Genomic DNA, 69,686 nt, shown 5'->3' with positions numbered 1-69,686 from the left:
GTCCATGGAGGATTGTTTTAGTATTTTTATTTTTATTATTTAATATTTAATTTTAAAAAATTGTTGATATGTATTTAATACATGTCATTATATGGGTGCCGTTTTCACCCTTTAAGCGGTGTGTAAAACACCGCTCATTAATCAAGCATGATCTTCTACAATGCCATTAAAAGCATTGCTGTATTTTTTTTTTATCAGTAAAGCATTCAACAATACATGATATGTGTTTTGTCACGGTGATTATTCTTTCTTTCTTTCTTTTTTTTTTTTAAGAGAGTGCATGGTTGTCTTTTTTTTTTCTCATTGTTTTTCAATTTCAATCCCTATATTTTTATTGCTTGTTTTCATCTCTTGCTCACTTATAATGGTTTTTTATATTTTTAATTCAATTCTTAAATTACAATTTACTATGTATTATTTTCATAATTATAATAGTTTTTTATTTTTAATTTAATTCTTAAATTACAATTTACTATATATTATTTCCATGTTGTCATGTATTTTTTATTTATTTTTTGTTCTATTGTTAAAGTTTTATTAGTTTTCAATTTCATATCTCAGTCAAAATTTATGTTATTTTGTTTTTTATTTTTTAATCCAATCCTTGTTAGTCTGATTTCTTTTTTTATTTTACTAGTGTTTTTTTTTCAATTTAACCTCAAAAATATTTTTTGCATGCTCCTTGATTTATTTTTTATTTTAATCTTCGTTCTCATTCTTTTAATTGTAGTTTTTTTACATGACTGGTCTTTTTTTTTTTCTAGGTCTCATCCATTCAACATCTAATTTGTTTAAGACTAAGACTAAGCTTCGTATATTTTTATTTGTTGTAATTCCAATCCAATGACATGGGTTATGAGTTTAAGAGTTGATATAATAAGGGATCATTTTTCTCATCAATTTCTTTTATGATCCTGCCACTCTATGTTATTTTTTTATAAAAAAATAATAGCTTTGTGATTATTTTTTATTTTATTTTTATCAATTTATCTGATTTTTATAACTTAGATTATGGGTTTTGCGTATAGTTTTTAAACTTGGTCGGGTGGCTGGCCCGATCAAAGGCTCTGGTTTTGGGTTTCAATTATGTCACTGAATTTTGACCAGTCACTGGGTCAATATCTTTTTTAAAATAAAAAATAATATTATTTTGGTATAAAAACAAAAATCAACGGACTGCAACAAGGTTTCTGATCAAATCTTATTGGCCCAATCTGGTTTCTCTCTCTCTTATATTTTTTTCAACTCGACCCAATTCCAGCCCAGATCTTACTGGGCCAATCTGGTTTTTCTCTCTCCTATTTTTTTTTTCAACTCGACCCAATTCCAGCCCTAGGATTTTTACCCTTAATTTATGTTTTGCTCTGTGTTTAAAAGTTGTGTGAGAGTGTATGTATTATTTTATACATATAAGCTCTATTCTATAAAAATATAGTTTTTTTAGAATAATACTTCTAATATGCTAGGTCTTGAATAATGTTTTTTATCTTATTTATTCACTCAATTTTATATTTTTTTATTTTTATTAATTTTGATAAATAAATTTGATAAGCATTGAAGAGATATATATTTTATTTTATGATATCAGATATTTTGATATGAACATCTCTCTTAATTTTTCTAATTTATCTTTTATTTATTGTTAACATCTCTTATTTATTTATATAAAGGACTATTAATTTATCTAATTAGATATCTAAAAAATCCTTTTTATTTATACTTTAAATTTTTTCATATAAAATCATATGAAAATAGTTTGTATATATTTTCTATCCCAAAACAAGTATCAGATGGCACCCAGGTCATGAGAGTGGCCTTTTTTTAATTTTTCATGATAATGGCTGGGGAAGGTTCCAGGGATAAGAAGCGAGTGAAATTGCTGTCATCCGCAGTGTATCGGATGGCAACCAGGCCATGTGAGTGGTTTGTTCCCAGTGAGCTGTCTGTCTATTATGCCCACGTTGTTTTTTTATTTATTTATCAGCAGCTACCCCAGTTCCCACCCACGCTCTCCACGCGTTCTACCACGCTCCAATCCCTATGGCAGTTTATTATTTACATTTATTTTTTAGGATCTTGTTCCCTTTTTCGTCCCGAGGAAATGGTAAATCATCCCCTCACTAGTTTTTATTAGAATTAGCCTTGTCATGGAGGTTGATTCATATTGAACACGCAGATGACATGATGAAATTAATTTGATTTTATTGAATTTTTAGTGATTCAATTTACTCAATTTAATACTGGCTAGGTCATCATTAAAAAATAATAAAATAATTTAAATAAAAATAATTAATTTAAATTGACTCAATAATTTAAAATTCAATATAATGACTTGAATATTAACCCGATAACCTAGATTTCTTTACGAGTCAATTATCAAACTTCGCAACTATATTTTCAGGGAAAAAAGTGTTAATGGGAACAAGCTGGCTATTTTCTTTGTTATTTATAGTTTAGCAATCAATGCAGTGGTATAATAATTCCGGGTGTTTAAAAATATTAGATTTTTATTAAAAGAATGATTTGTGTAAATTAACCATTGTTTTGTAATTATTGGTGGGAGGAAGAAATAAAATACTCGTTCAAGTTAGCTCCTGGAATAATCATTGGTGGCAGAACTAGAAAATTTAGGACGCGGATGTCACCATGGAATAATAGCATTGGGGTGCCATGGTCCCCTACGCCACCACGTTTTTCTTACAATAAAAGTATTTTTTTTATTTTAAATTGATATTTTTAATGTTTTAATTTTTAATGTATTATTTTACAAAATAATCATTGTCAAAACAAAACAAGTGAAGCTCTACCTTCTCTGCAAGATGTCTTTAATTTATTGCCGGTTGCCATTTGCCAGCCACGCGAAAAAAACAGAACGGAAAGTGACAGTGGCAAATTGATAAATAATTGCTGTCTTTCATTATATTACCAGGGTGGTGTAAGCTTGTGAGAATGCAATTATTTATGTGAAAATTTGAGAAAATTGTTTTTCCCAGATTTAAATTAGTCTTTTTAATGTTTTTAAAATTATTTGAATTCATTGATATAAAAAATGGTCCGGTGGAATTGACGGAGATGCAACGGCAAGGTGAATTTGATAATTCATTCACGTGTAAACAAAACAAAACCATCAATCAATAAAAATAACCTTTGACAAAGGAAGGTGACGTGTGGGAGAGAGATTGAAGTGAGGTGAGGAAAACGAACGTAGCTAAGGTTGCTGGTATTGTTTTAAAAATAATTTTTTATGTTGAAATATATATTAATAATATTATTTTTTAAATTAATGTATCAAAATAATTTTAAATATATATATATATATATATTTAAAACAAATAATTTTTTTTTAAAACATACAAACAAATAAACTAAATTCTAATAAAAAGCTTAAAAAGTTACAGGACAGATAATTGATGCAGCTCTAATAATAATATATATTTAAATATTCATATAATAAATTCCAGTAAATAGTTTTTTCATTGCAGCTATACGTTAATTTTAATATATTTATAAATAAAAAATATTTTAAAAAATAATTATAATTATATTTTTAAATATACTAAAAAGTTAAAAACTTCAAGCATAGCCTAAATTAATCAATCAATTAAGAGCTTTTATATTAAGAGCTTCTATACGAATATAGTTATGATTATTTTTTAAAATATTTTTTATTTATTTTTTAAAAATTATTTTTAATATCAATACATCAAAATAATTTAAAAACATAAAGAATTATTAATTTTAAAAAATAAATATAAAATCATTATTTAAAAAAACACTTTTAAAATACAAAAACAAATAATAACTTAATATTATAAATTTGAGCATGCACCACTGATATGCTTAATAAGAAACTTGGCATGAAAGCTATCTAGGATGTCCCATGTTAGTGAGGAGATGGGAATTTTAGTTTTTTATAAGTATAAAAAACATTTATTTTGCTAAGAAATGCTTTTTAAGATGATAAAATTCACTATATAATTCTAATGAGATAACATTTCTTGAGAGATTTACAATGTGATGGTGTGGTTACATACGATTATTTGATCAATACATCTCTTAAATCATTCGGTCAATTCATTAGGCTCCAAACCATAACTACAGCCCTAGTGATTTTGCACTTTTAAAAACTATTATTTAATTTTAAATTAATATTTTTAATGTATTAATTTTTTTAATATATTATCTCAATATATCTCTAAATAAAAATTATTTTCCAGAACAATCACCGTCAAAACACAAAACAAGTGAAGCTCTACCTTCTCTGCAAGTTGTCTTTAATTTATTACCGGTTGCCATTTGTCAGCCACGTGAAAAAAAAACAACGGAAAGTGACAGTGACAAGTTGATAAATAATTACTGTCTTTCATTATATTACCAGGGTGGGCGGGCTCGTGAGGATGCAATTATTTTTTTGTTTTCTCAGCTTTAAATTATTTTCTAATGTTTTTAAAATTATTTTAATTCACCAATATAAAAAATCAACAATATATTATTTTAATATATTTTAAAATAAAAAATATTTTTAAAAATAACCATTTAAAACCCCGCAAACGAGTGATCCGTCCGTTACACTGAGAAAGGGTCCGGTGAAATTGACGGAGATGCAACGGCAAGGTGATTTTGATATTTCATTCACGCGTAAACAAAACAAAACCATCAATCAGTGAAAATAACCTTTGACAAAGGAAGGTGACGTGTGGGAGAGAGATTGAAGTGAGGTGAGGAACACGAACATGGCTATTGAGCATGCCAGTGGTGCGCGCTTGAATTTATAATGTTAAGTTTCTGTTTCTTTTTATATTTTAAAAATTAATTTTTTATCTTTAAAAATTATTTTAATATTAAAAATATTTTTTAAAAAATAAAAAATATTATTTAAATACATTTACGAGTGAAAAATATTTAAAAACTAATTGCAATTACTCTCCAAAACATACTGTGTTATATTTTTAAAATTTTAAATTCTTAATTTATCTGAGAGTATAATTAAAAATATTTTTTAAATAATTACTGGCTTTCATTATATTAATATCAATTATTTTAAAATCCCCAGCTCCACTGCCGTCTGTGCAGCAACATCAATCACCAGGCATTAAAATGGACTCCATAACAAATACCCTTCTTAAATTATTCTGCTCAAAATTCAACTATCCCTCGTTCAAAATGAAGAAGAAAAAGCCAACTCAACATTGCATTACCTGTATCCAGAGACCCAATTATTCCCGTAGTCCGTGATCTGTCCCGTCATTTAAAAAATAAAATATAGAAATACTCACCATCTAGAATCTCCATAAGGAAAAGTAAAATAAAATAAAATAAATTATAGTTTTCATTCATCCACCATCCATTTTATAAATAGATGAAAAGCACTTCCCTCCTACTGCTAGGAACATGTTTGCATTTGGAGATTGTATTGCCATTTAAAACATTTTTTATTTTAAGCACAAGCATGTTAAAACAATTCAAGAATATTAAAACATTTAAAATAATAAAATAAAATAAAATACATGTCACGCCTACGCAATCAAAGCATAAATAAGAATCATGGATCTTAAATTTCAGTAGCATACTGGCAGTTTTACAGCAAGTTGATAATAATTTTTAAAAAATATTAAAATATTCAAGTTAGTTTAAAAGCATAAAAAAAAATTTATATTATTATTATTTTTAAATAGTATCATAAAGAGTGTATCACAAAACACCAATCAATATATCAATAACTATTATTTTTTGTTTTTATTTTTTTAAGGTATTTTTAATTTTATTTTTATTCCTCTTTATTTTTTTTTATTTCAAAGAGAAAATAAATTGATGAGATATTTTTTATATTATATAAAAATTAGGTGATGATAATTTTTTTACATTTGATATTAAGTTAAATTTTCTTGTTAAAACATGTTTGTTTTTTCTTTTTATCGATAATTTGAAAAATATCAGATTTTTTTAATTTTTTCATATACTTCAAATAAATATCCTTTGATGTCTTGTATCATTTCGGTGTAATGATACAGAAAATATATTTATTTAAAAAAAATATTATCTCTAGATATTTTTGTAAAAAAAAGTCTTAAAATGCTTCCAATACTTTATTTTAAGATAGTGATAGTATAAATATATTTTGTATTTTTAACCCAACTTAAATATTTTTAAATATAAAAAAATAATGTTATTGACTTATCATAGAGCGCAGTTTAATATATTAGTTATTATATTTTTATATGATAGTTATTTTTTATAATATTATTTTTAAAAAATATGCCAAGGTAATATTTAATAAATTTTATAAACAATAAAATTTATTAAAAAACAATTAATAAATATTATTTTGAATAATATCATAAGGATATTAAGCCTGCTGTGCAGCCAGACTAAATAACAACAGTGGCAAGTATGATACACGTATAATCTATTATAGTAAAAAATAAAGAAATGAGAAAAGGAGAGAGGAAAGTTGTCTGAATGATTATGTTACTTTTAATGTATATAAAAGTGGAATTCATTTAGTAGTGTTTTTTTCTTTTTTTTAAAAATCCTGGTAATTGTAGTTCGTTATCTTTGATTGTTTTAAATTAGGCTAAATGATTTATATATTTTAACAAACTTTATTAATATTTAAAAAATAATTAAATAATGGCATAAAAATATCATATGTGAATATTCTTAATACATACCTCACATATAATCACAATAAACTCCTCTAGATAAAAGCATCCAGAATAATTTTAATATTATTATATTAAAGTTGACGGGTTCTATATAAATTTTTTATCTACATCATATACTTTATATACATGTATTATATAAATATTTTTTAACAATAAAATCCATTAAAAAACAATTCATAAATATTAGAATATAATATTATTTTGAATAATATAATAAGGATATTGGTAGTTATACCTAAAAAAATAATCAGATAAAAGAAAAAAATAAAATATTAGATCTTACTAGGAACAGGATCCAACAATAATGGATCTGGTAGGACTCAGTGATATTACATCATGCTCGGCAGCAGCACCTAATGCCATCTTTTGGAAGTAATGATATTAAATCTGATGGCTAACAGGAAGTAATGGTATTTGAATCTTTTGAAAGCGAATAACTCTTGGAAAAAGAAACAAAAAAAATTAGTGCCACCTAGTAATAGTTTTTGACCAAATACAGCAAAGCGAAGACAACTTTCCCGTAAGAGCTGCAATGCCTTCCATAATACAAACAATACATGACTACGGTGGTGTTGATTACAGTGCAATGAGTATACGTATACGCTAATCTGTACCTAGTCTCACGTACAATGGCCCCCGCTGAATTTTGCACCGACACGAAAATATAGCGAAGCTAAGACCACGCGGTGTTTCTAGCCCGTGTTCATGTATTCCGATCAAAATGTGCTCCTTGCAAGTCATTAGCTGGATTGAGGAGGAACCTGCTTGAGCGCTGCATGGCAATGGCCTTTGCTTGTTTGATGCTCCCTCCCTCCCTCCCTCTCCCCCTCCTCCTTCTCTGGCCTTTTGACTGGGCCGTGATGGGCTTTAAAGGAAAATACCTGATCCATTACTGGCCAAATCTATCGGGCTGGGCCCACCTAATACTTACTGCTAGATCCTGCATGGAGAGATTGCAGGTGTTTTCAGTTATTGTAGCGGGAGTCTTTTTTATGTGGGCGAGGGAATGACATACTGAGGGTACTTGGTAATTTTATTTTTTTTCCAATTTAGTTTATTTTGGGTTTTTTTTTTATAGAGATCTTAGAAGTCCCAGATAGAGTTCCACGAAGGAGGAGATTTTTTTTCCAATTTAGTTTATTTTGGGGTTTTTTTATAGAGATTTTAGAAATCCCAGATAGAGTTCCACGAAGGAGGAGATGATGGTTACGAACGGGGGATGCACACTTAAACAAAGGAATCTTCTGCAATTAGTTATAATCAATAATTATTTTAGGGAATTTGTTATACCAACCAATATGGCAATATAATTTGTTGCATTCATGCATATACCATTTTTTTTTTTAAAAAAAAAGAAAGAAGAGAAGAGGAGAGAATACAAAGAGAGGCTATTATATATTAGCGTGCTCAAGACTCGTTGATACTCGAATTAGAAGTCTCAAACAATCAAGACTTGAGAGTTTTATTCTTCTTAAATGAATAGCGGGAGGCCCTTTGCAATTTCCATGGTTACTTGAAGACAAGCGTGTTTGTTTCTGTAGTTTTCTATGTGTTTAAAGTAAATCAATAAAATAAAATGTTTGCTAAATAAATGTTATTTATTATGCATGGAATCTATCACCATTAATATTTGAAACATTAGTTGACTGAAAGCAATATCCATCTATTTTTTCTTTTCTGTCATGTCTATACATAATGAAATTAACTCGCTTTGCACTATTCATTTTAAAGAGTGAATAGTATTTAATAAATTAATTCACTCCATATTATTCATATGAATAATACGTACAACTTACCACAATTAACATTTAAAATGCGAGTTAACTGAAAATAACACCCATTTACCTTTTCTTTTCTATTGTGTTAGTATAAAGTGAACTTAATTTACTTTGCATTAATACCCAATGAATTAATTTATTTTACATTGTTAATGTGAATAGTATAAGGCTTATTATGTGTGGAACCTGCCACAATTGATGTTTGAAACGCGAGTTAGCTGAAAGCAACATCCATCGACTTCTCTTTTTATGCTATGTACATATAATGTGAAATTAATTTATTTTGCATTGCTGACGTGAATAGTGCATGGTGATCTTAACGTGACATTGTTCGTGTGAATAATATCCTCATTGCTTATTGGACTGTGTCCAACAATTTTTTTTAATTATGTTTTATTTAAAAAATTATTATTTAATATCATTTAATAACATTATATAAATTAAAAAAAATCGCATGATGACATAACATTTTTAGAATTTAATTGTAATTTTAATTTTATTTCTAATGATATTTTATTTGATTTTACTGCATATTCAAAAATCATGAAAATTATAGTTTTTATTTGATGAACTTTTACTGCATACTCAAAAATTATGAAAATTATAGTTTTTATTTGATGAACTTCTTACGTGATAAAATTATTAAAAAGTTAATGAAATAATAAAAAAATATTTGATATAAAATATTATTTATTTAATGATGTAATAGTGATACTTAAATCTACAATTTTTAAATTAAAAATTATTAATATTAACTTAAATCTATAATTTTTAAATTAAAAATTATTAATATTAATATATATATATTTTAGTTATTTTATTACCTCAATTTAAAAAACATATTTAACCAAACATATTAAACTGTTTTTTATTAAATCTTAATTTTAATTATAATTTTAACTAAATATATGCAAATATCAAATTAACCTTAATAAAAAATATTTTTTATTAAATAAATTTTTTAAATTATAATTATAAATTATCAAAGTATTAAATAGAAATCATAATATCTAAAGGCTTTTGAATAATTTTTTTAATTATTATTATGGATGTTTGGACCGTTTCCGTATACCACAGTTAATTTTATAAATTGTCAAGTTAATGAACATATAATTATAAAGAGCAAATTGGCTCTTTTTTTTTTTTTTTATTCCACTGTACATGTGCTTGAAAGGACGGGTTTGGTCCATGGTGGACTGCTTGCCCCTTCTCCTTCTATCATCACGTGAAGACAAAATTAACTACATTTTCTTCTTCTTTATCCTCGCAGCTTACTGTTCCATCAACTTTCCTGCTTAAATATTATATATTTGCACTTTGCATTGCGGCTGTGCGCGCAATGGAGCCATTTTTTGCCATGGTTAAGCCATGATCCCGTGCTGGAATGAGAAAATCAAGAAGGGCTTGTTAGTTAGTTCAGAAATTGCCACATTTTCTCTCGGTTTCCCTCGAATCAAACTCTACCACCAATTGATTTCCATGACCAAATCTACAAACCCCACCAGGCAAACCCTTACAGCTCTGATACCTTATTTTGCTTATAATTTATTATATTTTTTTCGAACTCAATTAACACAGAATGCCAATTGCAGTTTATGATTAAAAATAAAAATAAAAATAAAAATAAAAAATCTTATCGGCTTTAATTCATGACTTGAAAACTAAATTCATTCGTAAATGGAGCGAAAGCAAGACATCCATGTCCAAACTTGATGCATTCAGAAAGAAATTATTTCTCTTTGAGGCTATAGTTAATTAATGCACATTAATGAACCTCCATTGAAGCGGATGTTTAATTGAGATTATTGCTCTTAATTAGTTTTGCTTATGATGATAGACAAAATAGTATTCTTGTCCGCAACAGGTGAATATGGTACTTAAAAAAAATAATTTTAAGTTAATATTAAAAATAACTTATAAAAAATAAAATAACTTATTTTAATATATTTTAAAATAAAAAAATATTTTAAACGATTATCTTTATCCCAATCCCAGATGTATCCCACTTTTTTGAATGGAGAGGGGAAGGTCGAAAAGACTAGATTTGACATATCCAAATATATCCAATTGCTTCGTCATCTTGAGGCCAATCTCCAGATTCCCAAGGTACTTTATGAGCACTTTTTCTTTCTTCTACTCAGTTTTCATCGTAATTTCATTATCAGGTGAAAAATATTGTTTCAACTTTTAAGCAGATGAAAAGGACCAATAAGACGTTGTTTTCTTCGTCGTTCATCTGCAGAATGCTGGCCCTCGCCCTCGTCGAGAATGGATGTGTAAACAAATTAGTCAAGGGACTGCCCGGCTCCAGTTCGGGAAAGGATGGAGTGATAATTTTGAGCTGCTTGAAGGGCCGTCTTCCTCCCTGGGTCCCCCAAGAAAATCTTCTAATAAATAAAAAATATATATATTTTGGATCTTGGCTTGTTTAAACTTGTTTTTTCATAACAAGCCTGTGAATAACTTTGCCATCAGTCACTTGAAGTGCTTAGGGGGTTTTGGTATAATTAGACCCTGTTTGGGCACGTTTCTGTTTCTTTTATCATGTAGAAGCATCATTTTAATTCTCTGCTTTTAGCGTTTTTGATGGGTGCTTCACCAAATAATGGTACGCGGGGAAGTTTGCCTAAACGGGCACTTACTTCAGGACATTATAATTATTATTATAATATAATAAATAAAAGTATATAACTTGAAGGAGTTATAATTATAATTATAATTATAGAGGGTGTTTGGAATTGTATTTAGTTTTATTCATTTCAGTGTTTTAAAAATATTCTATTTTTTACTTTAAATTAATATATTTTTAATATTTTTTAAATTATTTTGATATATTAATATTAAAAATATATTTTTTAAAAATAAATAAATATTATTATAAAAAACAACCACAGTTATAATTTAAAAAATAATAGTAACATTCTGGTTTCTGTGTCTTTCGTACTGTGTGCTTTTCCCGATGATTGAAGCTCCAAATTGTTGTCGCCTTTGGACTCTCTCCTTCTCTGTCAGTAGTAAGCAAGTTGCATCTCTCTCCATCTCCCAAACCTAACACTACCCTTCTCGACTTACCATTTTAGACAAAACAATAAGAAGAGGAGTAAAAGACAGCCAAAGGAATGGAGCTGTATAGACTATTGTTGTTGGATAACTGGGTACATGTGCACCACTCGGTGGCTTCTCTTGGTCTTGTTTCACTATTTGCCAGTCACATTGCCTGGCTTTCAGGTCCCTGAATCACCTGGTACAAGACTTAAACGTGAAGGCTTGACAGCCCTCCATCCAGTTGTTTTGGTGCCCGGCATCGTCCCTGGAGGGCTAGAGCTGTGGGAGGGCAAGCCTTGTGCAGAAGGTCTTTTCGAAAGCGACTCTGGGGTGGCAGCTTCACTGATGTAGTCGAAAGGTTCGTCTTGTAATTGAGAATCGCATTTTGTTTCATTCCTATGTCTTAATTTTGATTAAATTCGTGAGTTTATCGTGTAATTTGTGTTGTTTTAAACACCTATTTCTCGACGCATAACCAAATTGGGTTCAATTTTCTAAACCCTCCTCAGCATTGTTGAAATACATTTTCCTGGGTCAATTGGTGTTTCAACTGGATTGAAATTGTGAACTTAAGTGGAACGGTATCAAAATTTTTCGACCACTATGTTGTCTGAATCATCTGTTTTATGACAGGGAGATTACCTTGACATAGTTGAATTACATTATATTTTTTGCTCCATTTAATCATAGAGTTAAATTATCGTTGTTGAGAGTTTTGGACCACTGTGTTTAGTTGGAGCTGTCTTTCCTTTATGAGATTGTTCTAGTTTGAACCACTCATTTGCTCCTCTAATCCGGTGACTAGATTACTTAATTAATATGTGAACTTTGTTGGAATTTTTAGGCCACTGTGTTTGTGGGAGCATCTGTCTTTGCACAATGAGACTGGCCTTGACCCGCCAGGAATTCGAATATGTGCAGTGCCAGGGCTGGTTGCAGCTGACTATTTTGCTCCAGGGTACTTGTTTGGGCTGTTCTCATTGAGAATTTGGCAAAAATTGGTTATGAAGGGAAGGATATGCACTTTTGTTTTGCACGCTGCTTGTGTGTCTTGTGACTTCCCTTTTTCTATGTGTCTGGTTGTTCCAAAATCCTTTTGATGTATCAATCTTCCCTCTCTAGTCATGTTCTTATTCCTGATCAGCATTTTTGCTTAAGATAAATTTGAATTGAGTCTCCATTAATACATTTCTAATCGGGGATGAGCAGATTCAGGACCAGACACTTAGTAGATTGAGGAGTCAAATAGATCTCATGAATGTAACAAATGGCTATAAAAAAGTGGTAGTGGTGCCCCATTCCACGGGGGTTATATATTTCCTTCACTTCCTTAAATGGGTTGAAGCACCTCCTCCGATGGGAGGCTGTGGTGGTCCAGGTTGGCGTGTAAAGCACATAAAGGCAATCATGAATATCAGCCCAGTATTTCTTGGTGTTCCAAAGACAATCAGTAATCTGTTCTCTGCTGATGCCAAAGACGTGGCATCTATCAGGTTAGTATTTGCAATCTGCCTTATCATTAGTTGGCATTTAGATATAATTTTTCCAGTAGACAATGCACTTGATGATTCATTTTGGAGGCGCTTATGGTACTAGAATCTGTTCAACAGGCAACGAACCTGATGATCCATTTTGGAGTCAGTTCTGTAGTTTCTGTTTTCAAAAATTAAAATAAACAAACATTAAAGTAAATAACTACAAATAAAGTTCCCAATATTTTAGATTTTTAAGACAAAAAATGTATTTATTTGGAATGCTTTCATGTGGACATCGCAGAGCTATGGATCCTGGCGTTTTGGATTCTGAGATTCTTGGACTTCAGACCTTGGAGCATGTCATGCGGGTGACTTGAACATGGGATTCAATGGCGTCATTGTTACCTAAAGGAGGAGAGACCATCTGGGGAAATTTGGATTGGTCTCCTGAAGAAGGGCATGCTTGTGATTTATCAAAGAAAAGATCCTTCCGAGCTTCTGCAGGAGAAAAGGATATGAATGGCAGTGATGTGAAGATGGGTTCTCGTGTGAAAGAATCAGATAAGTATGGAAGGATCATTTATTTTGGAAGGGAAATTTTGCAATTATCATCCTCACAGCTTCCCTCTGTTGGCACAAAGGTATTTTCTTAACTAATCCTGCTACTTATAACCGCGAGAGTTTGCTAGGTTATGAGAGAAATGACTGTGAAATCCTTTTATCTGATTGCACCTTGTCAATCATCCTTGATACAATATTACTAGGTTTCTCTGGAGGTATGAAGCCCTGTGGCCAGGCTCCCTATGCACAAACATGATCTTCCTTTCGCTTAGAAAGCATTGTTGATCACTTAGTGGGATGTTAGCATTTAGCTGCTGTGCACTTGACACAAAACATAATCTTCATATGCTGAACAGAGAGAACCTTCACTTCCAGTCAAAATGCTGGACTGTGAAGAAAAAAAAGCCGCGTTTCATGAGTAGGGTGCTTATTTGAAGTTTGCAAGATGAGCAATCGAAGATTGTGTTAATCATCGAGGGGAAATGTGCTTCCTGTATCAATTTATAGATTGGAAGCTTATTTCCTTTCATGCTTGATTTCATTAACCCTGTATAATGCCAGTGGAGATCAAGCGATCCTTTCATTTAGACTTTTAGCAAGCTGTCCTTTCTATTTGCACGATGCGGATGATGATAAGTACGCTTCAACAGGATTTTTTGGGCGCAAGAACCAACAAGATTACTGACACACCACATGGAGGAGAGGTCTGGACTGAATATGATGGGATGAGTAGGGAAAGCATCAGGAAGATTGCAGAAAACAAACCTTATACAGCTAGATCTGTTCTTGATTTACTCTGGTTTGTGGCTTCAAAAATGATGCAACGTGTTGAGAGTCATGTATCTCATTTGATAGTTGACAATCTTGATGATCCTAAGTATGCTTATTACAAGTACTGGTCTAACCCACTAGAGACCAAGTGAGTGTGACTATCCTTTCTTTGTTTTGTCAAATTGAATTTAAGAAGAAAATATTTTAGGTGTATCCACTCCTTCATTAAGCACACATGACCTATTGTTATCATGATCTGAATCTTAATGGTGTAAAAGTTGGGATTCTGTTTCAGGTTACCTGATGCATCAGACATGGAGATGTACTGCTCATATGGTGTTGGGATCCCTGCTGAGAGATCATATGTCTACAAGCTATCACCAACCGATAGGTGCAACAGCATTCCGTTCTGAATTGATAGCTCAGTTGATGGAGATAAGGACAGTTGCTTGAGAGGTGGAGTGTACTTAACCATGGTAATGAAAGCATGCTGGTTTCATGTGTGTGAAAGGGTGGAGAGGAAGAACCAATCCATCTGGCATCGCTACATGCATAAGAGAATATCAGCACAAACCACCAGCTAGCCTCCTTGAAGGAAGGGGTCTGGAGAGTGGAGCACATGTGGACATCATGGAAAATCTTGCTTCAATCGAAGATGTACTGAGAGTTGCCGCTGGAGCCAGTGGTGCTGAAATTGGAGGTGACGAGGTGTAATCTGATATCTTCAGAATTGCCGAGAGAATAAATCTACGACTGTGATTATGTTGCGTTATAGACACTACCAAAGCTTATGGCAGCAAAGAGTTTGCCGCAAGGCTCAGAGAGAGAACTAACAATAGAATGAAGTTTCAGCCTTGAGGCCTTTGGACGCAACAGTGGTTAGCCGTATCATATAGTTTAAGGACTGTAGGGTTTTTGTGAATCCTGGATTATGGAGAAAAGTGCTTTGGAGGTGAAGAAAGGGGACGTAAGAAACTGGAAGCATTATCTTCAGCAATCCTGCATGAGTTTCCTTTCGGGCTTTTCTGGTCATTAGACCGTCGAGGTTTAGACAAACTGGGCTGTGCATTTTTGTTTTTGTTTTCCTTCTCAATGCTGCCATTGCCCAAGTTCCTGTGATCAAATAAGAGTTCAAAAGAACCGGATGAATGACGCAAAGTGCCTGAAGTCACGGGGTAAGGTCTTAATTTATCCTTCAGGGCGATAGGCATACCAGAAGTTTAGGTCATGCGCGATTGCAGAAAGGGAACAAGATTAAAGTCTCAAATATTCCATAATAAAATTTTAAATTAAACTTTCCATGCGGTAACCCTGTGTAAAAGGATTTTATGTTAGCTGTCTTTCTTATATGATTTTCATCTACTCGGTTGGTATAGAAAACTAAACTAAAAAAAAAAAAAAAAACACCAGAGAAATATTTTCTTAAACTAAATAAAAATAAAAAATAATTAAAAAAAGAAATATTTTTCCTTAAAAATCTCATGAATAAAAATTTATATATTCTTCTCGACAGGCCGAGAGCACAGCAAATGTACTGGCGGGATTCCAGGTTGCATCCTCTCATATGGATGAGTTCAAGGCATTGGCAGATAGTCAGGGGTATGATTACAAATTTGCAACTGCAGACAACAAATTGAGGCGACGACCATGTATTCTTATGAGCTTCTTGATTCCAAGCAAACCAAACAAATGAATCATCCTTTGCAGGCCTGTAGACTGCAGTCGCACTTGCATGTTGGGGTTTTGGCTGCAGATGATACATATTACATGAATAGGATCATAAGTTAGATGAACTTCAATGTTTTGAATTTGTTATATAAATTTAGGTAGCATTAAAAGAATTGACAATATATTGCTAGGTCTTGCGACTATCTATTGTCATGTCTAGAGATTAATTAAGAAAATGATTCTGAGATTCATAGGTTTTACTGTGTATTGCATATATGCATTGTAAGAACAACCACATAGTTTTGTCGAGTCAAGAAAAGAAAAGCAAAAATTACGACCCAGTTTACTTACATTTTCATTATCCTAACCCTCAGGAACAGTTTGTAATGTCTGACCAGGCTGAGCAAAGCCTGATCATCCACCTAACATAGGAAAATAAGTAGCACTAAACTCGTATCTTTCTTTTTATATTGTCTTAAAGTGGATTAGGAGATGGGGAACATCAAGTAGCTAGCAGGAGCCAAGTGTGTTCTGAGTTAAGGTTTTGACACCCACCAAATCTCACATGGTATTGAAGATTGAAGCCCAAAGGAACAAGAAACCAATATTTTTGCCCATAAGAGAAGTAACCGTGCAGCGAAAGGACAACACTGTCCTTGTCAGAACAATCTCAACACACAATACAAAGGGCAATCTTGGCTTTTCAGTGTCCTCGGTATAGAAGAGTGTCCATGAATGATATTACAGCAGGTCGTCACCATCCAAGTAATTCTGATAGCGATAGGAGAGCTGCTACAGAAGTAAATAAGGGCACACAATACAAAGCCCAGCAAAAACTGATGAGGGTTGCAGCTATTAATGTCTAAATGCAAGTGCCCTAGATTTCTTTTCAAAGTTAATCATGTCCATGAGAGGGTATCATAGAAGCTAGGACAGCTAAAACCATGCCTCATTAAGACACGCCATTTAGTTATAGTTGGAACCACTGCTATTTTTTTTTCCCTCTTGCACTGATATAGTACTCCAGCTTTGAATTGTCAATGGAACTCTACTGAGGAGACTGCCTTTTTTTTCTTGTCTTCAATGATATATGGTTGAAAAGACATGGTTAAAAACATAAAATAAATATGTTTCATTATAGTTTCTTATTGAATTTATGTATTTTCAATTTCAAAATATGAGGCACAAGGCTCTATTGTTTCTGTCTTTTCTATTCTAGAATAATAAACAAATGCTACCTGGATAGGCCTGAAATGGGACAAAGGGCATGTTTATCATTTCACTAAAAAACAACTAAATTCCTTTCCATAACATAGTTGGTAGCTTGAATGAGAGGTGGAAAAAAAATAAAAAAATACAAGTAACAGAAGTGACACTTGATCATAAAAAGCTGTCACATTTCAGATTTCACATATAATGAAAAACATTTATATAGCAGATGTTGGTATCACTAATCTTGACAGAGATCAAGTTTGACTTTTCATGCATACAAAGTTGCCTTCCACTATAAATTTCACCTGTAGAGCGTCCTTAAGTCCCCAGTTTGCCACATACCTATCTCCTTACTCCCCCATTTTCACAGCTTAAAATAGTTGAAAACTATGGGCTTTGCAAATTCTCTCTGTTCTTTCTTTCTTCTTCTTCTAGCTCTAGTACTCTATGAGGTCAATGCACAGCCACTGGTCCCTGCAATGTTCATATTTGGGGATTCAGTTGTTGATGCAGGCAACAACAATCACCTCTACACCATTGTAAAAGCAAATTTCCCTCCTTATGGTAGAGACTTTGTCAATCATAAACCAACTGGCAGATTCTGCAATGGAAAACTTGCTTCAGACTTAACCGGTACACTTCATTTCCAAGCCCCATCATGCATTCAGTCTCGTTTTTCAGTCTACTAATTTGTTTTTCTGGGTTTATTGTATCTTTTGGTAAACAGCTGAGAACCTAGGTTTCACTTCTTACCCACCAGCCTATCTTAGCAAAAAAGCCAGAGGCAAGAACCTCCTGATCGGTGCCAACTTTGCCTCCGCTGCTTCTGGTTACTATGAAACTACTGCAAAGCTTTATGTAATTTTATTAAGAACCCAAACTCTTAGCATTTCTGTGTCCTCTCATATGTCTCTAGACAATTGAGTAATGTGTTTTGTGTTTTCTGGTGTAGCATGCAATCCCATTGAGTCAGCAATTGGGGAACTACAAGGAATACCAGAATAAGATAGTTGGAATTGCAGGGAAATCCAATGCTTCATCAATCATATCCGGTGCACTCTATCTTATTAGTGCTGGTAGCAGTGATTTTGTTCAAAACTATTACATTAACCCTCTTCTCTACAAGGTCTACACTCCTGATCAGTTCTCAGATCTTCTCATACAATCCTATACAAGTTTCATCCAGGTCTGTCCTATCCTAAACAAACAGTACTTGTGTCATTCTTCACTTGTAGTAGACTAATGTAATCTTAAGTGCTGCTAAAATCAAATTATGTGCAGGATTTATACAACCTGGGAGCAAGAAAAATTGGAGTGACATCACTGCCACCACTTGGATGCTTGCCAGCAACTGTCACAATATTTGGGTCTGATAGCAATGAATGTGTGGCCAAGTTAAACAAGGTTGCAGTTTCCTTCAACAACAAGCTCAATTCCACATCTCAAAGCCTGGTAAACAAGCTTTCAGGCCTCAATTTGCTTGTTTTCGACATCTATCAACCTCTTTACGACCTTGTCACAAAGCCTGCTGACTTTGGTAAGTAGAAAATTATTTATTATTGGCTTGGCTCTGCCCAAATCTTGTTACTAATTAAAAAATAACTTGTGGGATACAGGATTTGCAGAGGCAAGAAAGGCTTGCTGTGGAACAGGATTGGTAGAAACATCAATATTGTGCAATGGAAAGTCTCCAGGAACATGTGCAAATGCGTCTGAGTATGTATTTTGGGACGGTTTTCATCCATCGGAGGCTGCAAACAAAATCTTAGCAGACGATTTGCTTACCAGTGGCATTTCTCTCATATTTTAATAAAATGCTTAAAATTGGTTGCATTCATAATTGAATGTCTAAATGGGATCGCTTAATTAATCTTTGTTTGAGAGTATGGCAGTGTGCATTTGGTGTTGGAATGTGATCGGTAGACATCATGGTTTGAATTTAGCATGTCAAAGGTTTTCAATTTTTACATTAAATTGCTCGATGTAGCTTGAGTTGATGCACTGTTGTTTACATGTAATCCTGTGTATGAATAAAACATAATACTACGTCCATTTATTTTGTCTTCAAGTTTTTCTTCCTATTATTTTGTGCTTATAAAAATTCAAATTTATTACATAAATATATGCATTAACCATCATTATTTCAGAACAGAATAAACGAAAAGAAAAAAACAGGGATAGAGCATGTACTTTCTGTTGTATAAAATTCATTTCAAAATCAAACGTGTTTATTCTTTACATTTATTTTATCCTGAAACACTGGCTAAATACATTTTTTTTTCAAATGAAGTAGACTTACAGATGCAAAGGCTATTCTCCATTATATAGTCCGAAGCCTGTCAATTTATTGAAGAAAAAAAAAAGTTTTAATGATTTGGAAAAATGATAATTGGGATTAATTTTTACTTTTGAAAAGCAGCAAATCAACACAAACCAGTCTTCTATTTTATTTTTCCCGTATATTTTTCGGTTGACAACTGAATCGGCTCTAAGTTCGAGCAATTTTCCACTCTTTTTTTTTTGTGGCCTGCGAAGGCCTGACGAGGTTACCCAAGAAGCCTCGATTGGAGGCCCGGCCCACATTGACCTGGTCAGTTTAGATGGTTCTCTCTCTCTCTCTCTCTCTCTTCTCGCATATAGGAAAATAAAAGAAAACAAATCTTTTAATTTCGTATTTTATCGGGAAATAAATAATAAATACCCCGATTTTCTCTAGAAAATTTTTGCTCCCCCCTCCTCTCCTGATGGCGAGCTGGAAGCTTGTTCGTGACTTGGTATTCTCATGGAAGTCCCGTTTTCTCCACTTTACAGCACACAAGGTTATTTTATCTGTTTGGTTGCGCGGAATTATTTTTCTGATCAGTTTCTTTCTGCTGTTTGGTTGCCGGGAGAAATAATAGGAAAAGAAAGGAGAATATGTGATTACAGAGAGACGAACATCAGAAGTTATTAGTCTAATTTAATTTACGGTTATTTCTCTGTTAAAGGAAAGACAAAACATGGGCGCATTAATGGATGTTGCACAAACCAGTAATTTGGAAGATGAACCATTCCTGAAGACATGATTACTAGGTGAAACTGTAACAAAAAATAATAATAATCAGAATCCATTAATGGCGAAGAGATGTATAGAGAAGTAATGATGATCAAGAGAGAGAGGAACTTACTCGATATGTTTTCGGCAGCAATCTAACAATCTCCCAACATTTAACTCATCTGCAGAATGTTCTCCTGCCGCATCATCCCCACCAAGACAATCCTTTGAAGCTGTCCACTGATTTAAAATACTGACTATTCTCGTCAGCTGAATCAGCGTTAAATGGAAAAGAATATAAAAGGTGTATGAAGTGAGAAACATGCAAACAATGCAGATTGTTTTATGGCGCATGAGTTTTCCAAAATCAAATTTATGTATTGCTCACGTAAGTTTATGAAAATAAGACAAGGATACAGCTGTACTTCGATTTGATTTTGAGCTAGAACTGGTCATGTTCTTGGTTTCTTCACAGGAATTATCTGATTGTCGGTTGAGAAGATCATCTTCAATAATCTCAGATTTTCTTGCTAGAACCAACACATACTGATGTAGGCTTGACAGGCTTATGTCATTTTCTCTAACTCGAACGAGTAACCTTGCAATAATGCTCCACAGAGCACTCCTTGCTTCTACATCATCTGAAGCCAAAGGAAATACCTCGAGTAGTCCCTGTAAGAATGGCAAATCTGGACAGCCAATGTGTCACCACTAGTTCAATTAGGGGCCAATTATTTGCAGAAGATTGTGATTCAGGAATAAATCTTGCTGATAAGAAACAAGTACATTATACCTTGTGACATCTCTGAGGCTAAATTAGGCACATCAGACAGAATATTCGCAATCAAGACAGCAACAGTAACACAAGAGCTAGCAACCTGCAGCACAGACATGACTTCACAATTTAGTCAAGCAGCAATAGATTCCTCCCGAAGCCAAGGAATAAGCATAAATGAGAACATCCAGCATGATGACATCCATTGTCACTGCTTAAAGATTTAACTTTTCCCTTCACTTCCGGTTATTGATGCAAAATCTTTTAACTTAAAGTTACAAGTAGAAGGCCTAGTCAACACACTCATAGCAATTGTAAAAGATCGACTTTTATTTGCTTACTGTTTTAAAAATCAAACAGGGAACACAGGTGTCTGCCTCACTAGTTCTGTATAATCCTTTAGCTGTGAGGATTTTGAATAGGCTTTCATAAATCAGTTCTGTTATCAAATCTACAACATGTTCATAAACTAAAAACAGAAAATCCTAGTGTGGTCTGATCTTGAGTAATGGATTGTGCGAACTCTTTTGACAGCATTTACCAGGAGAAAGGATTAAATCCAAGTAACATGGTTATTAAACATGACAAAACACTTATTCCAGTTCATGATGTCACTAAAAATTGAGGTTGAAGCAACTTCATAATTTTATGCGAACTGTAAATATGCAGCACTAAATGCAATCTTATCATAGATGTACTATGTATCGCTGACAAAACCATATTACTAAGAACCTGAACCTGCCAGTACAGAAGGCATGTGAAAGCCTGCTGTAAAATTTGCATATCACAAACATCACAAAGAGCCCACACCAAATGGGCTTGTAATTAAAACTTTGCAATAGAAACTTCATCCTGGCACTAGTTTTGAGGATGGAAAAGTATTAACAGATGGTCAGTTCAGTTTTGGAGGATGGATAGTCATAGTTCCAAATTCAGAAGATCTACAAGTGCTGTTTTGGTCCTGTATATTAAATTATCAACAATTAAAGCTTAAGTAAATCACCAGCCACACAGCATATGATTCGCAGTGCTAATTAGGGACTATGCAGTCACAATACCTCAGCTTTATCCGGGAGTTTGATCAGGTCACAAACTAGTTGGAGAAGTTTCTTATTAGAGCAGATTTCTTGGGAATGACCATCCAAAATGGAAAGAGCTTCAATTGCACGGAGAATTACATCAAGAACAGAGTACCTGGAATGATATATAGATTGATTGTCAAATTGGATATCAGACAACATATTGATTGTGTTAACCCTTCAATGCAAACGGGGCAAGGTCACACCTTTCAGGTACTCTTTCCTCTGTTAATTTGCTCATTTCAACATCCAAGAGATTGATCAATAGACTTGGTAAACCCAGCTTCATCAAGGATGGGACAATGGTACATGAAGCTTCCTGTTGACTTTCTAGAATAGCTAGCATCAGTCCTACACTCTGTTCAAGAAGGAAACTTCTTTAGACATTGGAAACCACAAAATTTAAGCAATAATAATTGATCGTTTAAAAAGAAAAAAAATCACATATACAAACGCATAAAGCACAAAGCGTTAGATACTTCTATGTGTTAAACATGTGGATATATGCAAAAACAGATGAGATCATTTAAAAGCAAATGCAAATGCAAATGGAGTATGTTTCTCAACAATTTGTTTTAAAGAATTTCCATATTTGATTTAAGAATTGAAAATCTTCAGTAATTCCCCATTAAGATAACTGAGACCAATTATGGGCTTTCTTTAAGTCCTTCATGCACTCTGGACAATTGATTGCAACTGCATCACAGAGCTATAAACCCAAAGAATTTCCAAAATTGATCAAGTATTTAACTGCTCAGCTCTCTAGCCTGGTTATTAGCATGCCTCACCTACCCTAAATGTTTAAAGGTTACAAGGTTCCTATTTCATCTTTATTTCCTCCAGAGCTTCTCAAGGGCATCCTGAAACCAGCACACCAAACAAGCACCAGCATCCTGGAAACTCTAAATTTTGGAGATAGGTGTGGCCTTTAAAACAGTGAAGTACCCATCTTTGGTGCTGGTTATATGTTTTTTATAATTGCTATTTTCTTATGGTTGCAACCTACAGGCATCTTACACATTTGCTACTGTAAATGTATAAATAGAACTTGTGTGCTTAAATTAAAATAATAGTGTTGCATCTGTACAGAATGGAATATAATTTTGTTGCTACCTTCTCTAAAAGCTGCGGATTTAAGGTATTTTCCGCAATCCACATAATACGACAAAGAATATGTTCAGACTGCACTGCCTCGGCCCAGGGACAACATTCATTACCTTGAAGACCCAAAGTTAACAACCTGTGTCAGAATTTAAACTGTAAAGAAAGTGTATAGCATGGATTAAGAGGAATACATCATATGCTACAGTGTCAAATATGTTACAAACACAGCCTAACAAATTATATGAGCAACTAAGGACTTGGCATCGGCAACAATTTCACAACCAACAACAACATTTAGGGATATGAAACTGTAAATATCACTGCTTCCATGTTTTATTTTTTAGGATGAATTTGGAAAAAAAGGTATGGCAACAAAAAATTTTATGTTCCAGAAGAGGCTACCAACTCTCAAGTGCATGTCTTGCTGTAGACTCTCAACTTGGGTAGAAGTCAGAAATGCTTTTATAAACGAAAAGAAATTTTGGTCAATCAAATCTTAAAAATTCCCAAGTAAAAGAGAGTAAATAAGAATCAAAGACTCGTAACTATTTATTACCTACAAGCTTCAGCTAGGCATTGAGTATCATCTGAAAACAATTGATCCACAATTGTTGAAATCAGCCCATTTGCAGAGACAATATGCTTCATAGGGGCTTCATGGCAGGCTAGGTTTCCAATAATGCCAAGACAGATTTCCTGAGCAATGAAATGAAAGACAAACCACAACCATAAGCACCAAAATCTCAATAAAATAACAAACAACCAATTCCTTTAAGTGAAGTTGAAAAGGCAAGAAATAACTTCAACTTAAAAGAAAAAACGTATTTAAAGAAAGAAGAAAAAAAGTAGCTCACTGTAACACGCGCTGATTGCGAAACCGTAAGGTTAGCCATAAGCACTTCAAGCACAAGGTTTTGCACCTGCATGGATGAGTCAACATCCAATCCAGTAAACATATATACATAACCGTAACAAAAATTATAGCTTGATCACGTTAAACTACTAAGCCAATGCTGTTTTTTTCTAAACCTAGCCTACCGAATGCCATAACGAATATCGCAAAAAGTTAAACAATGATATAACACGCATTAGCGAGAATTCGACCACCATAACTTATCTTCTCATGAACAGGAATTCATAGTCATAACAACTCGAAAATTCAAAACTATCATCAAATAAACAACACAAAACACCGACAAAAGGAGAAGCAAAGCAAAACCAATTAGTACCATGAGTTCAGCATGAGTTCTACTCGCTGCAAGATCCCACAAAACGCAACCATACTCTTCCCAAACCTCGTCCCCTGCCAATCCACGACAAGTGTCCTTATCTCCTCCTCCTCGACTATCATCATTAACTATGTCCATTTTCTCACACTCATTTCCACTCTCTTCCACCATTTGATTCGCATCACCACGGCCGCCATCATCACTGCCGTTAACTCCATGAGCATCACGACTGGTCACGGAATCGATCGGAATAAGTTTCCGAATCAAAGAGATGATGTAACTAGGATCAACGGTTGTTGTAATTTCAAAAAACTGCAACAACGAACAACAAACCCCAACTTTTAATAACTTGTTTGCTCGAAATAATTAAGCAAAGAAAAAACTAAAGCCGTTGGATTGTGATGTGACCTCATAATCGGGCGGTGCAGAAGGGTTGCGTGCAAGTTCATCTTCTTCGTGACGGGTCTCTTCCTCTAGGTCGTCGTCGTCGTCGTCTTCGTCTTGGTGTTCTTCTAGCGGGTTTGATTTTGATTCCACCGCCATTTATTAAGCTTCGATTTTGTTTTGTTTACCTTTTCCCTCTATTTTTAAAGAGTGAATCTCAATTTTGCAGGTTTCTCTCTCTTTCTTAGTTTACTAAAATACCCCTGACATTTTCCGGTTTTACACTTTACTTTTTTTTTTTTTGTTTTAATGGGACTTGGTAATTTGGACCAGGGAGTGTTAAATAAAATAAGATTTTAAAGGGCTAGTTCTGTGATTAAGTAAGTTTGTTTGTGTTTTTTTGCTCTTTTCAATTAGAATATGAAACTAGTATAACAAAAAATTATTTTGCTGAACACATGATATTGAGAAGTATACTCTTAAAGTAATTTTGATGAACATTGTCTTTTTAAACCGTCTTAATTTTTATATAGACTCTTGTTATTTTAGTTTTTTTTTCTAATATTTTAACTCCTCAAAGGTACATTTCAAATTAAAAAAAATAAAAATTTTCGGTTTTTAATTTACTTTTTTTAAGTTGGGATTTTAGACTAGAGTGTTAGAGTGTTAATTGTAATAAAAATTTAAAGAGTTAGTCTCGGGTTTATATATATTATATTCAGGGACTGATATTTTTTTAAAAATTATTTCTCAAGATAAACGAGACCAATATTAAGGATTGTTAAACATTGTTTTAATAAAAACTCTTGATTTTTGAGTAAACTCTCATTATACTAGTTTTTCTCTGAGATTTTAAATTGCCAAAGGGATCTGTTTTAACGAGATAATGGTTAAAATTAATAAATTGATGTTTTCAAAGGACTGAATCATAATCAAATTCAAAACACAGGGACTCGAACATATTTTTAGCGAGGGTTCCCGCGCGCAACAAGAAACCGACCTCAAAATCCCATTTCCTTCAGGAAAAGAATCACTGCCTATAAAAAACAACCCACCTGCGACCCTTCAACTACATTCTAAGAAAAACAATTTCTTGCTCTTCTTGTCTGAGTTTCCTTCAGTTTTCTCTTTCTTTCTCTTTTAATTTCTTCAATAACAATGGAGTTTCACGAAGGGGACAAAGTAGAAGTATGTAGCAAACAAGAAGGCTTTCTTGGGTCATACTATACAGCAACCGTGGTCAAGAAACTTGACCCCAACTCCTTCGCGGTGCAGTACACCAACTTAGTGGAAGAGGAAGACATGTCAAAGCTACTGATAGAGACTGTTTCTGCTGATGAGGTGAGGCCAGTGCCACCACGAATCAAATTTGGAAGTGGGTTTTCTGTGTTTGATAAGGTCGACGCTTTTGATAATGATGGTTGGTGGGCAGGCAAGGTTACCGGACAGAGAGGGCCTCTGTATTTTGTCTACTTTGAGACGACAGGGGATGAGATAGCTTACCATGTCTCAAGATTGAGGATTCACTTGGATTGGGCTAATGGAAAGTGGGTTTCTTCAAAAACCATGGTTTCTCGACTGCCTACTGGCTTTATTTCTTGACAAGGAATGACTATCACTACTGTTTGTAATCTCTAGCCTGGATTGGTTCTTCTTTTAGTAGAGTAATGCTTGATTGCTCTGTCCAGTCTTGTAAGAATCATGAGGATTGGTTTCTTGATTGTTTAAGGAGTTTTCTTGAATCATTATTTGCACTGCAAGAATTATCTAGTTGGATTTCTATAACTGATCGAGTTTTCTCTTCTATGCAATTGTGTTCAAGTTAGAATGCCAATCCTTCTCTTCAGCAGCATTCTCTCTGTCTTTGTTTCTTGAATTTTCCCTGTCGGTTTATTGTGTTCATGTCTTTCTGGCCCCTAAACAAATTGACAAGAACAGAAGCGCCAACGCCTCAACATTCAAAAAAGAAGAAGAAAAACTGTGCACGATTAACAAGATGCAAAAGGAATGACTCTGTTTGTCCCCTTTTATCTTCCATTAACCTTTCAGATTTGACTAAAATCTTAAAATAGTTTTAGCTTATTTTATTTAACTGTTGGATCAGGTTGTGTATATGATAAGCAGTTACCAAGCATTAACCATTTTTTTTTACTACATACGAGATTTAAGCGTTTTCCAATGTTAAAATGAATGAAAAGATTCAATAAGCTGAAGGATTCCTTGGAGTACTTGCGTTCAAACTCTTATACGAAGGTCTCAGGAAACAGCAAGGGCTGGTTTTAGGCCATAATACCTACGCAGTGGCTCTGGTGATGGTTCCCGTCCCCTGAAGTCAATGAAAACCTGAAAGCATAATGAATCCCAGCCTTATTCAGAACATGAAAATCAGATTACAAAAGAAAAACAAAGAATTTGTTAAACTCGTATGACCTGGAGGGGTGATTTTCCACCACCAAGGGCTAGAACAGTTTCTCGAAACTTGATACCAGTTTCTTTGACAGCCTGTTTGCAGAAAGATTTATTAAGTTCAGTCATTGAAATCATTTTCTGGAGATTAATAGACAAATCAAGCAGTATCAAGAAAAATAATGTGGTAATTCCATTTAAACCTCTCAAGTGAGGGGAAAAAAAACTTGTATGCTTATGATTTAGCAAATTTAGAAACTTGGAGAATTTAATTATCTTTTTCGGTTTGATTAATAACTTTCCGAACCATCTTAACTTGAAAGTTTAAATGGTTAGATAAGGCTACAAGAATGATTTTATATTACTCTCCAACACCTTTGTTGGCTTTACTTAAAAGTTTCATGATACTTCTTTGGTTAGGTAATCACTGATGGCAGATTACCTTGACAAGGCCCTTTCTAATTGAAACATATATTCTGTGAGAACTGATCGTGCATATCAAATGAAAGAGGCGTAGACTGATACAAAAATGGCCTATTAATGCTATATCAAACTGCATAAGCAGAAAGATAACAAATCGATACAGATGCAAGATGTGTAGGAGGTGAACTTATCCATCAATTTTGACAACCAAAAGGTACAAATCTTTTGCTGTTTCTTTCACTGCGCAGCACTCAGATCTAGTCATAACGAAATGCTCCTCAAGATGGCTGCTAATTAAGAGTTTGCAGCCTTATCAAATGCGCTGCTGTACGAGATTTATACTCTCCACTTTATTAACTGTGAGAAACATTTACAGTTTTCTGAACAGAGTATTCTTCTTTCATTTACATTTGAGTGAAATACATTTCTTTCCAGTCATTCATTGACATCTAGATTTTCTTAGTCAAGTAAAGGACAGCAGCTCCATAATAATATGCAGAACTATATATGGACCATCACTTCTAAGGTGTGAGAACTTGTAGAAACTAGTTTGACATAGAAATTCGATGCCATACCTTTTCATTATTCAAGCCAGCCTCCTCAAATGCCGAGAATGCATCGGCAGCTAATACCTCTGCCCACTGATATCGAGAATTTTCAAATTCAGAAAGTTAGGAATGTAAAAGGAATCAGTACTAATGTAAAAACTCATTTCAAGGAAGCTAACTAAAGCTGTTTAATAATATCAAAAGGAAGTTCTAGTATTCAGCAACTTAAATATGTACCTGGTAGCAATAGTAACCAGCTGCATATGTATCTGATACAGAAATGATGAATGAGAAACTGCTCATTGGAAGCAAGGGTCCAGTTGAAATATAGAATTGCATTTTTAGTAAGCACCTGCAAATATGTGACTGAAACTACAGAGGAATCTGTCCTCTGGTTGTAGGGGCATCACCTGTGTCTTTCTACTCACTCTTTGATCAATATCAAAGACAGATTCTAGCCCACCTGGAATGTAATTTTTATGGAGCTCCAAATCCACACTTGCAAATCGTAGCTACAAATGACGTTTTGAACAATTAAAATCCTCCCTTTTGATTAATGAATTAAGAAATTCTGTTTCCCCATTGACAGATCATCTAAGGTTATTGTCTTCGTAATATGATTTAACTCCCTGGTTGTTAAGCATAGGCATAAGGGTGGGTCTTAGAGAAGCCGCTTAATGCAGGAATGCTTAAGGTCAGAACTTTAGTCTGATCTTTTATTCCTAGACCCCTTTCAAAGATGGCCACAATCGTGCAGAATGGCTGTTGGCACTGCCTCTCTTAATTAAAACTTTGAAGAACAGAACGGAAACCACTTGTATACATCAAAATAATAACGGAAGTTTCTATATAGGTTGAGCAGAAAGGTTAGGAAATGAATTCAAGTATAATTCCATCTACCTGACGAAGCAATTCTGAACCTGCACGGAAAGTCCTTGTTGCAAGGAGCTTCGAACATATATCTTCAGGTAGACTCTCTCCAGTTTTATAGTGTTTAGCAATGTTCATCAATGTATCTCTGCGAAATAGGGATGCAAAACACATCATTTTAACTGAAAGCGAAAGGCAGAGAATCACTTGGCATTAACAAGGTTGTATACTGCAACAATAGGACACACTAAAAGTTTCCCATTTGGAAAAGGTAAAGGTTACAGCGAGTATGGACTATAGGCAGTCAAGGCAAGGATGGAATTTGATGCGGCGATTCTACATGGATCGAACAAATGGTTGAAATGAAAAGGAAACGGCAAGTAGAATGATTACGATAGTTATTTTATATAACATTGCCTTTGGTAACACCAATGTTCCATGAACTGGGAAGGTAATTCAACAGCATCCCATTCTATCCCTTTTGTACCAGAAACAAGACCTTCATCTTGATTGGTCAGCATATGCTGAAGGGCATGGCCGAACTCATGGAACAGAGCCTCGACCTGGTGCCATCAACAATGAGATATCAGATATCAAAAGATACAGAAACATAACTTTTCCAGCTACGATGAAATGCAGAACCTACCTCACGAAAGGTCATGAGACTTGGCTTGCCAGCCAATGGTGGTGTTTGATTACACACAATATGGACAACCGGTAGCCTGGGTGATGTAGCATCATGTGAAAGTACACGACTGCGACCAACAACCAAATCCACCCATGCCCCACCGCGTTTCCCATAAGGACGAGAATATGGATCAAAATAGAAGTATGCTAAAGGAACATCTGACAAGTTTTTGACACAATAGAATCTGACATCATTGTTCCAAACCTGAAGAGTCATAAACCAAATGGCATTAGTAGGTTGCAGTTTGATGTTGAAACCATGAATACATAAACCTATTTTAGGATCTGAAAATATTACCGGTGCTAATCCATCAGCTGGGTAAATATTAATACCAAAGAGCTTCTTTCCAAGGCTGAAAAGACCTTCTATAACCCTTGACAGGGGGAAAAAAGCACGTAGTTCTTCCTGCAGCCAAGAAAACAAGCAGGGAACACCATTTAGCCTTACTTAAAGTGAAAAAAAACTCATAACAAAGAGATGAATACAAAGTTTCCATCCACATTCACATTGATTTCTTATGCTACAAAGAGGGAAGGGATCTACCTCATTAATGTCATACCTCGACTCGCGAAGCCTCTCGCTCCAGAAGTTGATGTCCCAGTGTCTAAGTTGGTTGGCTTCCACAGCGTTATGACCTTTAGCAAAAATCTCAAGGTCTTCCATGTCTTCAAAGAATAAAAATTTAGTTACTCCATTGCCAAAAATATTCACAATATTCAACATCTTATCAAGTTGAATATCAAATTCAATCATCTGTAAATGGTCATCTTAAAACATAACAACAGGTACTCTTATCTAGGCACTAGACAGTAAAACCCCAGAGAAACCCTACAATAATCAGGATGGAAAAATATGAATTCATACTAAGAACTAAATGGGAAATAGAATCAACGCCAATTACCTTGAATTGCAGAACTGTGACATGCATTACAAAGTTCCTCAATAAGCTCCTCTGCCTTATCAACTGTCGCCATTTTTGTTTCCATGCTTACCTGGAATGACCATGCCCGAGTTACTAAGATAAGCAGAATGAACATTTAACACACACTGCATGTCCTACCTCAGCGTAATTATCGAATCCAAGAAGCTTTGCCTTCTCCAACCTAAGCTTCAAAATGTGATTGATGATTTCTGTGTTGTCAAGAACTCCAGTTGAAGCACGAGTGACATAAGCACGGTATAGTTCTTCACGTAAAGAACGATTCTTTGCATGTTGCATGATCGAACGATAGCTTGGACCAGCCAATGTGACAATCCATGGACCATTTTCAGCAGTTGCATTTTCGTGACCCTTGATTCTCAAGAGTATGAAGCATATAAGATAACGAAGAAATGCGAGAAATGACTTGGCAAAATGCAAGTTGTAACAATGCAGGCCAGTATTTTGACACAGTATACCTTGGACACTGCCATTTGTGCAGCCATTGCAAGCCCAGTAGCTGTCATTCCTTCAATGTCCTTCTTATCTGTAATTAATTTTTCAAATTTGTTCGTTGCTTCTAAAATATTCTCCTCAAACTGCTGTGCTAGCTTCTCCAACTCCTGAACTCAATGACAGGGAATATTCACAAATCTATAAAAATAACATACATTGCAGCGGTAACTACTTTCTGAATTCCTTTTCATTTCCCTAAGAAAATTTAAAGGTTACAAACATGTTTAGCTTAGAATTATTCCACTTATGATGCTGTAATAATCAGAAAAGGTAATTTCCTGATACTGCTGACAAGGAAAAATAATATCTCCTGGAATCAAGATTGACTCAAGCTCAGATCTGATGAAGGAAAGCTAACTCGTTCATTTGCTTGTCTTTTTTCTGTATCATTACTGCTTTAATGTATGTCATCAATGTCGAAACTCACCTGTTGAATCTCATTGAAACGTTGTCTTTTATCATCCTCAAGAGAAACACCATTGAGGACTGCCTCCTTTATTTGAGCTGCGGAAAGCATAGACAAATGCAGTTTATGATGAATCTGTATGTTGTACACGAACGAATTATACCATGAGCTAAAAGATAGATCATCACCAATGAACCATCGCACATCCAATGGATGGAAAAACTGAGCAAAAGTATAGAACGTAATATTTTAGACTATAACAACAGTTTAAATAACCCTTGTGCTGCAGGGTAAAACAAAAATAAAAGCTAATGCTGTACGTAGAAATAATTCTGATTGTCAATAATTCAAAACTTGTTCTGAAAAGCAACATTCAAAACTATTTACTATTTAAACATTAGCTAAATAATGAAAATCCAGATCAAATAAAATCTCTGAAAACCTAACTAGAAAAAGAATGCGAAAATAACTAGAAAAATAAACAAGATTCCAACATGGCAACTTCCAAGTCTAATTGGGACCAACTCTATAGAGAACTGAGCGTGCAGAATACGCTGACCAAGCTTCAACTCAATTCAACTGTCGGATCTAAAATTCAGTCTGTTTTCGTCAAGATGATCGTTCGACTCGTGTAGACTTTTTATTAGGCTTGTAACTGTGGATTTAGTCTATACACATATATGCTAGACGTTCAACATTAATTTACACCAACAAAACCAAAACCAGATAAGTTGTAGTTCATTAAGCTGCAATACCTTCCACTATGCGTTTTCATGCCTCGTTCAAGCTCTTGTTAGGTTGGTTGCCATTAATGTGCAACAACCATTTGCTATTGCACGAACCATGTGCACTCTGCACCAACCATGTGCACTCATCCAAGATGTTAAAGGTTGGCAGCCACCATTGTTGAAAAAGAGTTGGAGTTGGCAGCCACCTTTGTTGAAGAAAAGCCTCCATGAATGCCTATAAATAGAGGCATATGCAAGAGAGCAAAATGAGTGAAGAGAATTATGAAAATGTGAAGAGAGTAGAGAGGAAGAGAGAGCTGCAATGGCAGCAGCCTTGATGCCATTGCAGCAGCTGCAAGTGCAGCAAAGAGAGTTGAGAGTTGAGTATGAGAGGGTGTAATCCTCCTCCTTCATGTATTTGTTTTGTATTCTTTCTCTATCTCTAAATATATTGACTGCCACGTCAGCAGTTCTGCACAGTCATCAGACACGTCACCTGACACATCAACACTCTGACCGGTCAAACTGCCACGTCAGATTTGGTTGACCTATATGTCCTACGTGGATGCCACGTCATTACAGCCACGTCAGCTCCCTGGATTTTGATCCTGTGTGGCGGAGTCTACGTGCAACCGGTTCTGAGATTGAATCTGGGCCGTTTATCAGGCCAAAATTGTTTTGATCATATCTTAGCCGTCTGAAGTGCGATTTGGACGATTTCAGACTTGTTTCCAGCTAATTTGATCGTTCTGGATGCAATGGTACGGTCCGATCGTTGAGATTGAGATCAGAAATGGCAGTGATGAATTATTAAAGAGAGATTGCCCGATCAGGAGGCATATGATGGTCATCATGGTGGTCGATGGAGCTGAAGAAGAAGAAATTACACATGTTTGCCCAATTACATGTGGTGAACTATTATGTGGGGAATTTTAATTGCCTTGAGGGAAGGTAAAATTAGGACACTCTAGACACCCGATCATTTGGACAATTTGAGGTGGAGAGTGAAATTTGATGAAGACCAATCTTGACGAATCTGAGCACTGGTAGTCTCGCCAGATATTGAGAAATCAGGTATAAAACCAGGATACCCCAGATCACTTGTAAAGGAAAGCCGCAACAAAGCTAGCAAATGGTTGTATATACGAAAAGACAGTACGATGGATAGATATGGCCTAAGAAGTTCTGGCTAGGAGATTGGGTTTTAAGCGGGACCGTTGTGACCCCTCCAATCTTTCCTGGGAACTTGCTTAGTGGAAGGATTATCCATATGGTACTATTTTCGTATATGTGACAGTTTGTTATGAAACTGTTGAAGACTAGCAGGATGACGGCACAAAGGAACAATTGGGTTCCGTATGATCAAGGATTTGATGGAATGGTGATTTCTCCAAGAAAGTTAGATTCGGTGACTATAATTTCTCGAGGGGAGAATTGATGAAGACCCTGATAATGGAAGAGAAATACAGCAAAGGGATAAAGATTGGCACCCTATTTAAACTTGGATAGATGTTGTGACAGGATGAGCTGCTGTCAAACATAAGCAAGGAATAGGGAGAAATCTGGAGAACCAAAATTGCACGAGAGCACATGAAGATTGTGTAGGAGTACCCGGAGGATCCAACGAGGTACTATAATGAGACAACAGGTGCAAGGAGAAGAAGAGTTCCCAGATGAAGCTCAGAGCAGAGACTATGAAAAAGTTGTACAACAAAAAGTCTCTTGTGCTCTTGATAAAGGCAACAAGCGAGGACCTTTCAATGCATGCAAGGATGGAAGGATGAGCTGTTGCAGATGCACCTAATTGAGGGGGTGCAAACGCCTGTGATAAAAGGCGACCGCCTATGATGAAAGGCGAAGACACCAAAGGGAGTTGGTGCGGGTGGAGCTGTTAAGCAGAAAAGGCATAGAAGCTCCAAACATAGAAATTGAGGTGGAGGATTGCGAGGAGTATACCGCAACTTTCTCTTTCTATATAATTAGTGGCAAAGAATTTATGGAGCCACTTTGAAGCATCTTAGCTGAAGGAGGATGCGACTGCCTATAAAAGGCGAAGACACCTTAAAGAGAAGGTGTGAGGGCTATGAGATGAGCCCATGATCAGACCGCCGTATGACGACGAGCGGAGACACCTCAGGAGAAGGTGTGAGGGTCGTGGAAGGAGCCCAGTTCAGAACGCCCCAGAGCCAATGTGATGGCTAGGTATGAGTGGACAGATGGATAACCAATAAAAGGGCTATGATGAGTATGGAGACAAATGCAGGATTGACTTTCATGGATATTGCCCCCATGCTAAAGATCAATGAGCTAGAAGACATTTGCCTTGGACAATAAGTGGATGACTTGTGGAGCATTAAGACGTGGCTGCTATGAAGGAGCAGAGGGCATGCGCAGGTTCCGGGAACAAGTTGACTCTTGTCAAGGTGGTGAGCTCGGTAATGGCATTGTAATACTCAGAGTATGAAGACAGATATGGATCAACCTTTTATGGGCTGCCCTCATGGTTAAAGGTGAAAAGCTACCTGGACTCTTGAGACTAAGAGCGAGAGACTCATGGAGAAGTAAGGCGTGGTTCCTAGGGTGGAACAGAGGGCAGGCGCAACTCCTGGATAAGTAGACTCTTGGAAGAGTGGTGAGCTTGTGATCATATTGAGATACTCAGATAATGACTGTCGCACTTGAAATATCCGTTTGAGGGGGTGTTGTAAGCCTTGATGTGAGGCTTGAGGAATCATTCCGGACTGAGCGTGGTTGATACGCTCGAAGGGGAATGTTGTTCCAGAGACAAGCGTTAACACTATTCAGATGTGATGTGGCAGACCATCTGGTTATAGTGATCCTTTTGTGTGAGAAAAGGTGTGCTTAGGTCACTCTGATGATTGAAAGGTTTGGCAAGTACCTGTAAACTTGGCTACAAAAGCTCTCAAAATGGAAAGCTTGGAAGAGCTGCAAGATGCAAGCTTGTGTTGAAGAAGAATGAGGACAGTTGCCCCACATGAATGGCAAAGGGGGTGATTGTTAGGTTGGTTGCCATTAATGTGCAACAACCATTTGCTATTGCACGAACCATGTGCACTCATCCAAGATGTTACAGGTTGGCAGCCACCATTGTTGAAAAAGAGTTGGAGTTGGCGGCCACCTTTGTTGAAGAAAAGCCTCCATGAATGCCTATAAATAGAGGTATATGCAAGAGAGCAAAATGAGTGAAGAGAATTATGAAAATGTGAAGAGAGTAGAGAGGAAGAGAGAGCTGCAAGGGCAGCAGCTTTGCTGCCATTGCAGCAGCTGCAAGTGCAGCAAAGAGAGTTGAGAGTTGAGTATGAGAGGGTGTAATCCTCCTCCTCCATGTATTTGTTTTATATTCTTTCTCTATCTCTAAATATATTGACTTCTCCCGTGGATGTAGGCGGTTTTGCCGAACCACGTTAAATATTGTGTCAGTGTGCTTGGCTCTCCTATGAGCAAGTATCAAGAACATCACCGGTCGAAATTCCCAACAGCTCTCCCATTCAGAAGATTGTCGAATGGCTTTAAATGCAGTGTATATAGGTTTACTTTGGTCCAATCTAAGCTGGAACTTTACCTTCTCCGGCTGCAAGAAAACATTTTTTTTTCTTTAACCTAAAAAACACAGCCCGTGATTCATATGAAGATGGTAAAGAAACAGGTAATTAAACAGTTACCTGGACTTCTTCGATGGCTGAACGAAGTTCAGGAGAATCCATAACAGCATTCAGATGGTTCACAATCCCCCAAACAACAGATAATCTGTCTTTAATCTTCTCCAATGGTTCCACCAATTTTGGCCATGTTGGTTCTCCTCTAGTCTCTAACTCAACCAAATTACTCTCCTACACATATCACAGAATTATAGCTTCCAGGAAAATCTTCAATTCATGCTGTGAATTACAGTAAAAAACAATTGCCAGAACAAAAAAAAAAAACAGGAGAAAGATCAGAAGCTTAACACAACGTACAAGCTGGTCCAAGAGTGAGAGGATGGCAGGGGAGACGTGCTTGGGCTGGATGGCATCATAAGGAGGAAAGAGGAAGTCCTCCAGCAAGGGTCTGTTGTCTTGATAATCAACTGCCATGGATGACAATCACTTGATAGATCATTCCTAGTTATCATCATATGACAACTATTTATGTATTTAACGAACATATTACAAGACTCTTTGACTTTTGTGCTCCTATGAATTTTTTTTTATTTTTTATTCACATTTCTAGCTTAATTATCCTAATGTGTGCTAGTTAATAAATTAATGGAGAATTTGGTGGGCAGGCAGCGTACCATGTGGAGTTGTGGACTATATTTAATGAAATTGATGGGCGTAGTTCGGACTTCGGAGGACATAGGATGATTTGATTGGTTTGATCTATCTTATACTAAGTCTATGCAAAAATTACTTAATCGAATAAATTGTATTATTCTTACGGAGATTTTTTTTTAATTTTATAGTTTTAAATATTAGAGTAACCGTTCATAAGAATTATTAAATCTTTTTAAAAAACCAAATCATTGTGGAGAATGTAACCCTGATAGTGCTAATCGAGGTGGACAAGTAACCACAAAGCTTAAGCTAACTGTCAAACACCAAACAACCAACACGTGGCAGTTCATCAAGCTCTTTGCATTAAAAATCCATTAAATTGAGCAATTGAAAGAGAAAAACATGTGATCAATGACGAAACTAAATCTAAGCCACAAATAGTACTAACCGTCGTTTTTAACTAACTACCTAATTAAAAAATAATTTAAAAAATCCAAAAATGTCTATATTTTATCGCTAAAAAGCCAATCAGATGCTCTCTCTCTCACCTGCTTTTCCTCTCATTTCAGCTCCGTTACAGTCCATGACCGCACCTCACTCACCACATCAATGGCTTTATCTCTTCAATTTCCGCCGGCACTACCTAACCACCACCTCCTCTTCTCTCACTCTACACTCCCATCCTCCTCACCTCCTCCTCTCTCTCTCATCCACGAGAGAAAATTATTTCCACTGCTTCCCATCGCAGTGAGATCATCTTCCAGAGTCAAATGTTTGACCAAATCAACGGAGGAGGATCGAAGCAAACAAGAAAGCAGCTTAGTCTCTGACTCTGATGTCGAAGAAGAAGCAGAAATCAGAGAAGACACTGAAGTCCAGCTCCAACAGAACAAGAGGATTCCAACTACATCGTCGTTTGGTGATTCTCTCTCCCTTGGGATTCGTGAGCATGTTTATGAGGTGCGTTTTTTCTTTCCTTTTCCTTTGGTGCGGTGTCGTTTTTGTTTCTGCTAATCTTTTTGATTTTCGCTTTGAAGGTTGTAGAAGTTAAGCCAAATGGAATGGTATCCACTCGGAAAATAAACAGGCGTCAGTTACTCAAGTCTAGCGGTGGCTGCCAAAATTATTTTTTTTAATTTTTTTATTTAATATATTTGTAATTGATTGGTATTTAATTAATATCCTTAAAGAATGCTGATATCTTTGTAAAACTCATCAGGTCTGCGACCAAGAGATATCCGCAGTGTTGATCCATCATTATTTTTGACAAACTCAATGCCCTCTTTGCTGGTAATTACTTTTTTTTAATTAATTACTTGCAGTGAATTTTGTGTATGCTTGGCTTCAACAGTTGAATTGTGGTAAACTTATAGGTTCGTGAGCATGCTATCTTACTCAATCTGGGCTCATTGCGAGCGATAGCAATGCAAGAATGTGTCCTTATATTTGACTATAATCGGTAATTTTTTTATTCCGCAGCAGCACAAATTATTTCCATTTCTTTTATTATTCTTTTTGCTTGACTTTAGCTAATGGTCAATCTCCTCCGTGTTCTGGTCCTTGTTAGGAGAGGAGGAAAAGCTTTTATAGATACCCTGTTGCCTCGGTTGAACCCCAGAAACTCGAGTGGAGGGCCATGCATGCCATTTGAGCTTGAGGTCAGTGAGGTGCTCTTTATTCTTAACACCGCTAGATGAATGCGTTTTGATGTCTATATGTTGCGATTTGTGGAAAAGCTATATATTTTTGAAGTGGCTTCAGTGTTGAACTTTTAGGTTGTTGAAGCGGCATTGCTATCACGAGTACAACGTTTGGAGCAGAGACTGATGAATATAGAACCCCGTGTGAGTATGGGCACATAGTGAGTATACTTTTATTATGTGTTGTTTTTTCTTTTGCGTGTGTCTCGATGCTCTTTAAAATTCTTTGTTTTGCCAGAAGTGTTTCTGAAATATTTTTAGTTCTCGAGAATCAAATTTGTAAAAAGGGGATGGTAAGTAATCACTTAGCTGATACTTGAGTATAACATGCTTTACTTGATATTGCTAGGGTCAGGATTGCATAATATTTTCCCTTGTTGCTTTACTAAAACATGAACGTAGTCCTTCATTTTTCATTTAATAAACCTGGATGATCTGTACGTTGCTTCTGTATTGATACCTATTCAACTTGCTTGCTAGGTTACATATTATGGTCTTCCTGACATGCTAAATCTTTACACCTAGTCCTTTACTGTTTGCTCCAGGTTCAAGCTTTACTCAAGGTTTTGCCCAACCGGTTAACTGCAGATATACTGGAGGAACTTCGTATTAGCAAGCAAGCCTTGGTACAGTTTCTGACTGTACTCGGAATGTCATAACTGTTGTGACAAGAAATGGTCTTTAATTCTTACACCTTCACTTTTTCATTAAAGGTTGAATTGGGTTCAAGGGCAGGGGCTCTTCGTCAAATGCTGCTTGATCTTTTGGAGGACGAACATGAAATACGCAGGATATGTATAATGGGAAGAAACTGCAAACTCAAAGGAAATGACGTTGTGGAATGCTCTGTTCCCCTAGAACAGCAAATTGCTGAAGGTAAGACCTACAGAGGCTCCGTATGCTTGACTTGAATAAGCAACGTTCCAATTTTGCATTCTTCTTCTACTTCTTCTTTCTTTCTTTTTTATGGAAAAAGAGATTTACATTAGAGAAAAGGAAAATAATTTACTAAAATAGGTTTAACCAGGGATTGATTTTTGTCATTTGCAGAAGAGGAGGAAGAAATTGAGATGCTTTTGGAAAATTACCTTCAGAGGTCTTTCCCTGGTCCCATTTTCCAAGGATATCTGATATAAGTTCCTCATACTTGATGTGATTTATGCATAATAGGTTTAGGAAACCTCTCCACTAATTCATTTCTCACTTTCTCCTTTAAATTTGTTTCAAAGAAAGGTACTGTTCATAAATGTTGACAATTTAAAATAAACTGTGAATACGTGATGGCTTAGCTGTGCATCAGGATGATGTCAATAATTCCTCAGGTTATGTTTGTATTCTTGTGCCTTTGTCATGTGGGTAGATATAAAAGGAGTGAACTCATTTCTATAGATAATATGCAGCTCAATGATGATTACTTGAGCATGTGAGGATATGTGTTGCCTTGGAATGAAAGCTTGGCATTTTGCTAGTATTGTCTATATCTCGAGCTCTGGAATGATCAGAGAGAGTTAGCTAGGTCTATGTAACAAGCCTTCTAATGGAGGCAGGCTGGTGTGTTTAACTTTTAGCTTGAACATGGCCCCCAAGGGAACGTCAATAGGTGCTACTGTTGAAGTTGTGTTTTGTTATTCATCACAATTCAGATTTAACCAGGAAAATAATATATATTTTCATTTCATTCATCTCTACAGAATCAACAAAAGCCTGCAAGAAGTATTGTTGCTAGAATATAAAATAAGAAAAAAAAATCTTCCAAGGAGCAGTTAATAAGTTGATGGGCATTCAGAATTATCTTTTCAGTTAGTGAAGTTACTTTGTCTGCTATGCAAACTGGCACCTCAATATCCTGTGATTTTGCAGATCTGAATCTTGTCATGGTCAGGCAGAAAGACTTCTTGATTCTGCAAAAGAAATGGAAGATTCCATTGCTGTTAACTTAAGGTCTGAATTTTTTTGACTTTTCTTGCTTTGTTAGCTTTGGCCTTAGAGTCCAATTAAACTTTAGTTGTTTTCTTTGTTTGTTTCAAGTGAAGATAATCTTGAAGCACTTTTTGAAGCTTTAAACCTTCTCAGACACACGGAATCAGTTAAATCATGAATGCACTTGGGTCATGGTGCCCGTGTTTAGGCTGAATGAAACTCAATGACTGTTTCTTCATTATTTGTTTAGTAAAAACCTTTCCTTTACTAGTTGTTTAATTCTTTTGGTGGGTACCTTGGACCTAGAACAATGAATTTGGCTTGAATAAAGAATTAAGGTGCTCATTAAGTCAGGGCCAGATTCTATGAGTTAGCTTACAGAAAGAAATTTTTTAATTTTGCAGATTTTTTGCATCGAGTAAAGCTTAGCCAGACCATTCAAAAGGCACACAATTGCTTTGTATTAATCATATGTAAAATTTTATCTGATTGTTATTTTTAGAGATTGAACACCAGAGCTTTTGCATTTGAACTACCTCACATTAACTTAATATTCTATTGAGTTCTGTTCCACCTACTGCAGATATATATATACACCATAACATTAACTTAATATTCTATTGTACTTTCCATGTGCCAAACGAGCTGAACAGCACAAGAAAATTGTGTTAGCCTTACCCTAGAGGCCTGGAGGGTAAATTACTGAACACCCCTCAACATAAAAATAAGAAGGGAAGATAAAAGAAGTGGAAAGGAAATGGTGGGAGAAAAGAAACGAAACAAAACCATGGCTCAGTTCACCTTGGCAATGATTTATGGTTATTTTTTCAGTAATACATAATTAATGGGATTTTTTGTGTTCCACACTTGTGAGATTCTGAATACCCAAACTTTTAAACTTTTTTTATCAGCTCTCGGAGGCTTGAGGTGAGCAGAGTGGAATTACTTCTCCAGGTTGGGACATTTTGTGTGGCTGTGGGTGCTCTAGTTGCAGGTGTGCCCTTCACCTTGAAAACTATTATCATGCCTCTTTTACTATGATTTTTTATTTTATATGAACATCCTGCTCGTCCTCAGGCATTTAACTCGTTTTCAATGACTGATTATTAAATCTCTTTGATTGGTATATTGTACTTCTATTGAATTGATTACAAATAGACACTGTCTTTCTTGATTATTCTTGACTCCAACAAACATTGAAGTCGTGAAATTGATCACCACTTCCTAACCAGCATGATCATTTCATGCTGGTAGCTTTTGGAATTGGAAATGGTATATCTGCTGAAGTTGGGTTAAAACTGAAGATATAGTTCTCAAGCAGGATCTCAATCACATCTTGTATTCTGAAAATCAACAGTTGTATGTTTACAAGGAATTAAGTATGTGAGAGCAAGTAGGAAGGTCATGCACTTAGATAACTCCAAAAGATGAACAAACAGTTAACTCCAGAATCATCTCTCAGAAAACTTGATCATGCTGAAATACTGCTACAAGTTTCTTATTTCTTATGTGTCTAATAACGTCACATATGCTATTATGTTAATGATACTTAGTGCCAAGAAGGAAATTATCTGAGAATCTATTTTTGCATGCTTATCATAAGAAATGTTTCCTGGCTGCAGGTATATTTGGCATGAATTTGAAGTCCTATCTTGAAGAGCATGTGGTATGTTCTTCTTCCAGAAGTTCAAAATCATCATTCCATATTATTCTATTCTGGTCTGGTTAATTGTTGTGCCATAACATCTTTGTTGGAATTGCAGTTTGCTTTTTGGTTAACAACAGCTGGGATAATTTTTGGTGCTGTTGTGGCATTTTTTCTCATGTATTCATATCTTAGAGCTAGGAAGATACTGTAATCTGGGCAATTATTCAATATAGGTAAGTACTGCTTCCCGTGAACCATTATTTCTAGCAAAATCTCTTGAGCTACGAAGGGCTCCTCTAGTAATAAACTGTTGTAGCAGAAATCCAAGGTCAACTGGAGATCCCACTTCAGCTCATTATGAGAAATATTCTTATGTTTCGGAGGTTCATGAGTCCTTATCATGAATTTCATGAGATTTTATGGCAGTGACTTGACCTAATGCTATCTTGTGTATTTTATAGGCGATCTCAAAACTGAAGCAGCTCTCATGGCCAGTTGATTCGAGTGACCTGGACAAGGGACCCGTCAACGATGTTTCTAGAGCGCATAATAGTCTGATTTGATTGCTGTTAGTGAGCTGTATGGAGGTAGTTACATTAACATTATTTGCGGCCAGCACAGTACGCAACGACAGCTGTTGAAACCAAGAAGTGAAGTTTCATGGGACTTCAATATCCAATGCTTCAATATTTACCAGAGAAACGGAGCAAGGTTCTGCAAATTCCTGGAAAGAAGGAAGTGCTTATTATTGGAACAACTGGGGAGAAATTGTTCCTTCGAAATTAGATGTATTTTTGCTATTGCAATCTGGAGTACCATAGCCATTGTCATAACATATTTTTTTGGTTATTTCTCAATTTATATTTTTTTTCTTTTAAAAAAAAATAATAAAATCAAAAAAATATTATCAAAAAATATAAAATTGAAAAAAAGATGATAGAGTGCTCTAAAAATGATCAAAAATTGGTTGAGAATATTTAAAAGTATAAAAATTAAAATTTAACAGTATTTTATTAACTGATGAAAACCCTATTGACAAAAAAAATTTAATTTGAGGAAGAAAAATCTAAAATCGGATGTTTATGATCTTAATTAAATTTTATTGAAGATTTAATTGAATTCATAGAGAGTTTAATTGTAAGAAAAATTTATTTTGAAGTCAATTTGAGCTTTTAATTGGAAGAAATTAAAATTCTAGGATTAAATTATAATTTTTTAGAGTTAATTTAGTCAAATCTTGAGTTTAATTGCATAAATATTGAAGTTTGATGACCAAAAAGAGATTTAATGAAAGAAATTCAAAACCAGGGATCAAAATGAAAAAGACTGTAAATAGAGAGGCTGTAATTAAAACAGGATTAGGGATCCAATTGAAGAAATTAGAAGTTTATGGATCAATTTAGGATTAAATTGCATAAATTCAAGACTAAAAATCAAAGTGAAAAAGATGGTCAACTTCAGGACTGTTGTTAGATTTTCAGCAGAGATACAATTGCATTGATTTTTAAAGTAAAATTACAATTTAGGACTTAATTGAATAAATTATAAATTGAGGACCACTGTGAACTTTAACATATTTTTCTGACTTTTTCTTTTAAATGAAATGGCATGTTTTGTCCAAAACAATGTCGTTTCATGCATTGTTCATAAAAAAAACCCAAACGGTGTTGTTTTGACTACACTGTGGGTTTTCTTTTTCCTTTGGACGAATGAGGCAGGGAAAGAATAAGATTTTTCTTCCTTTGTTTGTACCGACTTCTCCTTTCAAAAAGACGTTGTCTCTCCTTCAAAAAGACGATTACTTGTCGACCACTTTTCAAGTGTTGGAGGGGCAACAACACAGTGACCGCCCTGTCCATATGTCTCCCTTGTTTTTGCCTATAAAAACAGGGGAGCACGGACAAAAAAACAGGGACGAAGAAAAAAAAAAGAATAGAACTAAGAAAGGGAGCATAACAACATAAAATAGAAGAGAGAAGAGAGAAAATAAGTAAAAAAGGAAAGAAAAAGAAAGAAAGAAAAACAGAGGGAGAGAAAGAAGGAGAAGCACCACCGGCCATGAACATCGCCACCGTGATAGCAACAAATGATGGAGGGCCGGTTACTGTGCTTAGATACAGTAACGAGCCCATTTGGTTTTGAGCCGAGTTTAGCCTAACCCACTAATTTGGGTCGGGTCTAGCCCATTTAAAAAAAATAAAAAAAATAGTTTTTAATATTTGTAATTTCTTCACTTTTTATTTATGCTTTTTTTGTTTAATATTGATCTGTATTTTGTACCAAAAAATAGAAATTCGTTATTAAAAATACCTGGTTTTCGTCAAAACTTCCAAAAATATAAAAATATTGAAAAAAATAAAAAATATTTTTTTGCATATGACTAAGTGTCTAAAGCTAAAAATCATATTATGTTTTTTTCATGCACCAAAAAATATTTTAACATACATTGTAGTTTTAATAACCAGTTTATTAAAGTCAAGAGAACATTGGCAAAAATTTCAAAAATGATAAAAAATTTATTTTATTTTATTTTAGTATCAGGGATTATGAATTTATATATAAAATGTATTCTCGGTATTGAAAAGATATTTTTTTATTAACGACATAGAACAATTAGATTTTTACTCGATAAGATAAGGATCTCCTTATAGAGAAATACTTTTTGTAAACCATAGATAGATCAACAAATTTTAGACACCACAACCAGATCTTAGATTTTATCAAACAAAATAATGCAGCTTATCTTAGGTAGGGCGTAGTTGGGGTGCTAATTTATTCCCTTTACATAACCAGTCTATGTATACCATCTCTGAAACCAGTTAGGGTTTCTAGTGACTAGAACACTAGATGATGATTTTCATTTCAATTTTCTACTGATAAGAGACAAGAATTTCTTGTCCCCTTCGTATTTTGCCAGAGATAGACCATATATATTTTTTCTAGAGGATGGACGATCGTCGCGACGCTGCACACGTGCGACAACCATTTCAAAAATTTCATTGCTAGGCCATGATTCCCAACAGAAGTAAATCTATGTTTCCAGGTATGTCTAATGGCATCTCAAAATTTCATATTCGTTTAGCTCATCTCTACTTGTCAATCTCTGCAAGATTAAGGGGGTGTTTGGAAGTGTGGTATCGATTAATTTTTAAAGTGTTTTTTGATTGGAAATAAATCAAAATAATATTTTTTTATTTTAAAAAAATTATTTTTGATATTTTGATCCAAAAAAAATATTTTAAAAATGTTGTTTGAAACACAATTCCAAAATAACTTTAAGAGCTATTGATACGAGTATTGCTATTATCGACCCCTTATCTTTTAATTTGCAACATTTGATTTGAATGTTAGGCTCAGGCATAGCTATGAGTCAAGTGCAGCATCATTGTTAGCATACAGATATTTGACCTGAGCATACTCCATAATTGTGTTCATAGTTGTTATACCACTAGAAGCTTGATCAGTTTGAGTTTTAGTTTTAGTATGAATAAAAAATATATATATATATATATATATATATATTAATCTGATAAAATCTAATTAATTAGATTGAGTTCTTAGTAACCTCGCTAAATCTGATTCAAATCTAGGAAGTCAATACCAAGAAATTATTTAAAAGAAAAAAAATGTTATTATAATAAATAAATAAAAATCATCTGGTTGATTTAATGACCTGGACCTTTTTCTACATCGGTCTCCAACAAGGGTTATCTTCATGAAGACGTTCATGGCTTCTTGTGGTTTCTTTTCCGTTTTAATCGGATTCTTTTTTAAACTTAAATGACTCGATTCGCAGATTGTGTTCAATAACTATGCCAACCAGCCTTTTATTATGGCTTATGAGGAATGGTAACGAAGCCTGGCAGATTAAGGAAACAATACCAGATATCAGGTCGGAGCCAATCTTGCGGCAGGTTTCAATAACCAACTGAACCCATCACTCTCCAGCTCAGCTGGGTTTTAAATTCATGGGACCTGTAATTGTAATGGTCAAGGTGGGATGGACCTGGTTGTTTCTGTAGCCTGTAGGTGCAGAGTCGAGTCTACAGACTGGCCGGTGCTTCATGTCATTCGCCTGGATTAGTTGAATGCTCAAGAAGCCCTGCACAGCCAGTAGAAAGAGGTTGGCATCACAATTAACGATCCTAAAGGACCAAAGTACACCCATTGTTATCATAGCCCTACTGACCACCAAGAAGAAAGCTTGGGAACGTCATCAATGATTTCATAAAATCAAGAATCAGGCCACAGTGCGGCAAATACGAAAACTTCTCTTTTCAACATATGAAGAGTAATTAATATGGGCTTAATTTACAAAAATAAAATAAAACATTGTGATAGCAAGCTGTTTTAAAGAAAAAACCGAGTTCCCTTGATCAACGTCGACCTCTAGATTTTCTTTTTCTTTCTTTTAGATTTTGGAGCTCCTGCTTCAATTGAAACGAAAGCATCTCTTGCATTTTTGTTGCAGTTTTGCCATCCATGCTTGAAAGGAGTCTCGTCTTGCTTTAAGCCGATTGCTGTGCTCAGGGCCAACCGGCAAAAGCACCAACCTCAATGTTTATGTCATAGCATCAACAAAAACAGCATAATTCATCAAGCAGGTTAAGCAAGCAGCAACCAGTACCGTCTCAGAAGAAGAAATCAATTTAACAAATGCAATCCGGTAAAAAGTAAAATTGAAGCCTCAAAAAATGTCTCAAAATAACACATCTAATCTAGGAGCCTGATACATGAACCCTTGAATCGATGCTTGTACATTGTACAAAGAGAAATCATAACAGTGTCAAATACAGAGGATACAGAGGGAGGCATATTTCTTGGTTGGAACACCTGTGCGAGCCCCTTTTACAAAACTGGAACCATTCAACTCACAAATCATCCACACTATTAACTTGATGATTCCTAAATCACATTCCACAGCAAGATATAGATGGATCTCAAGTGAATTTGGGAAGCTGAGGTTCCTCATAGAAGATTGAAGCCATTTTTGGAAAAGGTACAACTGAAAAGTCTGGTGTTAAACACCACCTGGAATTTATATCGTGTATTTCGAAGGATTTTCCATAGGTAGCAGTTTTTTGGATTTTTTTGAAGCTCCATCAAGGACTAAATTTCCTATTCCAGCTTCCATAGCGCCCCTCTCATCCTTCTCAGTTTCAGATATATTCCCATCTTTTGTCTCGTGCTTGAAACTTGGCATGGAAGGCTCAAGCAGACGAGGACCAGCAGTGATCCATGGATGACTTAGGCATTGAGCTGCTGTCGGTCTCTTTTCAGGTACAAAATCAAGTAAGGGAACAAGGAAGTTATTCAAGTCATTAGCATCCTGCTCGCTGAAATCGTACTTCTCCATAAGTACCTTTGTGAGAGGCCAAAAACGCAACCTACGAATATGCCTCAAATCTCCATATCTATTGAAGAAATCCCGAGAATTGCGACCACCTAATGCAACCTGAGGAAAATATACACGCCTTTAAACAGTCACAGCAAGCACATAAAACCTAATACTGCAATGCTAATTTTGATCTTATTCATTTTATCCGGAAAAGAAATGATGTTACAAAAAAACAATAAACATTTTCAAATCCATGGAAGCGGTAAATAAGTATGCAATTGAAATCATTAAAATACATGTAACACTCCTACCTTGCGCGGCATCACGCCAAGGAGTTCCATCATCAATGCCAAGTGATCCTGTAAGTATAACCTAGATAAGTTAGAACAGAACAAAAATAAAGCAAAGCACAGAAGCAAAAACATAGGTGTTATCATTAATAGAATACATCTGTTATTAAAAATGTAAGTGATATAATAAATTAGACCAATGCATTGCAGCAAAATGATGATTTGGGGAAGTGGTAAAGGATTGCATCGTGAGCACATACCTCGTCTCTATCATAGTTGACACCACTGTGAGGATCAAAAAGGACATCGCCGGTGGCAAGCTCGAAGCAAATGCAAGCAAAGGACCAAAGATCTACTGGAGTGGAGTATTTAGATCCAAGAAGAACCTCTGGACATCTATACTGTCTTGTCTGAACATCACTTGTAAACTGTTTGTATGTCCAACAAGCATTTCCAAAATCTACCAATTTACACTTTAGATCAGCAGCAGCCAATAGCTTTTGCCTTGTAGAGCGGCTCCCCCTTCTGCTACGTTTTGCTTGGCAAGCATCCTTCTGCCCATCAGTGTTTGCTGAATCATCTTTAATCACAGAACCATTTGATTTTTCATCGACAGAATCATCATTTGATTTTGCATCAACATTAGAATCTTCAGGACTAGTTGGTTTGGGATCAGCATCGTTTTCCAAAGAAGCTTCTTTCTGCGCACAACTTTGAGCTGCCTTCTTAGCCTTCTTTCGAATTTTCTTCTTTTGGTTCCTTGTCAAATCCCCATTCAAACTCTTGATTTCTTTGGAGGAACTAGATTCAGCCACGATTTTGTTCTTGCTGGTTGGAAGGATAAGAGGAGCACCTGATTTGCTGTGATCTTTTGATGTATCAATCATTGACAAAAGCAGGACATTTTCTGGCTTCAAATCAGTGTGGATGATTGAGAGTTGGCGATGCAAGTAATCCAAACCCACTAATATATGAAAGCATATCTCTTTTGCCATGTGTAGAGGAACCCCTCGGTAATCACTGTACTTGATAAGGGTCAAGAGGTTATCTCCCAAGTACTCAAAAACCATACAAACGTGTTGTCCATTAGGCCCTGAATGCTTGAAATGATCCAAAAGCTTGACAACACACTTTTTATCATCAGGGTCTCCCTCGGCAATCTGTTTAAGGATCTTTATCTCATCCATGGCTGCCTCGGTGTAGTGTTGAGCGCTCTTTTGAACTTTCAAAGCTACATAACGCTACAAACAATGAATTTCTCATGTTGTTAAAGAGTTAAACAATAAACACGAATGTGAATTTCCTGAATCATGAAATTATCTAATAAAGCCATTAAACATACCGATCCCTGAGTGTCCCAAGCGAGCCAAACCGTAGAGAAATGACCCCAACCAAGCTTGCTTTGCACCACATACCTCCCATTCTTGAATGTATCACCGATTCTCACAGCATGGTACCCTCCTCTCCTATAATCCTCCGTCCCCTCATCTTCTGATGTGTAATCACTCTCTTCACTTCGATCCCCATTCCTATCCTCTGCCATTGAAGCATCAACAACCAAAAAAACCAAAACACAAAAAATCAACTAATGTATATGAAGTTGAAAATTCCCAGGCTCATTCTCAAATCGTAATGTGAGTTTTCTAGTTAGAGAACAAGAATAAGATAGAGAGAAAAAAGTGAAGAATTTGGAGGCCAAAATAGAATGTTTCTGACAACTGTTTAGTTTTAAGAGATGGGTTTTGATTGAATTTGAAGAAGTAGAAAATTGTTAAAACTGGAGGAAAAGGGGAGCGAACTTCAATGGTGAAAATTGAAAAGATTGAAACTTTTAACAAAGGAGTTAATTTCAAGAGATGAGTTTTGATTGAATCTGACAGAGAACTAAATTTGAGAAGCAAAATAAATAAAATTTTACATGCGGGTAATTCAGAGATGGCATTTTGTTCAATTTTAGAAAGAGGTGGAGGGAGGGGAGGGGGTGGTTTTTGAGTGCAGGTTGTGGTGGAAGTGGTTGAGGTAAAAGGGTGAATTAGGGTTTTTCGGAGAGTTTTATCAGACTGAATACTGACAACTAGTCTTGCCGGGAAATGAAAGCAACGATTTTTGATGATGTGGGCCCCTGGTGATCAAGTGTTGCATGATGATGATGATGATTCTGGGCTGGGCTCTGGATACTACTCCTGACATGGCTCGTAGCATCTTAGTTGTCATAAAAGTGAAGGATGTGATGTGATTTATTTTCCTTTCCTCCTAAAATATTTTTTCCCCAGGAACCCGCGTCCGTGCATGGCTGTTTTATCCTTCCAAACTACGGTCCCGACATGTTTGTTTGTTATTGAATTTTAATTTAAAAATATATTATAATTATAAAAAAAAAGTTGCTATGATGTTTTTTAAAAGCAAACACGACATGGGAGCTAAGATTTCTTGTTTAAGCTAATTCATTTGATCTCCTTAAAGAATCATGGTGCAATTTTTATTCATCCAAAACAAAAGGACAATGAAAGAGTGCCTTCCAATGCTTCCTCCTCCATATGCGACAATTGGCAAACCAAACCAGAATACTCCTCCAGTTTTTAGCATAGCTAAAAAACTTCTTCAGCACTAAAGCTTCTTCCTTTTAGTTGAGTGCTCAGCAAACAAGCAATCTGAAGCTTGAGACGAAATCCCACCATGCCTTTTCTCCAACATCAATCACTAGGAGGTCCCAAATGGGAAAAGCCTGCCTACAAAAAAAACCTTCGGGTTGAAAGAAAATAATTGACCCCGTCTCCCATGGTATAATTCACCATTCTCTCTCGTTGCATTTCTTTACAAAACCTTTCTCTCAGCATGCACTCAATGCCCTTACCCTACCCTCCAACTCTACTGACCTGAAGTGATTGTTTGGGGTTGCAGCACAACAACATGGGGTTTGTCCCTAACTCGTGTTTCATGGTGTTTGGTAAACATTTGGAAGTTGAAACTGAGGTTGAACCTTAGTTATTGAAAAGCAATTAACAAATATATGTTTTTTTTATGCGTGGTTCGGATCAAGTTTCAACTGTGTTTCAATCGACTAGTTTTTATTTTTGTGATTTAAAAAAATATAAATTTTAAAAAAATAGTTTTCGTTTTGATTAAAATATATGTTTATTTAAGATTATTTTTGAATAAATTAAAGTGTTTAATTAAAATTACGATTGAATTTAATATTTGTATTAAAAAGACCACAAAAAATATATAATTAATTTATTAAAAAGACCAAAACAAATATATGAAGTGTTTAATTATTGGATATTCAATATTAGCCCATGTTTTACGATACCTGCACACTTGAAATTGCCCGATCCAGCACCTGAATGAATGTTGAACATGGATAAAAACGATACAAGGTGTGTTTTTAAAATTATTAAAATTGAAGTTTTAATCTAGATTGATTGATGTGTGAAATTGATTCGATCATTTTTTATTATTGAATTAAAAATAATAATAATAATAATTATTGAGGTGGGGTAAAGATTATGACATATTTTTCTGGGTTTAAATATAACATAATATTGCAGAGACAATGTCTCGTCAAATTTACAGAGAACATCTTGAATCAATAAACCGTGGGGTAGGGAGTGGGGATTGTTTTTAAAATAATTTCCGAATAAAAATTCGAGCTTAAACTCGATGATTTCAAGGACCTTTCTCGAGCAGACACCTTGTTCTCTCGAGTCAACAGCCTTTCGAAAATTAACATGCCCATTTTTTTAATCATATTTGACTCTGCAAAAATATTTAGAGATGCAATTAATAATGCTGTGCACGTCATTTTTAGTAAATTAATTTTGCAGTACTTCCTTATTAGTATAAAAATAGTTACAAAAAGAAAGTGGATTATATATGATTAATAAAAAGTTTAAGTAACTAAGTAATGGTTTGGCCTGGCAAAATATTACGACAACTATATAGGAAAATTGAATTAACAAGAGAGGAATGTAAGACCTAAAAGAAAATAACTCACCAACAAAAAATTATTAATTTTTATCCAAATCAACTAATAGATCCGGAAAATTTGTGATTAAAAACTTGATTTATATCATGTTTTAGTTTAAATAAATTTTAACATTAATTTGGCAAAACTTAAATAACTCAATGGATTAATTAATTAATTCATGACAAGGTCAAATATTCAATAGGATCAACACCAATTATTTTTTTAATGCAAAATAATATTATTTTAATTAAAAAAAATTAACAAGGTTTATCTCCATCGTCATGAATTTACTCAACAATCTAATGATTCAAGTTTTTTGTTGGTTCAAAATACTATAAGATTTGATTAACAAGTATACTTAATTCTTCTGATATGTTAATTACTATAAATAGAATGATTTAATTCTTATACTCGTAATATTAATATTTCTATTAGATTTTTAAAAAATTAATCATGCTAGCAAAACTTTCCAATTGGAATTTCATCCCCCATTAATCCAGGTCGTTTATTATAAAAATTCAATCATGGATTTCAATTCATTATTATATCATCAATGTCATTGTAATTACTTTTTAAATAATTTTTTATATTAAAATATAAATTAATATTTTTTTTATTTTTAAAAACCTATTTTTAATATTAACACATCAAAATATTTTAAAATATATTAATTTTTTAAAATAATTTTTTAAAAAATACAGTTTTCATTGCATTCCCAAACTGTGCCAAAACTTTTGAATTCCATACCTTCAAATTCCAAATCACAAGTGCCCTGCCCTGAGGATATTCGATAATATGGTGGTTTTTATTTTTTCTGTAGCATGTTTTAAAAATATTTTTTATTTTTATTTTTTGTTTGATGATTTTGAATTAAAGATCTGTAAAATAAAATAAAATTATATAAAAATTTATTTTAATATATTTTTAAATTAAAAATATTTTTAAAAAAATCTTTAACCACAATATTTAAAATAAAAAAAAAAAACACACTCGGCAGCTTTTAAAAGTGGAAGCAAGCAAGGTCGAATCTGGGTTTCCCAACAAGAAGATAAGGAAGCCAATTTGACACTGATACATCGTCCCATAAAGCATAATTTATGCTGACACTTGACCCTCTATTTATGCTTCTTCAACTTCCAAGAAATAAATAAATAGGAGGCTCACACTTTGTTTCAGCTTCAGCATATCCATCAATTCAACAGGAATCTTGAAATTGGGATAGTTGGAGGAATAAATTCATGAAATTATTGAGTTCACATTATGAGGTGGAAAATCCCCATCACAAGTCACATATTTGAAAAACTCCATGACAATATTGTTGGCCACAATAGATCAACTGATCCTCTCGTTTTTTCTTCAACCTGAACCAATCTAGATGAATTTTTTGTCTGGTTTTTTCTTCACCCCGAACCAATCTCGGTTGTAACTATGACCTTGGTCTTCTTCTCGGACCAAAAATAACTCTGAGATATTAGATTCAATTATCAAGTGTTCTCTCTAGTCCAAGTTAGAATTACTGCCTACGAGTTCCATACTTGTTCCACTTTCCCGAAAATCATTTTCTTCAAAATCAAGCAAATCAAGGTTGTTCAATTCCACATCCGACATAAAAACAGCCAAAACCCAGAAATAAAATGAACATAAAAGGGCAAAAAACTATAAACGAACACCAGATTTACAATTAGGAAGCGAAGGCGTCTGGTGATCATGGAATTAGATTCCCTTCTATGTAAGGTTCTCACTCAATCTACCCTCAAATCCCCATCCCAAATCACAAAAAGCATCATATCCCACGAACCCAAAAAAGAATAATTATGGAAAAACTATCCAATGTGTAATTTTTTCTCTCACCACCCCAGTCCACGCCAATTATCCAACAGAAAGACAATACAAGGACATCTCCACATTGCATGATGCAATACATCTCCATTGTCAGAAGAACTCAGTATGTTCTTACACGAAGGCCCACAGAAATTAATCTTGACGAACTCGCCTTGGACCACACACAAAAACCAATTTGCAGTTGTACACTTCCTTTCAAAGTACAAATCCAATCCATCGCTATCAAGTTCAAAACACCCCGCATTTGCACCCTTTACCACCACCGAAGCACAATCTCGAGACCCATTATTTTATACCAGACACCAGTCTTGCAGCATCCATCATGTACCTCTTTGAGATGGGCTCCTCCAAAACCCAGTATTGTAAAACTGGTCCCACATTTGCTTCTCCAAATCAGCGGCTTCAGTTTCTTCATCATGATTATGATCATGCTGATCACAACATATCCCTTTCTCCACAACCTCTGTAGCCTTCTTCTCTGACTGTAATTCCTCCTCCCTGGACCCACCGCTACTGGGAGATAACAGGGACCTTTCTTTCTGCTTCTTTTTTCTCAAACGGTGTCGTGTCTTGGCTTTCTTGCATAAACAAGCCGGCACCTTATAAACGGCTAAAACAAGTAGGTTTATCACCGTGCATGGACAGCAGCAACACACCGCTGCCGTGCCACCTGCCACCTCACCAAAACTCTGCGTTTTCGTCCTTGCCAAATTCTTCTCCCTCCCCTCTCCTGTTGGTACCATTTTTGACCCTGTCGCTTCTGTCAACAAAGGCTGCATCCTTCGGTTCGAAGAAGGTGATCGCAGAAGAATCCCCTGGCGAGTCATAGCGAGTCAACTCGGCCGGCTAAAAAATAAAATTAAAGACTCGGTTTTTTCTGGTTACCTGGAATGGGAAATCGAGGAGATTAATGGGCTATAAGGATTATTTAAAGAGGTTTCAAAAAAGGATGTGACTAATGATTTTCTTGCAGAGAAAGACCCTTTCTTCTTCTTCTTCTTTTTCCCCGTTGGGTTTCCTAGAGAGGTTAAATAGATCAAAGAGGAGGGAGGAGGGAGGAGGGAGGAGGTATTTAATAAGGAATCGATTAAGTGGGGATAGGAAGCGAGAGGCGAGGCGAGTAAAGGGGTGGGCTTTTTTTTTCTTTCAAACGCGGACACGAAGAGGTTTCTGTTGTGTTTCGATGAGATTTTTTCTGTGTATTTCTTTTATCAATAAAGGTTTGGTCTTTTCCGAGCCACTTATAAAACATGGAAAAGGAAGGCTGCCGAAATGATCAAATTACGTGGTTGTTAACTTACAACTAGATTTATTTATTTTTTTGGTGGTGAATTTAAATTAATATTTATGGTTTTTATTTATGGACAGTGGGTGGGTGTTATCAAATTTGATATGGCCTCTCCAGGAGAAGATTTTGAGAATTTAAAGAGCAAGGATAAGTAGTTATTCTCTAAATTTATTTTAAATAGAAATAAATAAATGATGGGGACAAATTAATTTATTAAAAATGATAGTATTTCTATCTATGTCATTTTTTCTTTTTCCTTTTCTTTTCCTTTTTATTTCCATGTGTTTGAGAGTATGAAGTGTTTTTTTTAAGTATTTTTTATTTAGAAATATATTAAAATAATATTTTTATTTATTTATTTTACATTAAAGCATCAAAATAATCTAAAAATATAAAAAAATTAACTTTATACAAAAAAAAAATTAAAGTTTTAGAATGCAATTCTCAATAGAATATAAGAATAATTGCAAGTAGCATTCTTAACTTTCTAGCACGCACTTCACCTATAGGTTTGTATCTATGATAAGTCCATGAGCATGTTCAAAACTAGCTTGTTCAGTATTTTTTTATTAATTCTTTTTATCTATTCCAGACTAATAACAATCCATTTAATAAAATGGGATTAAAAAAAAAGTAAAAAAAAAACATCTTTATATTTTTTTTTATCGGAATCTAGTCTTTACTAGTTAGAGTCAACGATCCATTAAATCGACATCCTTGATCTTGGTGACTTCTATGTGTTTGAGTAAAGCAATCCATGACTCAAACTTTATTTCATTTTATTCACAATCTTAAAGTCAATTCATATAAAAATGAAAAAGGATTCGTTAATGTACAAAATATTATCCTCGTTTTAGAGTTTGAAGTTTAAATTAAACCTAATTCATCTTCAGGTGAAGATTTTCGTATCACAAGTGGTTTGTGCATCTCTTCAAAGATTCCTGAGGTGTGAAATGTTTCTATTATTAATAAATCCTAGATTTTTCCTCTATTATGATCTATAATTTATAATTTCATATTCATTTGTTGCGAGCTTACTGTCTTCATATATAAAATAAGTTTGATAGTATAATAATAGTTGTTTTTTTAAAAAAAATTTACTTGAAAATGAATTAAAATAATAATTTTTAATTTATTTTTGATATTATCACATTAAAATGATCTGAAAATACAAAAAATAATAATTTAAAGTAAAATAATTTAAAATTTTTAAAAAATATTTTTAAAATATAAAAACAAGGCTCCGAAAAAATCCAATCATCCCATTGCTAATTAAGACCAAGGGAGTTGATGAAAATTCTTCTCGACAGGGTCACTTTCAAGAAAAATTACTTCTTTCTGGAGATAAAAAGGAGTGAAAAGAAGGAAGAAGCTTGGGAGTGAATTGAATTAAAAAGCATAATAGAGAGAGCTAGCATACAAAGAAACGAGTCAAGAGAAGCTCTCAATTGTTCCGGGACCCTTTAACTAGTGAATTCACTCACCACTTCTTATTATTAATATTATTTAATTTTTATTTTGTTGATTTGATATTTGATTTCTTTTTTTTCTCGGTGGCCGTGGTTGAATTTATAATTTCAGGCTGAGAGAGCTTGTAGTTCTTGTTTAGTTATTTTATATATTTAAAGCTCATTTATTCATTCATCAGCCTCCTCCTCTTCTTGTATCCAAGCAAGCCTCCCTGCGAAAACCACAAAAAAATAAAAATAAATTTGACTATCGCCAGAGAATATTTGGAGGTGAGGGTCCGAGAGGCACCCTACAGGCCTACGTGATTAGCTATATTCAGCCCTGCGCTTAAGAAACAAAAAAACGTGAAGCTCAGAAGTTTGAAGACGACGTCGAATAAAACTGAGGTGGCCAGAAATCAAAATCAATTAATTAATCATCAAGTCAAAATCCAACTCAAGCGGTGACGTAACAGAGATAATGACCGTTGAAGAGTGCGCTCCATGTTGATGCGTTTTTTAATTTGTAAATATATTAAAATAATATTTTTTAATCTTTAAAATTTATTTTTAACATTAAAATATTCAAAAATACTAAAAAAATATAATTAATTAATTTTTAAAAAATTAAATTTTAGAAAAAACTATATTCTTATGGCAACGCCAAATTTTAGCCATTGCCCAAATCAAAATTTACAAGTTAAAAATGATTTGTTTAAATTATTTTGCCGGCAAATGAGGATGAATTTCCCGGCCCAACTAGAGGTGGCGTGGTGTCGTGGCAGGGTGGCGGCAATGATAGTGAGGTGAGTTGGTGTAATAGTTCCTGGGCCACGAAGATCTTTCTTCATGAGTTGGTGGTGCTTTGCAAAACCATCAGTTTTTTTTTTTTTATTCTTTTTCAGGATTGGCAGGACAGCTTCATATTCAAGGTTTTGGATTCAAAGTTGTAGCCAAGATGGAAGTTGTTTCATGTGTGATTCAAATATCTGTATTTTTTAAAAAAAAATATATTATTTTTAATATCATGACATTAAAACCATTTAAAAAATAAAAATAAAAACTAATTTTTTAAAAAATTATTATTTAAAAAAAAATATAATATCAACCATATTTCCAAACACCATCTTACTTGTAATAATCTATGATTTACCTCAGGTTAAATAAATTCATGTAATTATCCATCATCTAAAGTAATTCTATATGAAAAAAAATCTTCCATTCAAATCAGCATCCATCAAATTGAGATGAAATTGTCATCTTTGTAAACGAGCAGTGAACCATGGAGGAATCGGTGCCTGCGGATGGTGATGGATGATAACGATTAACCAATAAAAATCTTCATTTTAGGTTCTCTCTCTTTATCCTTCATTTATTCGGTGCGTTGGATAGAACTGAGCTAAAAAGTCGTAAGATCATTAGTCAAATCATTATTTATTATTGCTATCAAGAGGGATACCTTCATACAAGAAGAAGGGTGTGTTAACTTGTACGTGAAAACAACACTTTTTTGAAGGAAAAAAATAAGGTAACAAGGCGTTAGAATGGTGGAAACCATAATAATTCCCATATTGATAAAGGCTTTTTATTATAGCTTTTATTTCTCTACCTTTTCTTTTAAAACCTATATTAGGCTATTTGTTAAATCACTCATAGCTAGCCTTTGTTCTCCAAGTCTCATACAATTATATTTCGATTTTCCCTTTGAATTTACGCATTTTTTTTTTCAATTTTCAGTTGTTCTAGTTAAACAGTCACGATGGTGCAATTCACCATCATCCCCAACAACAAATTGATTGAAACAAATGGAGAGGATCGAAATGAATAAAGTATTGTAGTTTATGGTCTAAATCCACACCTTTAAGAGGAAAAGCTCTCGGAAAAGAGGCTGGTTGGTATTTTACTCCTGTTTGAGCATGTTTAAAGCAAGTTTGAGCATGAAAAGGTATTCAAACTGATTTTTTTAATCTTTTCCAATGATTTTAACAAACTAATGTGAAAAAAATAAAAATATATTTTAAACACACTGAAAAGAACATGAGTTCAAGCATCGCAAAAAGGAGTGACAAACCTTTAAATAGTAGTAGTTAATGGCGCTTTCCCTCTGTCTTTACGCTCAAACTTTTAGAGAGTAGAGTACTTTCCCAAACTATTATTTTTCAAATGAACGACTGCTTAAGTGGATTGCCGACAACGAACTTCATATCCTTGAAATTGAAATCTTGCACGTCTGATTGTGCTTATCATGTCGTGTAAATAAAGGTTGTTGACGTCACTTCCAATTAGTCTGGATCTCCCTTCTCCTTTTTTTGACTTTGGAATTCTTATCTCCTCAGAAAACTCCACCATGTAAAATCCGAAAGCTCCAACAGATCAAACAATGCATTGATGAAGAATTGACGTACAAAATAAGTGACGGGTAAACCGTCTTATTTACCCAATGAATAGTCGAGTACATGTTTCCCTCCCGACCCCCTCTTTAACTCCTCATCCTCAAGGTTTTCCCTCCATCCCTAACCTCATTTTAGCACTACTTTCCTGTCCTTGCGTCAAAGATACAATTAATGTTTCGAAGATAATTAGCCCCCATGAACGTTAAATTAGGGCATCGCAATGATGTACAAAAAATGTTCCTGCTCTACCTCCCGATGAAGCCTGGCCAGCGGAGGATAACAGCTAAGATCAACATACAAATAGCAAGAATCATACCAGGTCTCCCCAGTAACCAGTTCTTTGCTTTCTTTGCACCTTCCGCTCCTCTTTGGATCCTATTAGCCCATCGCATCTGCAGCAATCCATGGGAGAATAATTTTACATTCGTAATGCAGTGGGGGCAGTGATAAAAAGAATGGCCATAACTCTAAACCTTGTTGACCGTTATTTCAGAACAAACATGCAACTAAAATAAAGCGAAAGCACGGTTAAAAGGGAGAGAAAACTCTACCTAACATTTTCTTTAAATGTTATAGATAACAACTTGCACAAGATTGCTGGCAAATTTTGAACGACAAGTATGCAAATTCATTGAAAGTAAACATGGAAAAGAAGGTACCATTTTATCTAAGTCCTCCGGTGATAAAGATGACATGGCCTGCTGAGCTTTCGCTGCATCTTCTTGAGAAAGTTTTATTCCAAATTGTTCACTCATGTTAGCCATCGTCTCTGGGCTCAAATTCTTCATCATTGACGTGAACATCTGCCAATTTGCAAGCAAGCAGACATTAAAATACAAACAGCCATGCAATTAAGTGATATTCTTATCTTATTTATTAAATTTTAAGCAAGCCAGAAAATATTGAGTGATGTATATAAAAAAAAATTCAGACTGTCAAATTATAAACCTTTCTATATTCTAGCATATGAACTTTCTCCAGGGAATTTTTAAGAGTCAGAGCTATCATTTAAAGTGATATTTTGAATTGCAAATAATACTCTGAAAACCTGAAAGTAAGTCTGCACATGTATTGGATCATTTCAAAATGACAAAAGGGATTCTATGATGTGCAAAATGAGATCTTACTGGGATAAGAATTCAATAATTCAACAACATTAAAGCAAAGAAAGCCACCATACCTGCTGCATAGCTGGATCCTTCATTCGGTTTCTCATCTGTTCCTGCATATCAGAAGTTGAGGCAGGAAAGCTAGATGGAGAATTTCTTGAACTTGAAAGGAAATCACCAGAGGAACTAGTTTCACTGATGCCATTATTCCCATTAACTGCAAAAGTTCCACGAGTTTCTGTTGGTTTTAACCTAGCACTCAAACTTGGTTTGTCAGTGTTTAAAGCTGCAGCAGCAGCTGGAACCGAGCCATTTCCTCTCAAAGAAGATGCCATTTCAAACATTTTCTGAAGCGCTTCCGATGGCATCTTACTCATCATATCACTTGCTGTTTTAAGCATGTCTGGCATCACATTTGGAGGAACTGCACCGGGTCCGAAGCCATCAAAACTGCTATCTGAAGATCCTGCAGTAAGAGGATTCTCCCCCTGGAACGAGGAAGCCATTTGAAGCATTTTTTGAAGCTCTTCGGGTGACATCTTCCCGATCATATTTGATGCCGTCTTAAACATCTCAGGAGATACCTCTCCAGCTTTTGCACCACTTAAAGCAGCCAAAGTTTCAGGATTGGCATTAGATATGAAATTTTGGAATGACCTGCAATCAGACACAAGGAAAAATGGAAAATCAAAACAAATTGACAACCAAGATTAATATCTAACTCTATGGTTAATTGACAGCAAAAGAAGACTACCTGTTTGCACAAAAACAAACTTCAGACTTTAAGTGTTAGAAAGACGGAGATATCAGCTATGCTGACCTTGTTTTTTTATTTCATTAATTGAAACAAATTGGGCATGCTTTCATAAGTTTGCCCCAATTCCATGTCAAATAAAAAAAAATTGCCATTACAGTATCAACCCCAAAATCAGAGAAATTTTAGGAAACTATATTATGGCAGCAATTATGTTGCAGGAGACTGCAATTATCATTTCATGTAAATCCACCATTGCAGCAATAAAATTCAGATACCTTACTCTAATGAAAAAGAAGGGGGAATTAACAAAAGACGATCCCCATGGGGAATGAAAATCCATAATATCTCAGCTATACAGTCTTTTAAAAAAAATAAGCTGGTCTGCTAAGAACCCAATACTAGAGTCAAACAATAAATATGTAAAAATCAAGCAATTTTTAGATGGATAAAAAATTACCTCATAGCTTCCGGGTCATCTTTCAAAGCCTCCAGAGGCTCTGGATTTGATGCTGAACTCCCACCACGACCTTCCCTTCCACTTTTAGATGTATCAACGTTTTCCCTTGCTGATGAACTCTTAAGGTTTCCAGAGACAGTCTCAGCTTCTTCAGTTATTTCTTCAATTATCACTCCTACCAAACAAGTGGATATCAATTGTCAATTGAGAACTTTAAAAAGGAACATTCAACTCGTAGGAGCTCAAGCGAGCTGGGGGAAAAAAAGAGAGGAAAATAGCACACCTCTTGGTGCATGATAGCCACTTTCTTGAGCCAATCTTTCCTCAGCATTCCTGAATCAACAATTAACTTTACAATCAACGTCACATGTTAAACACTAGTTACTTTATTTACAATTCCGTTGGAAATTTTATCACATTATATACAATATAGAGGAAGGGCAGAAGATATGAAACTTCCTAAATATCAATCAGATGACAAGAAACTTAACAGTAGACTGCTGTGGAAAAACAAATGAGAAAATAAAAAGGCTAAAGCTAAAAACTCAACAAGCAAATGACTCCCGTACTCTTTAACAAGACATAAATCATAGGGGTAGAAAATATCAAACTGTACAACTTCCGGTCCAGAGAATGGTCTAAGAATTTCAGATGAATCCATACCTTAAAATGTCTGCAATAGTTTCATCATCAGGGGAAACTTCATGTGCTTTCCTCAAATCAGAGACAGCAACCTAACATGTATCAATAAGCCATTAGATATCTTATCAAACACGAACAGACAGCACAATGCAGCAACCACTGCTGAAAATTGCAAGATCTGTACAAATGAACTTACTTCCAGTTGGCCTAGTTCTCTGTAGGCTTGACCCCTTCTATAAAGGGCTTTAACATTTTTGGCATCATAACCCAAAACCTGGAGTGATATAACAATCAAATCAGAAAGAAGCAAGCGATGTGCGTGCACACACACACACAAAAAAAAAAAAATTAAAAGCAAAGGAACAAACCCTATTCATACCACCAATATATTACTACTACTACTACTACATCAGTTCTTTGAGTAAACTGAATTTTCTTAGTGGATTGTCATACCTCCGAGCCCTCTTTTATGCATTCATCGTATTGCTTTGTTTTCAAGTAACAAGACATTAAATTAAGAGAGCATGCCAACAAAAGTGTTCTGCCTTTGGAAGATGGAATCCCTTTAAGATTTTGCTTTGCCTGAGAAATATGGGGAGGAAAAGAATTTCATCAGTTTCAAAATGCAAAAGGCACACCAACAGGAAGAACTAATGCTTGAATATATAAAAAAAAGTGATAAAGATAAAGATGCAGCGCTTACAAGCAAATATTTCTGCAAAGCATCTTTGAACTTTCCTTGGCTATGCAGCTCATTACCCTGCCAAGGTAGGATTCAAATGCACAAGTCAAATAAACACAAAAGCAGTGACTACTCCACTTGCAAAATCTAGCACTAGTTATCCTTCAGCATTTAAACTACTAAGTACATTCACCACTAACCACTACATGAATAAAACACAATACACGCATAATGAAAGCTTACAAACAGAAAATCATCTAATTTAAGATTTGTATTTACCTGTTTCTTCAACATCTGAGCTGCATTCATTTCATATGTGGCCTGTGCATCAGCACGGGCACGCATGGCAGCAATCTCTTCTGGTGATGCATTGATCATTTTCTCACCAATCTCTGCCATCTCTTCAGGGCGTGTATGCTTTAACTGCTCTGCTGCCTGTTTCAAGTCCTCAGGCCTCATGTTTCTCATGCCTTCCGATGCCATTTTCACCAACTCAGGATTAGACATTACCTGCAACACCATCCAACACACCAAAACAATCAAAATCAATACAATCACAATCTGACCAGACCATGGATGTAAACAACACCAGATAAACTAGCGACCAGTTTCTAACAATAGTCAATTCAGATAAACACGACGCAACATTACAATATATTCATCTTAAGTGTTTAACAAGCCATTAACGATTGTTATTTTCCCTTTTCTCTTTTCTCTTTCCGAGTTTCTGATTTGTGCAGGACTAAAGGTACCCAAATCAATTAGATTCATCCACAATCTTAAAGAATTATTATTATGAAAAGGAACTCGGGTGCATACACTTCGTCGGACAAACCTCGGACCAACACACGACAACAAAATCTCAAAGAATCAAACTTGCAGTTTCTAAAATCTCCACCGATTTGAACAAAAAATAAGGAAAACAGGACAGCCCATTATCTAAATTCAACAAAAAAAGCTAGGTTTAACCATAAAAAGCAAAAAATCAACAGAAAAAATTCAAACTTTCCATTCTAAACGATAATCAAATCAAAATTCACAAAAGAAAAAACAGTTTCTCCCAAAATTGAACTGAACTACACATGAATTGATTCAATTAAAAACAAACCCACATCAAAATTATCATAAAAAAACAAAAACAAACGAGCAGAAGCAAACCTGTTGCTGGATCCTGGCGAAATCAGCGGGTGTCATGCGACCCATCTGTTCCTGAGCGATTTTTATTAACTCGGGATCCATCATTCCGTTAAACATCTTTAACTCTCTCTGTCAACTAATTATTAAACAGATCAAAAGGAATTGGTGAACTAAAACTAGAAGTATAAAAATACAAAATTGGACAGGAAAGGAAGCTTTTTTATAGAAACTGTTCTTCAGAGATAGAAAGGACTTCGCAAATCTTAGTAAAAACAAGGAGAGAGAAACATAAGTAGTTAATGGGTTCCGTTGTGTTTTTTTTTTTTTTTACACGTGTGTGTGTGTGTTCTGGGAAGGCAAAACTTTTTCGGTCGCCCACCAAAGCTGAACTGCGATTGAAAATGAGTTGAATTTGAATAGATGAGTTGCCAAAATTTAATGGGATAGATACAAATCAGTCCCCCACTTATATACTCATGAACTTATAAGTCCCCATTCTTCAATATCTTGTTAATTTCTCCCCATATTTTATTTTGTTGAACTTGATTATTTGTATCTCAGCTTAAATTGGTCACAAAAAATTAGGTATAAAACTCAACATGGTATATATGCCATCTATAGGATATTGGTCTACAACATTGAGATATGATTAGTATCTATAATTGATATATTATTTGTTAAAAAATATTATATTTGCTAGTTTTTCACCTTTTTTTTTTGCATTTTTTGCATATAATAAGATACTAAGATTTGCTTAATAGGATTTGAAAGAAATTATTTCAATCAAATTGATTTTATATCATTCTTTTCATCTAATCAGGAGAAACAATGAGAATTTTAAACAAATATTTTAACGATTCATCTTTATAATATTTTTTTTGTTAATAATTATATTTTTTTTCAAGATACTTTACACACATCTTTATTTATACAATCACAATATTTATAATTACATGTGTGATTAAAATTAAGTGTGGCAAAGTAAATTTTAATTAATTCCCAGCTAATAGAATAGAATAAGAATGCTTTATTTGAACTTTTCTATGTCATATACTCTAGGAAAAAAATACTATAGTTTTTCAAATTAATAAAAATAATTTTAATAAATTCAATTTCCACGGTAAAGAAACTATGGGGAATGGGAGATATGGGGATAAATTAGCAAGAATCTGAAAGTTAGGGACTGAAATTTAATTTAAATATTCCTTGGATACTGATTTGCAGTGACTCCAAATTCAATAAAAAAGAAACCGAGCGGAAATAACACTCGAAGATGCTTCGCTTCGTCGAAATTTACTCGTTCGTCCGTCCCTCTTCTAAAATCATTGACGATAGGCCTACTGTTGGCCCATTAAAAATGTTTGCAAGCTCACACTTGATCATCAAAACCAGGCTCCAGCCCTCTCCTTTTTATATATAAAAAAACATTTCATCACTTTTTAACCATTTTAAAAGTCCGATTTTTTAAATATTTTCTTTTATTTATTTTATAGTTAATTTGGCATTTTAAAAACAGATCAAATTTTAAATTTTCATTATTTCTAAAATATTGATGTTAATGATCCTGATAAATCTTGGACTTAAAAATTAGGTTCAAAACTTGCAAGTCTGAAGTTGCACTTGGAGAGCAAATGCCTGCTATGTATCCTAGTCAACTTTGGGGTGTGCAGTCATGCTTGCAAATAGCTTTCTATCAAAATGGCGTATGGTAGACCAGACTCACCGAGAGCAAGGAGCTTATGCGACAAGCACGCGAGAATAGTGGTGGGTAAACTAAATCTATTTTGAAATTTTATTTAATAGTTTAAGTTATTAGATGTTAATAAATTATTTTAATTTAATAATTTAAGTTTTTAGATGAGATTTTAAAATATAATTTATATTATTTTTTAACACATCCTCTTAACTTGCACAAATTCACATTACCTTATACTTATTTTTTATCAAATTAATAGAAATTATAAGATTTGAACTTATGACTGTTTGGTTATAAAAACTTTGATATTATATTAAAGAATCATCTTAACTTAATAATTTAAATTTTTAAATAAAATTATAAAATATAATTTATATTATTATTTGATAATTTTTTTACAAGATTGATGCGGCCACACAAAATAACAAATCCAAGATATCTGCGAGGCTATATAAGCCAGATACCATATTCGGAAAGATGGGAAAGCCGCCGGCCTCTGTCTCGAGCATGTACTTGTAAGTCTCGAGCATATTTTTATAATCAAGCAAAAAATAACCATTTATTTTTATAATGCAATCATATTCGGATTTTTTTGTTAAAAAATCTGTGTTTTTACCAGCAAACACACGATAACCAGTAGGACTCCAGGAGGTTTGATGAACAGAGCATTCATGATACTTGTCTAACAGTTAGCTCAGAAAAAACACCATGAAGCGTATCGATCAAGACCTGCCATGACCAGGTTACAGCATAACAAAATATGAACCAGCGGACTAATTAACTAATCAAACCTAGGCCATGTGTTTCACTCTGCTCTGTCATTTGCTGCTTTTTAGCTGTGCTTTGTGTAATCTGCAGAGTTATCGGCTGCGATTTTAAGAATGCAAGGTTGGCTACCCAACAAGTGTGTTTTTTCTCGTAAGCTCTAAGAATAAATAAAACATTACAATACTAGTTTTACAGGCATAATTTTTTCATCGTCATGATATTACCATTCCATTGATAAAAAATTTACCGGTTAATTCACTGATAAAATATATTTATTAGAATAATATTCTTTGATAATTTTTTTATTTGTCATTAATTTTATCGGTAAACAAAAAATCAATAGTTTTACAAATTGAAAATGTGAGCAAAAAAATTCACGCTTATTTCGTTGGTATTTCCCTTGAGAAGATTGTCACATAACCATAAAAACACTCTATGTAATTCCGTTGGTGATTATTTAAAAATATTTTTCTAAAAAAGTATATTTAACAAAACTAGAAAATAGTTAAATTAATATAAATCAAAACTCCACAATACTCAGAATTGAGTTGCTTGAAAAACAGAAGAAGAAAATCAATTCAAAAAATTTACAACAAATAAATAACACAAAAAAAATAAAACAAGAACATTGATCTCATATGAAAAAAAATCCTATAACAACATTCATACAATTATTAAAAGTAGAAAAATTTAAAAACAAAATAAAAAAAACTAATATAATAAAAAAAACACCAAGAAAAATTATCTTAATGTAGTTGCGAGTGAAGCTGATAAGAGGAAAAAAAAACAAATTCATAAAATATGTTAATTAAAAAAAATCTAAGAAGAAAAAAGAAAAAAAACATACCAAAAAATGAAGGAGAAGAGGTGTTGAGGATAGAAGAGAAGAGAAGAGAAAAAAAAATGAATGTTGATGTTTTTTATATAAGGGGAAGAAAAAGGCAGAGAAGAAGAAAAAGAGAAAAAAGAATAGGTTCGTTTGTTTTGAAATGAAGGATTCTATTTATTAGGGTATTTTACTGACGATTTTACTGACAGATAATTAAATATTAATATTTATAACCAGTCAAGTGGTGATTCCATCAATAATATTTAATTTAAAATTTTAATTTAATAAAAAAATTTAGAAATCGTCAAATATCACTAATGACTTTTCAATCCGTCGGTGATTCTGTTTGTAATATTTAATTTAAAATTTTAATTTACTCGAAAATTTTTAAAAACCCGCTAAATAACATCGACAACATTTCAATCCGTCGGTAATTCTTTTTATAATTAACATGATGAACAGTGTCAGAGAGAAATGGACGCTTTACTAATGGATTTTACTAACAAAATTAATTTCATCAATAATTTTATTGATATAAATGACATTTCATCGTATTTTTTAATTTTATTTTAATTTTTTTAATAGTAATTACCTCATTAAAATTCATTATAATTTATTGATAAAAATATTTTATTAGTATTTATTAATTTTCTGATAATAAAAGTTATTGGGATTGAAAGTTGCAAATGTGATGCAATCGTATGATATGTTCTTGGTAACAACAGCAATTGCTGAAGATATTTTGTTTTCTGAAGCTACTGTGATTCTGTACGTATAGGGTGCATGCATGTATCTTTTTCAGTTTCTAGATGTAGCTTGTGGGCAACCATTGCGTATACTCCACTCCACTGCACTCTTTTATCAATAAATTATCCAATTGCAAGTGGATCATTATAAATAAATAAAGAAAATAAAAGAATTGCAGTTGTTGCTGTTCGTATCTTTTATAAAATATAAGAGGATCTAATAATATCCCTCGAGAGTTAGGTGATTTTTTGTTCATGATCGAGCTGCTAAAGGACTTGTAAGGGATTGAAACTTAGCTGTTGCTGTTGGTTTTTGTTATTCAGTAAAATGAATGGAAAATTCTGATATACAGGAATATTTCGATCTTGCCTATTATGTACAAGGCGATTCAAGAAACTAAACATTGCGAGTCTAGCAAATTCTCACTCTTTGTTACCGCCATAGAAATTGAGGACCTCCTTGACATGGATGGATGAACTATTAAGGAATCCTTCCAAATTAATGTGGGCATGAAAACTAGTTTGTTCTATGAGAGATTCAGGAAGCCAAGGAAATTAAAATCTTTCGACTCGTGGGGCTTGTTTGCTGTTTCATCTAGACATATATAGCACTCTTATTTTTGTTATTCCCAGCAAGAAATTCATTCGGTTTTTTTTGGTAAGACAATCTGTATTGCTGTAGGAAAATCACGATCACCATTAGGACTCCAGGAGGTTTGATGAACAAGGCATCCATGGTACCTGTATAACAGCTGGCTCGGAAAGAATAACATGAAGCATACCGATCAAGACCTTTCCACGACCAGGAATTGCAGCACAAGAAAACATGAACCAATGGACTGATTGATTAATCAAACGAAGGACGTCTGTTTCACTTTGTCATTTGCTGCTTTGTGTAATCTGCAGAGTTATGGGCTGCAATTTCAGAATGCTGTCTCGGTTGGAATTTTGTTGCTAGCTAGGTAGGGCTAGCTGATATGTGTGTTTCTGACGCAGATCATCCTGTTTTGTTTGCCGGGAAGTGTTGGACCCTGAATGCGATGTTTTGGTGACTCTACAAGCTACTCAATTCCGAATTAATTGTCAATTCCAGAGCACCCTCCTCCTCTCTTTTATCTGAAAATATTTTGTTTTCGTGTGCATGCATCCTTGATTAGCATATATTTTGATTGTCTCACAAGAATAATATATTCTGAAGTCACAGCGAATGAATTGTCTTACAAGAATAATATATTAATTAAAGGGATGTGGGAAAATAAATATTACAATTTTTATTTAAAAAAATATTGAAATAATATCATTTTTTTAAAAAAAAAAAAGCTTCGACGTAACCATTATATTCTTAATACATATTACACAAATATGGACCCATTCATTCATTCATGCAAAATCTTATCTAAGAAACTTTCTAATTTTTAAATGTACTGGGGTCAAGATGCCTGCCACAATTGATTTTTCTCATAAACTAATTTTATATCACTACATCCAGAACGTTTTTCTTTTTAAGGGTTTCGTAGAGAATCGCGAACATTATTATAAAACTTGGCCCTGCCTATAATCTGATTCAAAGCAAATATATGCATTCACGAGCGGATCTAGAATTACGTACTAGAAGACATCAAAATTAATATAATAAAATATAATATTTGTTTTAATTTGTTTTACATGAATGGTAAAACAAAAATTATATAATTTAGTTTTATTAAAATAACTTATTACAAATATATAATAACCTTATTATAATGTAAAATGTTTGGAGCAATATCAAATTAAGTTAAGATAATAAAGTTAATTTTATCTTTATAATGTATTTATCACTTTAATATTGTTAATCTTTATATCTATTAACTAATTTACTTAGATCAATTTAAATATTATCAGTTTTCATAATTAAATAAAAAGATAATTATAGTAACTAAAAAATTTTATTTTAAAATCGTAGAACAATTTTTTAACCTCTACACTGCCCTTGCAGTAATTTATTTAAAAAAAAAACAAAATTTATATGCTCGTCATAAATTATAATAGCATAATTTTGATATTTATATCTATCAAATATAAACATATAAAGTATATAAGAAACATTAGTTAAAGTAAAGTATTATTTATGTTTGATAAACTTTGAAATAAAGCAAAAAATAATAAAAAATAATTCTTACATATTTATTTTAATTGTGCTTGTCATTCTTTCATAAAATAAAAATCATTAATTATCATATCAATTATGAATCCATCTTTCAGTAATTTCTTTTTCTATATAGATAATCAAATAATTTACAAGAAAATCATCCTTTATCCGATTGAAAAGTCTTGTTTTAATAATATTTATCACTAAAAAAACTCATTCAGTAGTTGTTATTGAAACAAGAAGAGTCAAAATAAGTCGAATTAACCTGTCAGCTAGTAAATAAATTATTGATTTTTTTTATTTTAACAAGTCCTTAACATAAATCAGCAATCAATGACATGTT

General features: G+C 34.2%; 7 protein-coding genes and 2 pseudogenes across 12 annotated transcripts; 4 read left to right on the top strand and 5 right to left on the bottom strand.

Moving 5' to 3' along the window:
- The first annotated feature begins 11,029 nt into the window (after positions 1-11,029).
- Positions 11,030-16,262, top strand: LOC105110948 (putative phospholipid:diacylglycerol acyltransferase 2; annotated as a pseudogene).
- Positions 16,263-17,431: 1,169 nt separating this feature from the next.
- LOC105139487 (GDSL-like lipase/acylhydrolase superfamily protein) lies at positions 17,432-19,243 on the top strand. The gene is made up of 5 exons (XM_011045939.1): positions 17,432-17,808; positions 17,903-18,033; positions 18,128-18,361; positions 18,457-18,712; positions 18,792-19,243. Exons 1-5 carry the CDS (start codon positions 17,565-17,567, stop codon positions 18,983-18,985), a joined length of 1,059 nt encoding a protein of 352 aa, XP_011044241.1. The 5' UTR covers positions 17,432-17,564; the 3' UTR covers positions 18,986-19,243.
- Positions 19,244-20,069: 826 nt separating this feature from the next.
- LOC105139476 (ARM repeat superfamily protein) lies at positions 20,070-25,006 on the bottom strand. Of its 2 annotated transcripts, none has more exons than XM_011045918.1 (11): positions 24,805-25,006; positions 24,397-24,708; positions 24,022-24,087; positions 23,724-23,863; positions 23,177-23,303; positions 22,270-22,421; positions 22,043-22,178; positions 21,003-21,087; positions 20,627-20,898; positions 20,343-20,479; positions 20,070-20,253 (listed from the first exon to the last, which is right to left on the bottom strand). In XM_011045918.1, exons 1-11 carry the CDS (start codon positions 24,937-24,939, stop codon positions 20,244-20,246), a joined length of 1,572 nt encoding a protein of 523 aa, XP_011044220.1. In that variant the 5' UTR covers positions 24,940-25,006; the 3' UTR covers positions 20,070-20,243. The 2 variants fall into 2 exon arrangements, with proteins under 2 accessions (XP_011044220.1, XP_011044229.1); XM_011045927.1 differs by having other exon boundaries at positions 24,397-24,625; positions 24,805-24,902.
- Positions 25,007-25,801: 795 nt separating this feature from the next.
- LOC105139466 (Plant Tudor-like protein) lies at positions 25,802-26,684 on the top strand. The gene has a single exon (XM_011045909.1). It carries the CDS (start codon positions 25,939-25,941, stop codon positions 26,380-26,382), a length of 444 nt encoding a protein of 147 aa, XP_011044211.1. The 5' UTR covers positions 25,802-25,938; the 3' UTR covers positions 26,383-26,684.
- Positions 26,685-26,830: 146 nt separating this feature from the next.
- On the bottom strand, positions 26,831-37,143 carry LOC105110937 (probable cytosolic oligopeptidase A; annotated as a pseudogene).
- Positions 37,050-42,728, top strand: MGT10 (magnesium (Mg) transporter 10). Of its 5 annotated transcripts, none has more exons than XM_011045875.1 (14): positions 37,052-37,518; positions 37,596-37,668; positions 37,778-37,848; positions 37,932-38,017; positions 38,126-38,225; positions 38,334-38,402; positions 38,804-38,884; positions 38,972-39,134; positions 39,309-39,354; positions 40,119-40,199; positions 41,090-41,172; positions 41,801-41,844; positions 41,942-42,059; positions 42,288-42,728. In XM_011045875.1, the coding sequence occupies exons 1-13, from the start codon at positions 37,168-37,170 to the stop codon at positions 42,035-42,037; spliced, it is 1,344 nt and encodes a 447-aa protein (XP_011044177.1). In that variant the 5' UTR covers positions 37,052-37,167; the 3' UTR covers positions 42,038-42,059; positions 42,288-42,728. The 5 variants fall into 5 exon arrangements, 4 of the variants coding, with proteins under 4 accessions (XP_011044199.1, XP_011044192.1, XP_011044177.1 ...); XM_011045882.1 differs by having other exon boundaries at positions 37,053-37,518; positions 38,126-38,216; XR_844981.1 differs by lacking the exon at positions 39,309-39,354 and having other exon boundaries at positions 37,051-37,518.
- Positions 42,729-46,466: 3,738 nt separating this feature from the next.
- On the bottom strand, positions 46,467-49,549 carry LOC105139433 (SRSF protein kinase 2-like). The gene is given in 5 exon segments (XM_011045861.1): positions 46,467-46,898; positions 46,901-47,281; positions 47,476-47,523; positions 47,715-48,695; positions 48,797-49,549. Coding segments are annotated over 5 exon segments (1,743 nt in total). The 5' UTR covers positions 48,998-49,549; the 3' UTR covers positions 46,467-46,766.
- Positions 49,550-53,035: 3,486 nt separating this feature from the next.
- Positions 53,036-54,524, bottom strand: LOC105139423 (uncharacterized). The gene has a single exon (XM_011045850.1). It carries the CDS (start codon positions 54,088-54,090, stop codon positions 53,584-53,586), a length of 507 nt encoding a protein of 168 aa, XP_011044152.1. The 5' UTR covers positions 54,091-54,524; the 3' UTR covers positions 53,036-53,583.
- A 3,837-nt stretch (positions 54,525-58,361) lies between these two features.
- On the bottom strand, positions 58,362-63,566 carry LOC105139415 (outer envelope protein 61-like). The gene is made up of 11 exons (XM_011045838.1): positions 63,198-63,566; positions 62,319-62,549; positions 62,061-62,117; positions 61,811-61,939; positions 61,554-61,631; positions 61,379-61,449; positions 60,999-61,048; positions 60,716-60,890; positions 59,573-60,158; positions 59,052-59,195; positions 58,362-58,784 (listed from the first exon to the last, which is right to left on the bottom strand). The coding sequence occupies exons 1-11, from the start codon at positions 63,291-63,293 to the stop codon at positions 58,638-58,640; spliced, it is 1,764 nt and encodes a 587-aa protein (XP_011044140.1). The 5' UTR covers positions 63,294-63,566; the 3' UTR covers positions 58,362-58,637.
- Positions 63,567-69,686: the final 6,120 nt, after the last annotated feature.

This window comes from Populus euphratica, unplaced genomic scaffold (assembly GCF_000495115.2).
Source record: "Populus euphratica unplaced genomic scaffold, PopEup_1.0 scaffold3.1, whole genome shotgun sequence".
In the NCBI taxonomy this organism is placed as follows: Eukaryota; Viridiplantae; Streptophyta; class Magnoliopsida; order Malpighiales; family Salicaceae; genus Populus; species Populus euphratica.
This window is presented reverse-complemented; position numbering and strand designations above follow the sequence as displayed.

Excerpts from the sequence above, each read along its gene's own strand:
- LOC105139487 (XM_011045939.1), top strand. The coding sequence starts at position 17,565 with ATGGGCTTTGCAAATTCTCTCTGTTCTTTCTTTCTTCTTCTTCTAGCT. Across the intron at positions 17,809-17,902 it reads ACTTGCTTCAGACTTAACCG|CTGAGAACCTAGGTTTCACT; the intron begins GTACACTTCATT and ends TTTGGTAAACAG. Across the intron at positions 18,362-18,456 it reads CCTATACAAGTTTCATCCAG|GATTTATACAACCTGGGAGC; the intron begins GTCTGTCCTATC and ends AATTATGTGCAG.
- LOC105139476 (XM_011045918.1), bottom strand. The coding sequence starts at position 24,939 with ATGGCGGTGGAATCAAAATCAAACCCGCTAGAAGAACACCAAGACGAA. Across the intron at positions 23,864-24,021 it reads CGCAATCAGCGCGTGTTACA|GAAATCTGTCTTGGCATTAT; the intron begins GTGAGCTACTTT and ends TTCATTGCTCAG. Across the intron at positions 22,422-23,176 it reads ATCCGCAGCTTTTAGAGAAG|AGTGTAGGACTGATGCTAGC; the intron begins GTAGCAACAAAA and ends CTTCTTGAACAG.
- LOC105139466 (XM_011045909.1), top strand. The coding sequence starts at position 25,939 with ATGGAGTTTCACGAAGGGGACAAAGTAGAAGTATGTAGCAAACAAGAA.
- MGT10 (XM_011045875.1), top strand. The coding sequence starts at position 37,168 with ATGGCTTTATCTCTTCAATTTCCGCCGGCACTACCTAACCACCACCTC. Across the intron at positions 37,669-37,777 it reads TCAGTTACTCAAGTCTAGCG|GTCTGCGACCAAGAGATATC; the intron begins GTGGCTGCCAAA and ends AAAACTCATCAG. Across the intron at positions 38,885-38,971 it reads GTATTAGCAAGCAAGCCTTG|GTTGAATTGGGTTCAAGGGC; the intron begins GTACAGTTTCTG and ends TTTTCATTAAAG.
- LOC105139423 (XM_011045850.1), bottom strand. The coding sequence starts at position 54,090 with ATGACTCGCCAGGGGATTCTTCTGCGATCACCTTCTTCGAACCGAAGG.
- LOC105139415 (XM_011045838.1), bottom strand. The coding sequence starts at position 63,293 with ATGTTTAACGGAATGATGGATCCCGAGTTAATAAAAATCGCTCAGGAA. Across the intron at positions 62,550-63,197 it reads TCGCCAGGATCCAGCAACAG|GTAATGTCTAATCCTGAGTT; the intron begins GTTTGCTTCTGC and ends ATGGTGTTGCAG. Across the intron at positions 61,940-62,060 it reads CTTTGCAGAAATATTTGCTT|GCAAAGCAAAATCTTAAAGG; the intron begins GTAAGCGCTGCA and ends CATATTTCTCAG.